The 72,089-nt window shown below is 34.2% G+C and overlaps 2 protein-coding genes, 2 long non-coding RNA genes and 2 pseudogenes across 4 annotated transcripts in view; 3 read left to right on the forward strand and 3 right to left on the reverse strand.

The window, feature by feature from the left end:
• Positions 1 to 20,511: 20,511 nt before the first annotated feature.
• On the forward strand, positions 20,512 to 21,476 carry LOC145617665 (NDR1/HIN1-like protein 3 pseudogene; annotated as a pseudogene).
• A 1,732-nt stretch (positions 21,477 to 23,208) lies between these two features.
• Positions 23,209 to 26,082, forward strand: LOC145617108 (putative FBD-associated F-box protein At3g50710). The gene is made up of 5 exons (XM_081671796.1): positions 23,209 to 23,240; positions 24,613 to 24,818; positions 24,908 to 25,401; positions 25,475 to 25,612; positions 25,804 to 26,082. The coding sequence occupies exons 1-5, from the start codon at positions 23,209 to 23,211 to the stop codon at positions 26,080 to 26,082; spliced, it is 1,149 nt and encodes a 382-aa protein (XP_081527922.1).
• An 884-nt stretch (positions 26,083 to 26,966) lies between these two features.
• LOC145617109 (NDR1/HIN1-like protein 3) lies at positions 26,967 to 27,524 on the forward strand. Its single transcript, XM_081671797.1, has one exon. It carries the CDS (start codon positions 26,967 to 26,969, stop codon positions 27,522 to 27,524), a length of 558 nt encoding a protein of 185 aa, XP_081527923.1.
• A 2,527-nt stretch (positions 27,525 to 30,051) lies between these two features.
• On the reverse strand, positions 30,052 to 31,046 carry LOC145617958 (NDR1/HIN1-like protein 1 pseudogene; annotated as a pseudogene).
• A 22,630-nt stretch (positions 31,047 to 53,676) lies between these two features.
• LOC145618652 (uncharacterized) lies at positions 53,677 to 56,414 on the reverse strand. The gene is made up of 3 exons (XR_014107960.1): positions 56,173 to 56,414; positions 55,819 to 55,915; positions 53,677 to 53,963 (listed from the first exon to the last, which is right to left on the reverse strand). It is a non-coding gene; the product is annotated as an uncharacterized LOC145618652 (long non-coding RNA).
• Positions 56,415 to 70,338: 13,924 nt separating this feature from the next.
• Positions 70,339 to 72,089, reverse strand: part of LOC145616597 (uncharacterized) — a 7,035-nt gene continuing 5,284 nt past the window's right edge. Inside the window, exon 7 of the long non-coding RNA XR_014107667.1 lies at positions 70,339 to 70,524. This is a non-coding gene — a long non-coding RNA (uncharacterized LOC145616597). The remainder of the gene's footprint in view (positions 70,525 to 72,089) is intronic.

Consider the following 72,089-nt stretch of genomic DNA (forward strand, 5'->3'; position numbering starts at 1 on the left):
CATGCAACTCTAGAGATGCATGCGACACAACCTTGTACACTTTAATTCGGAATTAAATCAGACGAAATGTAGTCTATCATAAACCACAACCTGGCTGCATGAATGTAGAAGTGCCAAAATCATCACCATGAAAATAGTATAAAGGCCATAGCATTATACATTATAAAAACCAATAAAAATTATAAAGTATGGTGTTGGAAATGCACAAAGTAAAGATTTAAGGTATGATCCATAACGTAAGCATTGTGCAAAGGCGAGGCAACTTTTTTGGACTAACTTTATTTTGGAAGGGAAAAGCAAAATCTTCCCTAAGAAAAATCAAAAAAGATAGAGCACTTCTTTTTATGGTTAATGTGGTTTTAGTGAGAAATAATTATTTGCTTAAGAAATACTTGGGTATAAAATAATTAAACAAAGAAAGAAAAGAAAGAATAACTTTTACTCACTTTGATTTTCGTAACCCCAGACATTCTCTCACCTTTGGAAAGCATGGAAAAAGTTATGGCATATATAAAAGGGAGTTTCAAGTTAAAATAATTGAAGGGGTAAAAGTTAGAACAAATTTGACAAAGACGCACATAATCAAGCATCTCCTTTTCTTTTCTAAATTAAAACTAAATAATAATTAAATAAATAAATAAACAAAGCTTTAAAGTGAGTCTGATTAGAATCGCAAAAAGATAATTATCTTCTCACCTTTTTAAAATAAAGAGAGGCAAAAAAAAATTAAAAACCTAACGCATAAGTAGAGAATTTGTCGCTATTTACATGGTGAAAAGATTAGGGAGGAGCTTAAAGATCAATACATTAAGTAGTATTATTATGTAATAATGTAGGCCCTATGAGCTGCAACATCTTTCAACCTTTTTTTCATGTGCTTAACGGAGTAGATAAGTAACTTTGTTTAAGACGCGTAAATAATGAGTATAGAGTTTTGCATGTGATACGGTGCACCTTTAACTTATAAGGGTCTTATATGTGAAGTAGCACACCTTTAACTTAAAAGAATAGACTAGTTCGTATAATTTTTAATATATTTTATTATTTTAATGCTTGGAAGTTGAAATATATATATACCATGTCATATACACTTGTAGATTATTCTTTGAGTATAACAAAAGATTAGTCTCATTTGTGAATTGTGATTGACAACCAGCATTAGAACAATGATAGATGGATCAAGCTTCAAAATCGTATGACTATACATTTAGTATTTAATTTATTTATTCTTATACATCTATCTTGATTCTTGAATGTGGTCTTTAATACCTGAACACGTGCAATACTAAAGCTTCAGCTTTTGCATGCACGTGCATATATATTTCTTAGTATTTAGGTTATAATTTATCTCGTGTACATGCTTTGAAATATTTCCATTCCATTGCTGCTAATTTAGTTGAAACACCTTTATTTAAATTATAACCTAAATACTAAAAAGATTAATTATTGAGAACATATTCAAATAACCCTGAAAACCTAAGCTGTTTACTTAGGGAAGATCATACTTTGAGATAAAAGGTCATATAATTAGGCAAACTCTATAATACAGTTTATAAAACAGTCTCATATGATGAAGTTAAGTATATTTAGTCACCATAATAACAAAATTGAAATATCACCAGTATTTTTCTAAAATAAGTCATCTTATTCGAGTTTACGAGTATTTAGGGGTAACCAACCAATCTATTGGTAAATACCGTAATTGATATAATTATTAATTAAGGTTATGCATGCACTTAGTTGGTTTGTATACCTATTTAATTTGATGTACTACACTCTAGCTTAGTAGAGATAAAATTAAATTTAATAATTAGCTAGTTATATCCTATGGAGAAAAATCCATTAGGAATATTATGGTCTGATGAAGTCTGTGGGTATGAGATTCTATCCTCCTCTTAAAAGCATGAAGCACAAAAAGTTTGCATTAACTTAGTATAACAGTATATGCTTAAATTATGCTTGTCACTAAGGGAAAATTTCATCTTATAATACACTAACACCACGTAATAATGTCACCCTTTCATACTTTTGTCTTAAAAATAAATTAAATTAATAAGCATACATTTTTTTTCCTTTAATTTCACGCGAACTAATAATTAGATCAATTGAAACATATATGCTATCATCTTTTGTAATATTAGGGTTAGTTGTTGAATAAACGGAAATTTAGTTAATTAACGTGTTGAATACTAATGTACAATGAATGAATGAATTATACCCTATGAGGAAACATGGGGAATATTATAATGAACTTTGAAATTATGGGAATCTAATTTTCTCTTAAAAGGAGGAACCAAGTTAAAGATATGCTTTTCATTTAAGAAATGTGAAATTATGGTATAAGGCAGAAAGTGGGGTGTCCCTTTTTATGAGAAAAAGCTCTTAACTTTCTCACACTTTTGTGGCTGGTGTTTACCACCTTTTCTTGCATATACATATAATGTAACATTATTATTGTTATTATTATTATTAAAATTATGGAGTATATAATATAATGTACAATTAATTAAATTTAAAAAGACTTAGGATATGGGCTTCTTTTTGCACCCTTTATATGGAATTGCCTTTTACTGATTCTTGGTTCAGGTAACAAAGCAATTGGAGAAAAAGCTTTCCATGCATTATTGAATCACACACTATACAATGAATATATTTTTGTGAATGATTCTTAATGTTAGACACATGGAGAGCAAAATTTTTGGGTTTTTTAGATCAAAAGTTGGTTACCTTTTGTAAATGAATTCCGCAGATAATGGCACTTCATGTGTTCTTCATTTGTATGGAGATCTATCAAATCTATCAATGACTACACATTACTTTCTATTCTTTTGATCAAACTTATGCAATTGAGTTAAGGAAATATATACATGATGCAAGTGACTTGATTTATAGGCTAGCTCATGAAAGGTTGTGAGCATGTAAGCAAACATCTAAATTCGAGTCAATCAATCAATATCAACTTGAAATAATAGAAGGCTATGAAAATTTATCATATTTTGCATGCTTAACTTATTTAAACCCTCCAAAAAAAAAAAAAAAAAAAAAAAAAAATAAAACAAAAAAAACTTGTTTAAACCCCACCTGTCTTGCTAAAAGTCTATAAAATACAGTATATTTTGATTAAGAGAGAATTTCCATTTTTCATAATTATATTGTTTTCGATAGTACAACGCATGTAATAAGGAGTCGTGAAGACTAAACAATATTATTGAGCCCACTTATATGTATATAAAACTATTTCAATTGAATTATTGATCATTAACTATGTAGAAATTTGAAACAAACTACAACATGAAAGTAGAAAGCCATAGTATGATGCAAACCCTAAAGATAATAAAACTATGACGTGAAATCTAAAATAATTTTCTATTAATACCTAGTTTGCACGTCTCTAGCTAGCAATGCAAAGATTGTATTATACTTTTCATGTCCTTTATTAATTTCACCATTTGTGTTAACAACAAATAAAAAAAATAGGGAGACCAAGTGAAAAGGTGAGTATATAAGGTTATTGGACAGATTGAGTTGTTTCTATTAATTGATTAAATATCATGTTCAAGTTTTTCCCCTAATAGGTCTAATTTATAGTAATATTTTATAATAGGAAATTTTTAATACCGTGATTTCTTATGACCCTCCGTACCTTGTATTTTCATTTGTTTTATAATTAAGGGCTTGTTCACATTTACTTAATTTCAGTTTAGTTCAGTTCCAATCAGTTCAGTTCAGTTCAGTTCAGCTCCAATCAGTTCAGTTCAGCTCAGCTCCAATCCTAATTTCCTTCTCTTATAAAATATTCATTTCAACTCAATTCAGTTCAGTTCAGCTCCAATCAGTTTAATTCAGCTCAATTCAATAAATATGAACAGGCCCTAATCATCATGTGTTTTTTATTCTTAAATTATTAACTTGTATCCCAATTTCAACATATTCAAACTCATCACCTTCTACTTTTACAAAAATTGATTTTACATTGATACTATTTACTTGTTTTCACTTAAATAACTAAATCTTATAAGAGCTTAATTTATAGTAATATTTTATTGTGCTTTAACCTTGAGCATCCCTTATAATTTTTTTTTGATGCAACATCCCTTATAATAACCCTTATTAAAAATTATTTTTCTAAATATATGCTATTTGAATTTTTTTTTTTATTTTTTTTCTGAAATAGGTGAAAATATCTATACTTATATACTAAAGTAATCCCCGTAGTTATCCCCTAAGTACACGTGTCATCACCATATAAAAAAATTTCCCGCCAAAATATTTTATTACCTTTTTTTATTTTTTATTCTTTATTGATATAAGTTTGTTATTATATCTAAAGGAGAATTTTTGCCTTATATTTAGGGAGTGATATCCAACAATAATAATTTAAATAAAATTAAAAATCATAGTGGTATTGCATGAAATGTTATAATACGAGTACTATTAGGATATCATCAAAAAAATTTATTTATTTATTTATTTATTTTGGTTATCAACCAGAATAACATGAATAGTTAGTACTTTTTTATTTATATATTTTTTATATTTCTAAAGATTCGTTTTGTACAGTTTCTAATTAACAAATAGTAAAATATTATTGTAAAACCGTGCATAGCACGGGTTTTGAACTAGTTATAAGCTAAACAAAATCTAACCTGTAAAATTCTAAAAATAAGTAAATAAAAAAAAAAAAAAAAAAAAAAAAAGTGTGCATTTGCAAGATTAAAAACTACAGTTTGGCAGATTGCTTTAAAAAAAAATGAAAAGAGTTATTTGAAAAGCTTTTAGTCCATGTATTATGATCTATGGCCCTTTTGTAAAAGGTTTGGGCTGGATCGTTAAAGGACTAAGGCTTGAAATATTATAATTACACATTTTATAAGAAATGCCCATCTTTAAAAATAATAAGAAAGGCCCAGTCCATTCTTCCATTCTACAGAAGCGTCTTTTTATACTTTGAACTTTATTGAACGTTAAAGCGATATGCATGGACACTTTTTATTTATTTATTATTTATTATTTTATTTTTTTTAAGGATAAGGACCCTGACTGTATATCAACTCTCACGGATTTTTTGATCTAGTTTATACGAGTCAAAAACATTGGAAGTGAGGGAGAAGAGTAAGAGATCCCCACCCTCAAAATGTCTCTAGTGGGGATTGAACCCTCAACCTCAAGTTTAGCTAGGTATGCCACTTCATTTGTCATATGGTAAATTTCATGTTTTTGGGTGACATGTATTGATGTACACTTCAATTTTTTTTAAAATTTTTTTCTTTTCCATTTTTTTGAGGGACTTGTACATTTAATTTGGTATCGGGTCAATAATTAAGGAACGGTAATTATTCATATTTCGATCATGTCAAATGTGGGTTAGCTCACTATTGAGTTTGCCAGGTCAACATTCAAGTTTATTCGACAATTTTCACATGTAAATAGAACTGTTGGTTCTATGTAATTTTATTTTATTATTGAATCACGAATAAAATCCACTTAAAAGCATCCTTCCAAAAACACAATTTTTTGTAAGCGGTCTGCTGTACCGTGTAGCAGGGATTATTTGAGTTTCTCGGTCAGGGTTTACTTGAGTTTCTCGGTCAGGGTTTACTCGAGTTGTCGGGGTTACTTGAGTTAACCCCTAACTGAGTAACCCTTCGAGTAATCCATGACCGAACCCCTCGAGTAACCACTCAGGTAACTCTTGACTGAACACTCAAGTAATCCATGACCAAGTAATCCCTGATCGAACTCCTTAAGCAACCCCCGACCGAACTCCTTAAATACCCCATGGTCGAGTAACCCCTGCACGAGTAACCCATAAACCGAGTAACTCGAGTGACCCTTCACCGAGTAACCCCTCGAGTAACCCTTAACCGACTGAACCCCTCAAGTAACCCCTGTTCGAACCCCTGAAGTAACCCCTGACCGAGTAACTCAAGTAACCCCTGATTGAACAACTCGGGTAACCCCTAATAAAATAACTCAATTAACCTCTGTCACACACGTGGTGTGGCCTGCTGCACCTAAAAGTTGATGTTCTAAAAACAAGTCCACTTAAAACATCAAAATTTTGCAGAATATGTAAGCGTTCATATGTGTGTAATCTATAGTCATTGATATTAATATTATTTAACTCAAGACAAACAAATGCTACCTAGTCATATGTCGACATATCACCATCTTTTCCTCTAAATTAACTTGGTCATAATAAGACCGACCTACAACATGTTATTTGCAAAACTAAAATAATTTATCAACTAAAACTGTATGTCATGAGTCATGACAATCAACTTTACCATGCATGTTACAAGGTTATACAAAGGCCTTGTTTGGCAATTGGCTGTTGGCTGTTGGCTGGTGGCTGTTTAACTTGGCTTGTTTGACTGGCTGTTAGTATTGGCTGTTTGTAGTGGCTGTTTGACTATTTATTGTATGTAAACATGTTTGGTAAAATCAGCTGTTAGATATTGGCTGTAACTATGCAAAACAACCTTAAAGGGCATTATTATGTATTCTTATACATTTATTATCAGTATTATTAATTATTAATTACTAATACAAAATATTAACTACTAATTTATAATTACTTATTATTAATTATAAACTACTAGTTATTAAGTACTAATTACTAATTATTAAGCACTTAATATTAATTACATATTACTAACAATTGTTAATTACTAGTTATTAATAATTAAGTACTAATAATTACTAATTACGGAGTACTAACTATTAATTTTTAAGTACTTATAACTACTAATTTACTAATTATTAAATAATAATTATTAATTATTAATTACTAATAATAGATTATTAATTACTAATTATAAATTATTAATTACTAATTTTTTATTACTAATTACTAATTATAAATTATTAATTAATAAGTATTGATTATGAATTACTAATTATAAATTATTAACTATTGATTATTGATTATTAATTACTATTTATAAATTATTAATTACTAATTATTAATTACTGATTACTTATTATTAATTACTAATTACTAATAATTATTAATAATTAATTATTAATTACTGATTATTAATTATTAATTATAGATTAATAATTATTAATTATTAATTACTGATTATTAATTATCAATTATCAATTACTAATTACAAATTAATAATTAATTATTAATTAATTACCAATTATTAATTACTAATTATTGGTTGATAATTATTAATTATTAATTATTAATTACTAATTATTGATTGATAATTATTAATTATTAATTATTAATTATTAATTACTAATTATTAATAATTAATAATTATTATTATTAATTAATTATTAATTATTAATTATTAATTATTAATTATTAATTATTAATTATTAGTTATTAATTATTAATTATTAATTATTAATTATTAATTATTAATTATTAATTATTAATTATTAATTATTAATTATTAATTATTAATTATTAATTATTAATTATTAATTATTAATTATTAATTATTAATTATTAATTATTAATTATTAATTATTAATTATTAATTATTAATTATTAATTATTAATTATTAATTATTAATTATTAATTATTAATTATTAATTATTAATTATTAATTATTAATAAAGGATAAAAAGTAATTTGTTTAATGAAAAGCCAAAAGCCAAAACCAAAAAGCTAGTAACACTAGCTTTTTGTTTTTGGCGGAAAAGCCGGCTTTTTCACCTAGCTGAAAAGCCATTTACCAAACAAGTATTTTGGCTGTTTGACCAAAAGAAAAAGCCAAAAGCCAAAAGCCAACCAAAAAGCCAACTAAAAGCCAATTACCAAACAAGGCCAAAATAATAATGAGATGAAAATAAAGCTATATGATCGAAACCGATCTAAAATAATGTATCTAATGATATACAAACCCTTTCTTGGGATTCACGGCAAGGACCAAAATTCTTCTACACTTTCGAGAATAACAAGACCAACATTCTCTACGTCCTTTTTTTTTCTTTTACTAGTGGAAATTGAGAGTTACATTTCGTAGCACAAAGAACCATGCATTTTTTTATTTCAAAACAGCATATTTGTAGACCAAGTTACAGAAACCTATAACACATGTAAATTAGTCCCAGAAAAAATAAAGAAACACTGTTTGAATAACTAAAGGAAGCAAAAAATAGTGTAATGAAGACAACATTTCCACATAGTAACCAACTTTAATTTGATCTTTTACAGACTTTAAGAAAAGAGGATGAACAGCTACCCAAAATGGATTGTGACTGGCCTCTTTTTTGGCATCAAAAATAAAGGAATCATGCTTCGAGAAAATTGAGATAAATGTAAAATTTGGGTGAAGATGATATAGCTAGCTAGATGACTCCTAAAACCAAGTGATATACAGGTTCTCCTTTTAGAATTAATAGATACACAGTGCTCAAATATCATCACATTTCACGTTGTTTAAGTTGAATTAGATTAGGATTCAATAAGTAGGGTGGCTTTGTCACAATTTATTTCGTCTTAGTCGCACCAAAAAAAAAAAAAAAGAGATTAGGATTCAATAAGGAGTTTAATACGTTGAAACCCCTTTGTTAACAACATCTTAGTTGTTTTATATTGAAAAATAGAGGAGAAAATAACTGATTTATAAGATTCATAAGTAATACGAAGTATATTCCTTCTAGTAGCGGTTGGTGTTGGAATGAAATCTTTTATTTAGGCTTGTAACCAAAGTAACTCTCATCTTATTCCTTGGATAGCCTAGGCCCAATTCACCTATATTGGAATTTGTATGGTTTGGAGCCTTAGCATGCATGGTAGTAAGTCTCTTCTAAAATGGCACTTTCATTATATTAACCAAATGGATAATGATTTACCTCAAACCAATAGGCTATCCCATCCATTAAGAGGATAGTTATTGATTACATTTCTAGCTAGATATGAATTCTAAGGACACATACATATAATAAAGTTGTGTAGGGCCTGTTCTGATTTACTGAACTGAACTGAACTGAAAATAAGCTGAAGAGAACAGGTCCGTATTGAAACCTTACTGTTATTAACAACTGTTTTATATTATAAGTTATAACATAGAATAGGAGGAATAAAAACCACTACTTTTGTTAAAATATATTGTGTGGTACATTTTTGTATGGTACTTTTTTTAATTAATGGATCGAGCTTACATTGATCTTATGAAAGGGTTTGATTGTAACATACCGAAGTACAATTTAATTTCCTATGCATGGCTTCAAAAGCTGGTCAAAAGAATAAAAAAGATAAAAGAGTGTAACATAGAAAGCGTAAAGAAGGAGGAATCTCTTGATCTAAAAACGGTGGATGGCGATTTCATGGTCGTTGTTCTAGACCAATTAATCGTGTTAGTGAAAGAGACTTGAATGTGTTTGATAAGGAAATTTGTCTCATGAATATGCATAACATATTACTGATATTAGAGGTATGCTAAAGCTTCAATCGTTTAATGTTTGCTAATTGGGGATTTGGGGCCTAAATCAGCCCAATATAGCGGTCCAAGTAGCATACACGTTTGGGTAGCTAATTCTTCAATTAGTATTACATGCACCATGGTGCACCTAGAATTAGGTACACCAGGCCCAATAGCCCAGCAAATCCATGTCCAATAGAAAGAAGCCTGCACCCAAAAGAAAGAAGCCCAACCATTTTTTTTTCACCATTGAATTTTGATATTCTTTTTTTTTTCTACCTCTAAATTCTTTAAAAATCTAAATTAAAACTTTTAACATCCATTTATTTATTTTTCTCTCTCCTCTTTTTTTTTATTTATTTATTTTTTTTTTTTTTTTTTTGCTTCCCTCATTGATAATATTGATTCTCCCTTTTTTACCTCTAAATTTAAAATTTTCAACAATGGGGGAAAACTCTACTTTCTCTATCCACTTTATTATAAAGTTTCTTCTATTTTATTTTAAAATAAATAAATAAATAAATGAATAAATTGGAGATTTGCTGGGTTTTTTTTTTTTTTTTTTTTTTTTTTTGGAGCTTTTTGACCAATTTTGGTGGGTTGATCAATAAAACTAGCAAATCTAATGTTAATCTTTCTATTTCCATTACATTCATATTTTGTTATTATATTTCTAGTTTGTTAATATACGTTGACTTTTATGTCCATATATATGTGTTATATAAAGTAATAATTTGTGTATAACTTTTATCAAATATTTTGGTGTGAAATAATAATTTATTTGGATGTTGTGTATTTCCTTCTTTTGTTGTTTAATACTTCGTATTTAATTATAGATCAACTATTGAACACCTTCAAGAAACTTCTGAATATCTACCAGAAACTTCTGATAAGACACCAGAAGCAACACAAAAGCCCCATAAACTTCTGATAAGCCCCTAGAATTTTGTGATAAGCCACCAAAAAACATAGAATCAATCTCAAAAACCTTAAAACCCCTAAAAAAAAAACTTCTGAACCACAATTACTAACCACTGAACACCCTTCAAAACATTTTAACCACCTTCAAAAACCTCTGAACCTCCTACAAAAACTTTTGAAACCCAACTACAAACCACTGAACACCCTTCAAAAACATTTTAACCACCTTCAAAAACCTCTGAACCCCAACCACAAACCACTGAACACCCTACCAAAACCCCTGAACCCTTACAAAAACTTTTGAATCCCAACCACAAAACACTAAATAAACACCCTAAAAATACTTTTGAACCCCAACCACGAACCACTGAACACCCTACAAAAACCTTTAAACCCCCTACAAAAACTTCTGAACCCCAACCACAAACCACTAAACACCCTACAAAAACTTCTGAACCCCAACCACGAACCACTGAACACCCTACAAAAACCTTTGAACCCCCTACAAAAACTTCTGAACCCCAACCACAAACCACTAAACACCCTACAAAAACCTCTGAACCCCCCTACAAAAACTTCTGAACCCCAACCACAAACTATTGAACACCTTACAAAAACCTGTGAGCCCCCTACAAAAACTTCTGAACCACAATCACAAACCACTAAACACCCTACAAAAATCTCTGAATCCTCTACAAAAAATTTTGAACCCCAACTACAAACTAGTAAACACCCTACAAAAACTTCTGAACCCCAACCACAAACCATTAAACACCCTACAAATACTTCTGAACCTCAATACAAACCACAAAACACCTTACAAAAAATTCTAAACCCCAAACACAAACCACTGAACAACCTACAAAAACCTCTGAACCCCCTACATAACTTCTGAACCCCAACCACAAACCACTGAACACCCTTTAAAAAATTTTAAACCCTTACAAAAACCTCTTAATCCAATCATAAACCATTGAACACCCTACAAACACCTTTGAGCCCCCTACAAAAACTTCTGAACACCAACTACAAACCACTGAACACCCTTGAAAAACCAGTGAATCCCCTACAAAAACTTCTGAACCTCAACCACAAACCATTGAACACCCTTCAAAAACTTTTGTACTTGAAGACACTGCTCAGAATGCTAAATCTTAAGATTAATAAATTATAAAGTAGAGAATGCCAATTTTTTTTAATAAAATTAAAAATACATAGATCTAAAATATAAATAAGTTCATAAGTAATGTATCACATGTTCAGAATTATAATAAAGATGTTCGTAATTCTAAAAATACATGTTATGTATTTACAGAAAACACAACATACGTTCATATTTTTAAATTAAAATGTTCAAAATACAAAAATATAATCAAATACAGATCTGTTCATAACAAAATACACAATTATCTCTAAAAAAATCAAAAGAATATGAAAGCTACATTTTCCGAAACTCAAACCTAGCCATGGTGATTTAGATAATGAAATTTCATCGGAAAATAATCACACCATCATCTTAACCACCTTCTTCTCGATGACGACGCCATGTTAACTTCATTGTAAAAACTCCATCAACAAAGCTTCAAATCGAAGGTTGAAAAAAACAAAATTTGAATTTAATCTATTGTAATGAAGGAATTCACTCAATGGTGATCAACAATATGAAGGAATTTAATTAAAATGATGATGAACAAATTCAAGAGAAAGAAAAATAAAATAGAGAGAAAAATAGAGGAGAGAGAAAATAGAGGAGAGAGAAAATAAAAGAGAGAAAAAAATCAGAAATTTAAAAAGTAGAGGAGGAAAGAGAAAAGAGGGTATATTTTAATTGGTGGTTTATATAGAAGTATATGCACCATGGTGCATCTTATAATTTGCCGCTAATTCTTCCTTAATGAGCCTAGTATAATATGTAAATATGTACTTCCACAATCCACACATCTTCCCTCATACTTCTTTGTTTTTTTTACTCCTAACAAATGTTTGTCAATTGCTATATACAGTACATAATATTTTGAAAATTATCCAAGTGAACCTAAGAAAATCTCACATAACTATATTCTTTTTATCAACTATGGGAGGAAGTTGTATTGTCGCGTAATGATCTTAGCCTTCTTTCGAGGTTAAAATTGAAAAAAATCAAAAGAGATTATTGTCTGAATGATCTTCAAGTCGGTTATCACCTATGTTCAGATATGCCTTGAATCGTCAAAGAGTTTATATATGCAAGGCAAAGCCAAAGCTCAACCGAGCATGCTTGATAATTCCTTCAAATCTAGAGAAGAAAGGAAGAAGAAAGTTTATCTCCTATACAAACACTCATATATAGTATGTGGGGCTTATCAGATTAGTCCCATGGATACTTTCATAAAATTAACTTTTCTTTAATTTCTACCACTTTTAAATTAAGATTAGACTCCAATTGTGCTTTAGGAAGTGCAATGGAGTAGAATGGAAGAAGTGCTATAGTGGTTGATTCAAGCTAAGGTTGGGATTAGGTGAATGGGTGTGTATGGACTATGGAGTGCGCAAGCGAGTATGAGGTGGGTCGCACGGCCAGATATGGAGCATGTTATGACTGAATGTATAAAAGATTAAAAAAATCAACAATAAACAAGAACACGAAGTTTATGTAGTTATTTAAAGTCGAGTTAGCTAAGTCCACATACATTATACACCACCAATTAATGATAAGAGCATGTGTTGGGGTAGGCATCCAAGTCCCATATGAAAGAATAAGCAAGTCCTTATAAGTAATAGTACACTCCACTAGTATGAGACTTTTTGAGAAAATGCCAACAAATCGGTATGGTTTAGCCCCATAGCAGACATCATCATACCAATGTGGAGTTACAGGATGCATACGGCCCAACAAGGTGGATGATTCGGGCCTAACAACATGGTCAAAAAGGTAGAATAAGAGAATTCCTTTAATGGAAATAAAGTCATCTATATCAAGAATAAGAAATGGTAGATGAGATCAGGTAATGGTGAATCGATAAGAAGCGAGAGATAAAGAAAGCCCTCAATTTGGGGAACATTTTACCTAAGAAATATGACGATGAACTATTATCCTCAGTTGAAGGGTGACAATAATTACCCCCGTGTGTCTCTAAACTCAATTATGCACCTTTCACACCCACACACCTTGCATCTCTCTTTTTGATCAATCTTTTATTACCTCTAAACCAATTGAAATTGCAAGATAATAGAGGGTTAAGTTGTCTATACAATTCTCACATCTTAATATTTTTTTTATTTATTTTACCTATCATGTACTAACATATTTGGATAAACAAAATGAATAACTAAATCAATACAGTACACACGACAGCTTTTAGTTTCTAATTTGATGAGTCTATGTCCTTCGAAGCTTCTACACTAATCTCACTTCGATTTTAACTTCCTCTGTTTCGAAAAATTACAATACTTTGATTGAAAATGTGAGAGATTTTTAGTTAAACTGTTGGAATTTTTATGAAACAGGAGAAATAAAATGTTTACAATGTTAATCATATTTCAACCTCAAAATACTCCTGAATAAAGACTAAGGGTCTGTTCTCATTGACTGAACTCAGCTGAACTGAACTGAACTGAACTCAGCTGAACTGAACTGAACTGAATTCAGCTGAAATGAATATTTTACAAGAGAAGGAAATTGGAAGCTGAACTGAACTGAACTAAAATGAATTTCAACGTAAGAGGACATGCACTAACGGTACATTATAGTCTAACACACTATCACTTCATAACGAATTATAAGATCAATTCGTGCAAAGAGTGGTAGACAAGTTAATTATCACATGCAATAATTACATACACTTGTCTTTTATTTATTAATTTTATTATATAAATTTAGATAAGTACATTAATCTTGATAATAAGTTAGGGTCTTATTAAGATAATGACAATGAAGTTACTTTTTTCCTTTTCTTTTTCTTTTTTCTTTTCTTTTCCAATAATGATGGTAATAATAATGATATCTCTACTCCAAAAGAGTGGAAAACCCACTTTACCGTTGCATACTCAATCAATTACCCCCTTTCACACTTCTAAAAAGAAACCTCCAAACCCCAAAACCCAAAAAAAACACACACACACAACCAACCAAACCAAAACAACCAAAACCATGAGTGGCTTTAGCAAGCTTGGCATCATACTCACTTCAGTCTTCTCCATCCTTTTTCTCATCCTCTTAGCCGAGCTCATCTACCTCATTTGGCGTCGCCGTCAACAAGCTCGTCGCAACACGAGCCGCATCGAGCCCGCTTGCGCACCCACATCAACGCCGTTACCAACCACCAACTCACACGCTGAACTCTTCAAATTTGACGGAATTTACGGCGCTCCTTCGAGGGTTCTCTTTACTATCAAGGAAGAAGAGCGTGAAGAAGTTGAAACTGAACTTGCTTCTGTTTTAGGAGATAATAATGGGAAATTTGGAGTCAGTTTGAGTCAACATTTTGGTAATTTTCAGCTTCCTATTAATGGTGATGCGCCGGAGGTAATTATTATGGTGGGTGATGATGTAGATTTCGATGTCGAACCGGATTTCTTGACTCCTTGTACTTCTCCGCCTTACTTTACTCCCTCCCCTTCTCCGACGAGGGAGGAGTCAGATAGGTGATCACTAATCTTTTCGAGGGATTTGAACATGTAATCTATTGTGCCTTAAATTAATTTTGTAGGGAAAATAGATTAATTATCTAGTTGGATAGTTGGAGATTATTGTATAGGAAAGTATTAGTTTCGTTGTACGAATTAGGTAAGCTTTAATTTTTCATAATTATTAAAAGAAAGTGTTGGAAAAACAAGAATTTTTATGCTTTCCTCGTTCATTTTTTCTATTGTTAATAGTGAACTAATTATTTTAATTTCTCAACCTTCAATTCAATCTATGAAATTGTTCATACACATCATAGATTCATAGTACGAGTAGTTCACTAGTTCAGTAGTACCTCAGAAAACTCAATTATTACTCAAAAATTGTCATATTTGATATTTGTCAACTTAGCAGTTAGTACTATACCTGCATATCCACCCATACGTGCCGTACGAGTCGAGACGTGTGTGATATGTGCGAGGCTTGTGAATTGTACCCCGAAGCCTGGATAAATTTTACTACTCCGTAGGTGTACATTTGCTTCAGGTGCCACAATGTAAACTCTAATTAAATAAGGTTCAATTGAAGAATTTTCTTATTTGATGGTTAATAGGAGGTTCACATTTACTGAACTGAACTGAAATGAATTGATTGGAGCTGAATTGAACCGAATAAAGCTAAAATGTACTTCCTCTGTTTTTTTTTACTTGATCTGTTTCTTTTATCATGCTTGTCAATGCAAAACTTTAACGATCAATAACTTCAATTCTCCATAATTAAAAATTATTAAAGTTATATATTATGATAGTACTTATTGAGACGAATCTAAAAAGATTCTACATGAATATATTTTTCCTTACATATTATTTACAAAAGACGGTCAAAGGAGGGGTGATGAATAGTGTAAAAGTCAAAGCGGGTCAAGTAATAAAGAACGGAAGAAGTATATTTTATGAGAAAAAAAAATTAGGAGCTGAAATGAACTAAACTGATTGGAGCTGAACTGAACTGATTAAAACTGAAGTGAACAGGCCTTAAATGGCCACATTTATTTTTAAATAGCATCAGTTTAATTTATTTTGCTTGCTAAGCCATTTTAACTATCAATATCTTTATTAGTCAACAAAGATATACATAATACATTGAAATTCCTAACAATTATTTACGTATATTGTTTATTTATTTATTTATATTACAGTGGTAACAAAACAAACCTTAGGAAACCTTCCTCACAAAAACTAAACAATTGTTTACATATATATCCACATTCTATTTTTTTTTTTTATATAGGAAATACTGTGTATAAATGTAAAATGTGGTCAAAGCTAAAACCGTGTCATTGATGTACTACTCCATACTATTTACAAGTCTAGTATTTGGGATGAATTGAATTTTATTTAAGAAATTACATAGTTCTAAGAAATAGAAATAACTCAAATAAGTATATGTGTAGCTAGTGGCTAGTGAATCTTTGACATAGAAAAGTAGTTGAAGATATATTAATTGACTCAAGTCTTCAATGTAGAAGGGGTTAGAAAAAAAATGTATGATTTGGATGTTATGTTGTTGGAAGCTAGCTATGTTTTTATGTGAGACATTGATGGTAAATGCGTCAATTTCTGGTACACCAACATTTAAGTTTAGGTTGTAAATAAGACAATGACATTTTTCATTTTTATTTTTTGTGATATGATAGACTGGTACTAGAAATAAAAAGATACTGACTACTGATTACAAAATGTGTTTTTTTCAATTGCCGTTGAAGTGGGTAAAGGGAGATTATTGTGTGAAAATTCTTATATGTAAGCCTACTAGGACCTAGGTGCATGTAACTCAGTAAATGTAACAATTAAAATTAACCACCAATGTAAGAGTGAATATTTATTAGTTCTTTCTGCTTATTGATACTTAATAAAAAATAAAAAAAAAAAAAAAAAAAAATAATAATAATAATAATAATAAATAAATAAAAATTAGATAAGGGGAAAAAAATTATACTCACTCATCACGAAATTTTCATTAGGTGCATTTAACCGACTAACTGTAGGTACACCGTGTATATTTAACTACAAGCATAATTTTGTATATTGTGCGACATAAATGTTCAGGGGCAGTGACAAAATAATACTTTAATGTACAATTTATAATGTTGGATTATGAAGGTTGCCTGAAAAGTAGACTAGGCGTGCTATGTTACACTCTCTGTTTTTGTTGCAAAATGCAAAGAATGGTTTTGGCTTAATTATGATCTGCACAAGCGTGCTAGTTTTTCTTTGTTTTTGTTCTATTGTTTTATTTTATACTATTACAAATAGTTGCAAGAATTGGGGATCAATTGATCAAATACGTGGGCCAGCCGTAACCAAAGAGCCCAATTATATAATTGTTTTTATTAATTAGTGGGCCAGCCATAACCAATGAGCCCAATATTATAAATCTTTATATCCAATTAGTGGGCCAGCCCATAGAATAAGAGCCCATTAGGCCTACAGACTATAACCATGCAGATTCAAGCAACACAGGAAGGTTTACAAGTTGGCAGCTATTAACCACTCTTGTAAGCTGTAAAATTCAACTTGTAGTTGTAGCCTTGTTGAAGCCTTGAAGGTGGTAAAAAAATGAAAATAATCGGAACAGCTTTACTTGTATATCTGAATTTGATGTTATAATTTGTGATTTTGTTATAAAAATAATAGTCATTTTATGCATGTGGTGTGTGCCTTCATTTCAAATATGATGTAAATTGACCTTAAAAAATCAATATTGGATGAGGTAAGCACAGACGGAGTATATAAATAGAGAATGTTCACAAATTGATGAATGAATTTGTATTGCCTATGTGGCTCATTACACCAATATCCTAAGGTTAGCATGCCAAAATTATTATGTAGTAGCTAGATGCAATAGTGTAACCTGGCCCAACTAACGGATACTCTAGTCCAACATGACCCGGACGTTGATCATCCATTGTTTAGACTTGAGATCAAATTTTATTAAGCAATACATCTATTAAACACTCCATATAAGGAAAACATAATCGATTTTTTCTTCTATCTAGAATTTCTTCTTTATTAAGGCTTATTATATCACGCCCTTGATAGAGGAATCCAATTCAAATTATTTAGTCAACTAATTAAGTATGAACTTTATACTTAAATAATGAACTTAAATTATATTGATTATTTGACTTAAAGCCAAGCCAATGTATTGAATTGAATGGCAGCCAAGGCTAAGTCTTGGTAGAATAGTAGAAGATACCTGGAAATATCATATCATATCAATATATCATATATAAATAGTAAATAAATAAGGAAATTTCAACATCACCAAGCATGATAAGCAACCGTGTGAATTTGTCTTGTAATTTCATGATTAGGTTGAGTAGTTCCATGTAAACTCGTTACATAAAAAGGAATAATGTCGAGAGGCAATCTACCAAATTACTCCACTTAACATCGTCTAGAAAGTATTCATGTACTCCGTAATAGAATACACGGCATACACCGTTTACTTAGTTAACAGATCAGATGATGATTATTAAGGAAAGTATGTATACAATGGAAAACAAATAAATCGCATTCATCACCTTTCTGACTAACTAGTCCTATTTGCTTGAGTCATCAACCATAATGAACAATTGATGATCATAGAAATTCAAATATGATCCAAACATAGAAAGGTACTATAGAAGTATAGATAATCAATTGTTTAGACTTGAGATCAAAATTTTACTATAACAAGGAAAATTTGGAAAATTTGACATTTACTATCAAGAATAAGCCTTGATTCACATTTGCTACCGTTTTAATTTTTTTTTTTTAAAAATTTTGCTATCACTTAAATCAAAGTTTGTTAGAAATTACTACCCATGTCTTACACCGTTAATAACAATTTTCGTCAAAGGGATCGAACCACGGTCTAGCCACCCCTTCCCCTCCCCCCTGCCGGCGGCCGGCGCCCAAAACTCCTGCCGGCGCCGACCACCCCACCCCCTCCCTTTCCCCCACCCACTTACCCCCTCCCCTTTCCCCCACCACGAAGCCAACCCCCACCTCCCTTTCCCCAACTCACCGAAGCCAAACCCCACCGAATTCAGCCCCCTTCCTCGTTCCCTCTACCGGAATCGACCCCCTCCCCTTCTCCTACCCTTTTCGGCCACCCCTAAACCCTAAACCACCATGAGCGAAAACCTAAAACCTGTTAATGGTGGTTTCGGGCTGGTGGTTTAGGGTTAGAGGTGTCGGTTTTTGGGTGGGGAAATGGGAGGGGGGTCGCTTCCGATGGGGGTAACGGGGAGGGGGGATGATTTCGGTGGGGGTTGGCTTCGTGGGTGGTGGGGGTTGGCTTCGTGGGTGGTGGGGGTTGGCTTCGTGGGTGGGGGAAAGGGAGGGGGTGAGGTTGCCGGCACCGGCCGAATCTTTTGGCGCCGGCAGGGGGAGGGCGAGGGGGTGGCAGTGGGGTGGTTGGGTTTCTTTTAATTTTTTTTTTTTTTAAAAAAATAAACTTAACGGAAATCCTAACAGATTCCGTTAAGTGGTAGTGATTTCTAACAAACTCTAATTTAGGTGGGAGCAAAGTAAAAAAAAAAAAAAATTTAAACTGTAGCAAATGTGAATCGAGGTGTTTTTGTCAAAATTTCCTTATTACAATTGTAGTTTATTAATCTCAGGGAATTAGCATTAGATAAGAGAATGTCATAAAATATTGTGAACGAGTGAGATATAAGTCAAGTGGTTAGAGTTTCTCTCGGTTGATCGAGATTATTTTTTTCCCTATTTCTTGTATCGAATTATATTCTCTCTATCTTTATTTATTTTTCATACATTAACATAAACTACAATGACCAATAAAGTGTTAACTTAGCCTACTTAGGGCCTGTTATGTTTAGCTTAACTTCAATTCAGTTCATTTCCAATCACTATTCATTTCAGCTATGTTTAGTTCACTTTAGCCCTAATTAGCTCAAACCAGTTGTTTTTAAATTGGAACATGCCCTTACTTGGTAAGGTTTTATCTCAAACCTTATAGATTTGGGGTGAAATCCCTTAGTATTGAGATCTAATCAAGATTCTTATTATTTGATAATAAAAAATAATTAATATAATCATATTTGGGGTTTTTGTCATTATCACAATGGATTTTAGATTTTTTTTTTTCCTTTTTTTTTCTTTGAAGGAATCACTATGGATCTTAGCTTTAGGTTTTTGTCAACATTTTACATCTCATTCTATAAATTTATCAAGCATAAAGGTGAATAGCTTTATGAGCCATACCTATCAAAATTAAGATTTTTTTTAAAAATTATTTTTACTCCAATAATAATTAAAAAAAAAAAAAAAAAAAAAAAAACTCAAAACTTTCCATGAAGTAAGTGGGCCGACCCATAACGGTCCTGCAAAACTAAAACGACAACAACGCGTAAAACCATTATAATCACGCCTCCGTTACTCGTATTTGATTACCGTGTAACCTAAACACTTCCAATTTTCCTCACTTTCCCTTTTTAATTTCAAACTATCCATTCTCTATTTGACGGCTCAACGTCCACCCATTCCACTCCCTCAAACTTCCCTATAAATACACACCCCCCTCTCTCATCACCACTCCAACCAATTCATTTTATTCTCATCAACACCACCATAAAAAAACACACACATAAATAGTTTCCGAACTAGAAATTACCCGTGCTAATAATCAATCAATGTCGTACCAAAAACAACCTGAACTAAACGGGGCATACTATGGCCCCTCAATCCCACCCCCGCCTCGCTCCTACAATCGACCAGGTAAGCGAGGCGGGCGAAGCTGCGGAGGCTGCTGCTGTCTCTTCGACTGCCTCTGCGGCTGCGTCATGAGTTGCATCTGGTCAATCCTCTGCACCATCCTCGTCGTCGTCGGAATCCTCATCCTCCTCTTCTGGCTCATTGTCCGCCCTCACGAAGTCAAATTCCACGCCTCCGACGCCAAACTAACCACCTTCAACTTCACCAACAACGACAACAATCTCAACTACAATCTCGCCGTCAATTTCAGTGTTCGAAACCCAAATCGTCGAATCGGCGTTTACTACGACACAATCGAAGCCAATGCTATTTACGCAGGACAAAGATTCAGCACTGTTAATGGTCCAGTTTTTTACCAAGGTCATAAGAATACCACTGATTTTGGACCCTTGAATTTTAAGGGGCAGCATATTGTTGTTCTTGGAAGTGGGGATAAATCTGATTATGATAAACAGAGTAATGAAGGGGTTTATGAAATTCAATTGAAGATGCATTTGAGGGTTAGATTTAAACTGGGTTTGTTTAAAACTGGTACTTGGAAGCCCAAGATTAAGTGTGATTTGAAGGTTCCTATTGAAGGTAAATCTGGGGAATTTGAGAGGACTAAATGCAGCTATGATCTTTGATTCTATTTTTAATTTTGTTGAGTTTGTGTTCTTAGATCTTGATTTTGGGATTATTTGATTTGTTTTAGGGATATTATGAATAAAAAAATATATAGCACTCCGTATATTTTATGGATATATAAACTTGATTTTCATGTATATAAAGTCATAATTTTACTGCTTTGATGATTAATTTTCTTGGGTGTTGAATATTTATTGCTTTAATTCATTGAAGTTTTTAATTATGTGTGTAACGGTCGGAATTTTTGTTCATAATTAATTAATTTTCATGGTTTCTGCTTTTTAGTGGGGCTAATTTGTCAGCTTTATCACGAAATTATGATTAGTGTTCAACAACCCGAGTAAATTTTTTTAAATAAAGAGGGAATTAGGGGAGTAATTTAATCAAATTAAATACTTTAAACAAAGAATTACGAGGAATAAACTATGTACTTTAATGGGTATCTTAATTATCAAGCGTAGGATATTGGTGATCTATATAGTTGACTTAATCAAAACGATGACTTAACCTTGAAAGAATGGATAGACTAGGAAGTTTCTTTTTGATTTTTATAATTGCTTAATTATCTTGTGTTTATGATATGTGACAAATATCTTTGAATTTTTTTCTTTTTGAAAAAATATCTTTGAATTATTCAATTTACTCAACCTTGGAGTAATCTTGTTTGGTTACGGAAACAGCGAGACAGTTTCTCACTTAATTGCTAATGTCCACTATATTATTGAGTCATTGGGTTAATGTTCAACCCCCCAAAACAAATAAATCTTCTAAAAGAGGGAGGAAATTGCGTTTCAGACTTGAGTGATTGTTTTCTTAAATAGATCGATTAATATGTTCACACACTTAAACAATAAAACGTGTGAGGGTTGTCTGATGGTGAGACACTAAATGTAGAGGTTCAACCGTTCAAGAGCTTTCAAGCTATTAGAATCATGTAGAGTACCAAGCGAGGCTTGACTTTCCAATTTTCTTGATCAAGTGATGGGGTTTAAGATACCCATTAAAAATTAAGATCTTGTTAGGATTAGTATTAGTAATGGAGTCATGGGGAGCTCTACAACTACAAACTACAAGTCTAACACTAATCTTGTTCTTGTGCATGTGCTTAAATTAGCTTATCTAAGTTGTGTGTATATAGACTGCTTCAGGCCCACAAGTCCACAACCCACAAGTGTATAATTATTAAACCTTGTACAAAATGTTCAAATGCATTAATAAGTGGGCAATATGCCAATATGTCATATACAAAGTGCAAATAATGTTCAGGCCCACAACTTTTTATAAAAGTAAGAAAAAATAAAGAATAAAAAAAATAATTAAATACTCCCTCCGGCCCTATTTAATACTTCCTCCGTTCTTTTTTACTTGGCCCGCTTTGACTTTTACATTGTTCATCACCCTTCTTTTGACCGTCTTTTGTGAATAATATGCAAGGAAAAACATATTCGTGTAAGATCTTTTTGAATTCGTCTCATTAAGTTCTATCATAATATGTAAATTTTACAACTATTACTTATGGAGAATTAAAGTTATTAATCATTAAAGTTTTGCATTGGCAAGCGTGATAAAAGAAACAGGTCAAGTAAAAAAACAGAGGAATTAGTCACTTTTGAGCAATTTTCACAGGAATTAATAAACATGAATAAAAAGTAGCGTAAATACATTTAAAAAAGTAAATTTACATTGGGTATGTAAAAAAGTAGATAGAGAAAGTAATTAAAGTATATGGAAAAGTTAAATTTGTATAAATATTTTTGCAAATTGGAGAGAATTTTGGTAAAAAATTAATATTAATGGTATTTGAAAAAAACAAATGTGACTAACATTTTGAGGCACCAAAAATAAAATAAGTGACTATCAAATAGGGACGGAGAGAGTACTACGTATATGAATGCTGATGCAGATGTTCATTTGGAAAAGTAAAAAAAACCCTTTATTTTAAGATAACTCTGGTACTCCATATAAGGAGTTTAAAGTATTTATATTAAGCTAAATTATACGAGTAATTCGTATATTCTTCAAAAAAAAAAAAAAAAAAAATTCCTTATATTTTATACTCCCTCAATCCCTAAAAGAACGACCCATTTGGCCAAAACTTTGTCCCAAAAAGAATGACCCATTTGAAATTAAAACACCCATCAATTTGCAACAATATTTGTGCAAAATTAGCTTTCCCATATAAAAATTTTATTTACCATGTTATTTTATTACTTTCTCTCTCTTTTTTTTTACAAACCCCATGTAAATTTATCTTTCCAATATACTTTTACTTCTTTTTACTTAACTTCCTTAATACCCGTGTAATCAATCCAAATGGGTCGTTCTTTTTGGGACGGAGGGAGTACGAGTACAACATATTAATAAAATTACTCCGTAAAATTTAAATAATGCATAATTTCAAAGTCAATGAAGATTTTGAATAATTCAATAAATGTTAGGAAGGCCAAAAGACAATTGTCCATCTACTCCGTATAGAGTAATAGAGGAAGAGAGCAAAACTTTCAAAAATAATCTCGGGACTTTGATACGGAGTAAATTTTTTCAACTCATAAGTATTGGAAACTGTTAAGAATTAGAGAATCACTTTAATCCTGCTAATGGCTTTTGAGTATCTACGCTTACTAGTACAAAGCGTTCACTTAAGCTTAAGTTTAGTTACATTTCACAATTGATATCATAAAAATTTGGAATATACATTCAAAAACTCTATTATAACTTTATAAGGTACACTCTCTTATCTTATTCTTCGTCGAATACTTGTTGTTTGATTTTGTTTATCTATAATCTGTATACCTTTCTTGTTATTCTCCCATACATATTTAACAAACAAGGAATTATTTGTGCTTTACGTAGTTGGAAATGAACTTAAGGACTATAGGATAAATTTTTAATGTTACTTGTTGATATATTATGAAAATTGGAGTGTTTGTTTGGTTGAACTACATCGATATACAATGCAAGTTGGATCCTCCGAGTATGAAATTCGATCGGATCTATCTGTTGCGGTTGTGTTCCTTAATGTTATACATTCTTTCCTCGATTATTCAAGTAATAATAAATAGTGGCGTCTAGTTTTGTAACAGGACAGTGGTAATTTTGCAAAATAATGTTACATAAATTTGTAAAAGCACTACAAAAAATTTCATTTTGTCTTTCCATGAATAGTAAACAACTCAAAAAAACTATTTCGAAAGTTTACATTTGATAGTAAATTCAAAATTATGCATTTATGCATGGTTCTTTAATTTTCATATTATGCTGTATTTTTCTTTCTTGTTGGCTTAATTACAGGATCAGGAAGAGCCAATTGATGATGAATCATCGAAGCACAGACTGTCGTAAACTTGTAGTTAAATCGTGTGATGAAGAAAAAACATTGGATAGAATTAGTGGCTTACCTGATGAAGTACTGGGTCACATCCTTTCATTTCTTCCTACAAAGTGTGCAGTTGGTACGAGCATATTATCAACTTTATTCGAAAAGAAAGCTTTAAGAAGTTTGTATACCTCGTCTTGGCATTGCACCAAAAATCACGTATAGAAAAATTCAGTTTAATATGTAATAAGAACACCTATGAAAGTTCAGACCTCGACGTATGGATCAGTGCTGCAATATTGAAGGAAGTTCAACATCTCTACCTTAGCCTTGGTCATGGATACTTTAAAAGACAGAGTTTACCTTATATCTTCTTCAATTCTAAAACATTGGTGGTATTGGAAATTAGTGGTAGTTTCGAACTTGAAGTTCCAAACTCAGTGTGGTTGCCCTGCCTTAAAGTTCTTCATCTCAATCATATTAGATTTCCTGATGGAGATACTGTTGAAAGGTTTTTCTCCGGTTGCTCATCGCTTAAAGTACTGACACTCAATGACTGTGGTTTTCAAGGAGGCAACGCTTGCATTTATTCTGCCACACTCGAAGATTTGACTGTAATGTATATGTATTCCGGTAAAAGAATCCTTATTGATGCTCCTAGTATGACGATAGTATCATTTTTTTACTTATTTTGGGATGAACCACCTCGTGTTTATGACACTTCTTCTGTTACATATTTGTCTTTGCTAGGAAACTCTTTAAAGGTATGCATATATGCTTCATAATTTTATTTTTTTTCTTCACTTTTCTCATAAATGGTTGTTTAATTTTTTCAAGCTTGTTGTTACTCATGAGATACCAGCATATCCAAACTTGGAATGGTTGGAGCTTGATTCTTGTTCTGTTTATACATGGAAATATATGATTAATCTCCTTGGGAGCTTGCCTAGACTCGAAACTGTCATATTTCGACAGGTATGCATATATAACAGCACAAGTACTTTCGTCATTTCATATTATCAAACTACTTAACTAATTATGAAGTATTATATGTATTATACATTTATACTAGTATGTATTACATGTCATTTCAGTACTTGTACAATTTTAAGTACAAGTATGATTTACGGAGCATTAACTTACCTTCTTTTTTTTTTTTACTTTAGGGCTTAATTGAGCATAATGATGAATCTGACGAGGAGTGGCTTCATAACAAAGGATTGCATGAGGCTTCGTTGTATGTCAAGGTTATTGAAGTACATTACTTTTCTGGCAACGAGAGAGAGTTCGTTTTACTGGAGTATCTACTTCGAAATGGCATAGAATTGAAGTCATTGGTCTTGTACAAAAGTTGCAACATGGAGATGGAAATGGAACTATGGATGGCCAAGAAATTGTTGAGGCTACCAAGGACTTCGGATCACTGTTGTGTTGAACTAGTTTAGAATCCCATCTTTCAATTTGTTACGTATGATTTTAACACATTATCAGACATTCCTATCCTTAGTCTTTAGAGAAGATGGGCCTAATTATAAATTTATAATCGTGTATCTTTCATTTCAAATGTCATGTGTCCTTAGGGCGGCATATTAAATGATTAAAAAGGAATAATCAAGAATTATTAAACAATATAAGACCAATAGATGTGTGATTTGGTCATAAATTCTCAAACTAGTACTATTTTAAGAACTATCGATATTTAGTAGTGATAATAACTTTGTATGCAGTAGTAAGGGTTGTCGTATACGAAGTATGTCATAATTGAAAAAAGAAAGTTAGAAAGATAATTCTTGGCAAATAGGGCCATTGATTATTGTGTACAGCATCAAAACTTCACTAGAAACTCACTACATTTATATGGGCGTTGCAGCCAAAAAGGGGATGCATCATATATTCATATCCAAAGAAGTAGCCCACTTGCTAATTAAGTTTACTAATGTAATATGCAATTAGAAATAATTAAGCAGGAAATGCACCCCATTATCTCGATCTAGTTGACACTCTCCTTCAAAATAATTCCCTAAACCAATATATAATTTCACTAATTCAATGAAATGCACACATGACTAACCTCTTAATTGCATCCCTTTTGTACCCTTCCCAATTTCCATACCCCTTCATAATTCTATTGTAACATCATTATTTCCAAAACCTCTAATTCTTCACTTAGTTAGACCCCGAAACGATCGAAGACATAATGCATCCCTTTAACCCCGCACATCCCCTAATTCCAATTCCAACCAGGAGGCAGTCGTGTTGTTGTGGTCTAGGGGCTTGTTGCTCATGTAATTGCCTTTGTCATTGCCAAGCCGGGTGCATTTGCAAGGTCATGCTCTTTCTCTCCTTCTCTGGCGGCTTATTCGCTATACTCACGTTAGTCTTCAGGCAGGTCTGGCTACCTCAAGCGGTTAAATTTGATGCAACTAATGCCTCCCTTACCGCCTTCAATCTCACCAACAATTACCGCGTGCTCAACTACAACCTTGCCGTGAACTTCACTGTTCGAAACCCTGCTAATAACATAGAGGTATACTACAATGCAATTGAAGGAAGTGCCTTTTATGAAGGCCAAAGGTTGAGTACTACAAAAGGCCCTACTTTTTACCAAGGGCATAAGAGTAGCAAAGATTATGGTCCTTTATTTTTTAAGGGGCAAAAAGTAATGGTACTTGGGAGTGAAGATAGGTCTAATTATGAAAAGCAAACTAAAATTGGGGCTTATGAGATTAAGGTTAAGTTGTACTTAAAGACCAAGTTTAAGTTATTTGGGTTTATAAAGACTTGGACTTGGAAGCCTAAAATTAATTGTGATTTGATGGTTCCTTTGGAAGGAACATCTTCTAAGAAATTTAAGAGGACCAAGTGTCGTGTTAATATGATTGGATAGCCGAGTTTTTGTGGTTTAGGCATTGCACCGTATGTTGATTTAACTATTTCCTTTTTCCGTAGTATAAAGGGTTTGAATTTTATGAAAACAGACCTAAAATTTTGTAATCCGCAAAGTGAATACTTTTGCTTGTTGTATTTGACAATTTTTTGTTATTTTAATATACTAGGGCAGCTAATGCTGTTATACCTAGAGGAATTTATTTTTTATTTTTTTGTTGATCCCATGAACAACCCACAAGTGAGCATTCTTCTTGTCCCCCACTAAACACTAAAGGGGGAGTGTAGTGGTTATGCAATCCCACATTGAAAGAATTCAAGAGTTACCACCACAATATAAGGCTAAGGGGCTACTCCCCTCTTTGCCATATGGTTTTGAGGTAGAACCTCCTTGGTCTTGTAAAGTGGTGGACTTACACTCTCCAGTGATGGGTGCGGCCCAGGCCTGTTTCTAACATTTTTATTTTTTTTCTATTCCACCCGGTTCACCCTTTGGCCTAATCTCGATTCAAAGCTCAATTCTAGATAATTAGGTTCAATTCTCATCCCAACTATTGATACGGAGGATTGGACATGCGATTCCTAACAAGTGTAACTCCAATCACCACTACACCAATAATAAAATTGATGGGAAACTGGGAATAGTATATTGTCCTTTGCCTTTGCAAGATTAGCGGATAAACTGATAGAGTCATATGGATATTCCGTAACAACATTAGCGGATTGAGTATGGATAGTTTTAATTCCCGGCCCAATGAGCTCAGGATCATCATATCACCAGCCCAGCTTCGAATATATTAAATCCCAACTACGACATTTAACTTGAATTGGAGAACAAAACATTCCAATAGAATTTTCCACTTAAGTTTCAAGTCTTTCAACCAAAAAAAAAATTCTTTACGAAGAAAAAGAAAAAAAAAAAAAAAAATTGAATTTTCCTTCAAAACAACAAAAAACTAAAAAAACTTTGACTTAGCACTATCATCTATAAAAAAGAACAAAAATAAGAAAAGAAAAACGTGGACTTGGACTTGAAACTTGGTATACTTCACAAAGTTGTAAGTTGCTAATTAGTAATTGCCAATTGTTAGATTATGGACCACCAAATTGGTGGGCAACTAACGAATAACTAGGCTTATTATAAGTGATTAATCCAACGCTTAATTTTGTTTGGACCTTTACATTATTCTCCTACTAACCTTATATTATAATGACATAATCAAATAAAAATCAAAGAACCTTCCAATAATTATATACAATCCTGCCAATTCTGAATTATAATAGGGATCATATAAATAATTTTGTTAATTAAATTAGTATACAAGTAAACGCATACCATATGAAAGCTATACTAAACCACATGGCTTCAATTGCGGGGTCCACCTTGAAATTTCATAGTGAGAAATTAGAATATTCACCCTTTCTTCTCCGTTACTCCCTCTTGTATACATGTGATTTATTTTATTTTTCAGAAATGTGAAAATATGAATGAAAAGTTGAAGTGCATATTCTTTGAATTCCATTGTTTACGGGTCACTTCATAATCATAAAGGTTAAATTACGTTTTGTGATCTACGTAAAGGTTAATTATATTACATAAAGTAAGGAGTTTTTAATGAAGTAATAATATGTTGCTTAACTTTCCAAAAAAGGAAAAAAAATAAAATTACATACACTATTGTATCTATTGAGTGATTTATTTTGATCAATTCATCATATAGCAAAACTTTTATTAGTTATTACTTGTGTCTTACAAAATTAGTCATAGTCGTGCATCAGAGCACTTAATTTAAATTATTTAATTGATTCACAAACTAATTAATAATGTGTACAAAAAAAAAAAACCAATTAAAATAAATGTATATAAAAGTTTAATTCAATTGATTTTGCTCCTTTTCCTCTACTTTTTTTTTTAGAAGAATTTATCAATATAACTAACAATAGATGAAATTAAACTATTGTACCTCAAAATAAATACACACCGACCTTTCTTTAATTCCATAACTCTTTATATCAATTACATTGTTACTAGCTACTCGATCAATATATCTATTCTACTTATACAAATAATCCCGTGCATTATAAGATCGAACTATTTTGAACAATACTCTTATTTTTAAGTACAACTGTCAAATACACAATCAATATACGTGGTTTACTAACATTACATGACACCCTACCTTTGCCATTAAAATGAACGTTTATTTCATCTCATTTTCTACTTTTGTCTTTAATTTCCCTACCATTTGTTTAGAGGTGGTGGATGGACGATAAGCCATTAGTTTCCTCTCGCTTTCATTATTCTTCTTTTTTCATTAATACAATTCAACATAACATTAGATGCTAGTGCAATAATTCAAAAAGGCCAACATTTATATTTGAAATTAATAATACAAAACGTAACCAATTTGACTACTTTTTAATTATATTGAAATAAATATTTCTTATTATCCCCCAAAAACAACCTAACACCTCCACTAAATTCCATGCACTACGTACTTTTTCTCTTATTCACTCTTAGCCCTTCAATAACAAATATTTATCCACTAATTATATATGAATAAGAAAAATAATACATTTTTTATAACTTCCATGATTCCCCATTTAATTGCAAATCAATCTAACTTTTTTTAACCTTATTCATGGTAAATAACAAAAATTTACAATTTTATGAGAGGAAATAAACAAAAAGAGAGAATATAATAAATTAATAACTAATAACAAGGAAAAATAATAATAATACTTCATGTGATGAATATAATTGTTCACACACTAACGCTACAACCTTGGATAAGCTGGTATTTGATGGCGTTACGCCCTACCATTATTCCGGTACCGGGGTTATTCATCGGAATAAACGCCGGGCAGTTGACGTGGATGCGGTATGAGCCACTAACGAAAGACCCAACTCTAAATCTCACCCGTCCATCCATTTTAATAATAAGGTGAACACTTCCCATTTGAAGCTCGTTATTAATTTGAGCACCTATATAAGGAGCAATTGGTACGGACTGACCTTGTAGAAAAGGTGACCATATATTCATCCCTCTTGTATCTTGATACGTAGACGGAATCGAAGTTGGTAGACTGATTTGTTGATCGTGATACGTGGCGTAGGAGATCAGCCTGTCGTAGTAGATTCCGATTTTGTCATTCGGGTTCTTGGATTGTACGGTCACCTGAAAGATGGATGTGAGTTGTGCCGGGCTTGTTAGGTTAAAGTTGTAAAGGGTGGCATCTTGGAGGATAAAACTTGGCTTAGAGGGCTTAAGGACGGCCCATATGATAAGGACTATAAGGAGGACTACAAAGACAAAGATTAAAACTCCAGCGAATATTCGCTTTAGGAGGATCTTCTTCTTGTCCTTGTGGTGGCCGCAGTCTTTGACTGACATCGCGGCGGCTTAGCTTGATTTTTAGTGTATCGAACGTTACGTTGTGGTGGACTAGTGGTGGTGGTAAGGGAGGAGAGTTTTTTCTAAGAAGCTAATTAAGCAAAGTGATGAAGACTATTTATTTTGTTAGGGAAAAAATAAAGTTAACATCAAAGCATAAATATAGATAGAGAGAGGTTTGGAGTTGATAATGAAGGCGAGTACGTACGTTGACGCATATAAATGCCGTGTAATGGCTGTTTTAATGACCCGAAGAAAACTTTATTTTACTATAACTAGTGTTAAATGGTGGACTTTCGTTTACTTCTTAATTTATGATAATAATGGTAGGTAGGAACATGGGTATTTTATTTCATGTCACGACCTTTAACATTTAGGATTGCTGTCATATTAGTAGGTTGCAACTATTGTACAATTATACTTGTACTATTTCTTAATCATCAATATATATAATTATATACTTATAAGATGCAATTGCATAAGATAAATCAATAATTTATTTAATCATCTTCAATTTTTGTTTTGATCTTTACATGAAAGTTTGAACACTTTAATTTGGTTCATCTTATTTTTGACGGATACAGTATGTTTATCAATTTACCCTCTTACGATACAATAATTACATGTTTCAAATACTTTCCTCTAATTTAATTTATCCACTTTTTTCTTACTCAACTCACATTTCCGTGCTATTTTTGGCAAATAAAGTTCATCCTTTTATCCTCTTACATTATAATAATTACGCATTAACATTTACTTTCTATTATTTTATCTACTTCTTTCATTCATACTTTGCCCTCTTTTACTTAACTTTCAATTTTTTTTTTCACCCTTAATAATCTCTAGTGTCTTCCATATACTAAATTTTGTCACAATAGTACTCTCTATTCCTTTTTGTTTTTCCTATTAGAAATCTTAACACTATTCGTCATGAGATGAAATAATATTCTAAATAAATTTCAATACATAAAACACAATATAATTATCTTGGGTCTTATTTGACTTATTACAATTCAATGAGTAATTTATCACTGTGTACTCCTCGACATTCAACACTTACACTTTTTTTCTTCTAATTATATACATGCAAATAAAAATAAATTATAGTCAAATTAATGCATTGAAAAATGTGTATCATCGAAATGGACGGGATGAACTTTAAGATTAAAGGGAGCAAGTGTTAAGATCGAATGAAGATGGATGTAATATATTTATTTAAGGAAAGAAGTGACAAAAGATATGGTGTCAAAAAGAACTTTCTTTGTCATGGGTTAGTAAAATAGTAGTATAGTTATTTGGATCTGAGGACTATAAAACAAAGAATGTTACGAAATCAAGGTATTGTATATGATTTGTATCGTCCATTTTAAATTTTTTTTTTTCAGTGATTGATGGTTAACAACCGGCTTATGATAAGCAATAATAGTAGGTACCATTGTACCAATTTGTCACGTTCCACATACATAGCTCATGCTTAGTAATTGTACATAAATTGATTATTAACTAAAGAAAATAAACGTTAAATAATTATACGGAGCAATTTTGAATCCAACGTCACTTTTTATACAAACTTACAAATACTTATACAAAAGTAACCGTAATAGTATTGATCAAATGAAGTTACACATTAACAATAAAATGAAATTACGCATTTATAAATATAAAAAATTTAAAATGTTGCGATTATTAAATAATGAATTCTCGAGAGGGGATTGGCTACGGAGCCCTGGTGAAAACAAAAATTACAAAAGTTTCCGTCGGCTGGATGAAGACGTTGACTCACAATCATATGAAAACAAATGTAGATAGCTAATAAACATCATATCCACCACAATATGCCAATATGGAACCAACTTTCATGACAAAGAAGTTTCCAACTTGAAAAGACCGACTTTTTGTTTGTCTATTGTCACCTTGGTTATAGTTTTTCTACTCTTAGAATATGCTCTATACCAACTCTACCCCACAATTAAACTACTACCACATTTTATAGAGCTAAATCAATACTAATTGCTAAATGATTGTTACACTGTAAAACAAGCTTTTTAAAATAAATACTACGTATAACGATTATATTAATTTCTAGATCATGATCGATCTTCAGATTCTTCACACACCTAAATGCAAAAATAATTTATCTCCCTTTTTGAATTTTGGGTTGTCTATTAGTCTGACTTCTTCTTGTTTGATGTGGTAATTGGTAAATATTGTTATCTTTTTAATTTTTTATACATTTTGTTAGCTTATTTTAAGTGAAAATTCTAGTCAATCAATCAATCAATCAATCAATCAAAGCCTTAATCCCAAAAGTGGGGTCGGCTAACATGAACCAAATTTGATTATTCCGTGTAGTCATCAACATAAATCTTTCTCCTCCATCCCTTACGATCCAAAACTTCATCCTCACGTAAATCCATGCACTTCATATCCTTCCTCACTCCTTCCAACCAAGTCATCTTTGGTCTCCCTCTTCCTCGTTTAATCCCTCCATGGTCCCACTCTTCCACTCTTCGCACCGGTGCACCCTCGGGTCTCCGTCTTACATGTCCAAACCAACGCAGACGATTTTCCCTTAATTTATCTACAATGCCCGCCACACCTACTTTCTTGCGAATAACCTCATTTCTGATTCTATCTCTTAAAGTGTTTCCACACATCCACCTTAACATGCGCATTTCCGTAACCTCCATCTTTTTAATATGCTCTTTCTTAGAAGCCCAACATTCTGTACCATAGAGCAACACTGGTCTTATGGCAGTCCTGTAGAATTTTCCCTTCAACTTTAAGGGAATGCTGCGGTCGCATAACACTCCCGTGGCCGCTCTCCATTTAAGCCACCCTGACTTAATCCTGTGGGTCACGTCTTGATCAATGTCACCATTCTTCTGGATGATCGACCCTAGGTACTTAAAACATTCACTCATGGTCAAATCCTTTCCATCCAAACTCACCACTTCATTGCTTGTCCCCCTCTGAGTGCCAAAACGACATACCAAATATTCAGTCTTACTCCGACTTAGCTTAAACCCTCTAGATTCCAACCTTTGCCTCCATTGCTCCAACTTGACATTAACCCCCTCCTTAGTCTCATCCACCAAAACGATATCATCTGCGAACAACATACACCATGGAACCTCATCTTGAATTGGTCTAGTTACTTCATCTAGAACCGTTGCAAAAAGAAAAGGGCTTAATGCAGACCCTTGATGCAATCCGATTGTAATAGGGAAATCTTTTGTCAACCCTCCGCATGTCCTCACATTTGTTGACACATCCCGATACATATCCTTAACTAGGTCTACATACCTTCGTGGGATACCTTTCTTCAACATTGCCCACCAAAGTATCTCTCTTGGCACCTTGTCATATGCCTTCTCTAAATCAATAAAGACCATATGAAGATCTTTCTTCTTTACCCTATAAAACTCCATCATTTGTCTTATCAAATGGATTGCCTCCATAGTAGATCTCCCAGGCATAAAACCAAATTGGTTATCTGAAATGCTTGTGCATGCCCTCAACCTTTGTTCAATCACCCTTTCCCACAACTTCATAGTATGGCTCATAAGCTTAATTCCTCGATAGTTAGAACAATCTTGAGCGTCTCCTTTGTTTTTATAAACCGGGACCAAGGTGCTCTTCCTCCAATCTTGTGGGATCCTTGTAGCCGTCCATATCTTGTTGAAAAGGTTTGTTAACCAATCAATACCAATCTTACCCAAACACCTCCACACCTCTATCGGTACCCCATCAGGGCCAACCGCCTTCTTAGGTTTCATCTTCCTCAGTGCAATCTCCACCTCTACTCTCCTAATCCTTCGCACATACTCCATGTTGATTTCTTCATCACTCATAGAGGTATCTCCTATCACAACTCCATTACTTCCATTAAATAATTCATCGAAGTACCCCTTCCACCTGTCCTTGATGCCCTCCTCTTGCACTAGGACCATTTGGTTCTTATCTTTGACACACTTCACCATGCCAATATCCTTCCTTGCCTCTTGTCTTCTCTTTGCCATCTTATAAATGATCCTTTCTCCCTCCTTGGAATCAAGCTTTTCATAAACCTCCTGATATGCCTTTTCTTTTGCTTGGCGAACAGCTGCCTTTGCCTTACTCTTAGCCTCCTTATACGCTGCAAAGGTTTCATCACTCCTACATTTTCCTAAGGCTTGATAGCATTCCCTTTTTTGCTTAATTACTGCTTTCACCTCTTCATTCCACCACGAAGTATCTCTCTGTACCGAAGTTCTTCCCCTTACTTCCCCTAAGACCTCTTTGGCCACTCTTAGGAAACAGTTCTTCATTCGTAACCAAGTCCTGTCCGGATCCACCTCTCCATCCCAATCCGCTTCTTCAATTACCTTTTCTGTAAAAACCTTAGCTTTTGCATCCCTTAGGGTCCACCATCTTATCCTTGGTTCTTCTTGTCTAACTTTTTTCTTCGCCTTCTCTTTCAGACGAATAGTCATTACCAATAGCCGGTGTTGGGTGACCACACTCTCCCCTGGGATAACCTTACAGTTTATGCAACTTTGTCTATCTATGCTCCTTGTGAGCAGGAAGTCTATTTGAGTTGCATTTGCTCCATTCCGAAAAGTTATCAAGTGTGAATCCCTCTTCTTAAACCAAGTATTAGCCAAAATTAAATCATATGATTGGGCAAAATCCATAATAGCTTCACCACCGGCGTCCCTCTGCCCATACCCAAAGCCTCCATGGACACTCTCATAGCCATCTCGGCTCGCCCCAACGTGCCCATTTAGATCCCCTCCAATATATAACTTCTCTGAGTGGTGGACACCCTGCACCACCTCGTCTAGGTCCTCCCAAAATTGTCGTTTCTCTTCTGCATCTAAACCCACTTGGGGAGCATAAGCACTGATAACATTCACAATCTCCTTGCCACATAGCAACTTCAGCCTTATCAACCTATCGTTCTTCCGATAGACCTCGATCACCTCTTTTGCCAACCTCTCATCGAGAACCACACCAACTCCGTTCCTAGCTCCACCATTCCTTGTTCTGTGGCTCGTTTCTTGCCCAACATACCATACCTTATACCCCAAAACCAAGCCTCGAGCTCCTTCTCCTGTCCATCTTGTCTCTTGGAGGCACATGATGTTCACGCGTCGTCTTTTCATTACTTCTACCAATTCTGCTGATTTTTCCCGTAAGAGACCCCACATTCCAAGAACCAATCCGCAAACTAAATTCTTTTCTCCCACGCTCCCTCCTGATCCCAACTCCAAGCCCTTGATTATTTGACACCACAATTGGGCAATATGGCGCGTCGCTTCTGGGCGACGACCTAGCAACCCTTACATACTTATCACTGCACCCGGGTCTGGGAAGTGCAGCGCGTCGCTCAGTAGGGAACGCCCCAATGGCACGCCCTTGCTCATTTGACACCACACTCGGGCAATGTGGCGCGTCGCTTCTGGGCGACGACCTAGCAACCCTTGCATACTTATCACTACACCCGGGTCTAGGAAGTGCAGCGCGTCGCTGAGTAGGGAACGCCACCACGAAAATATCTGTTTGGCTCATGTCATGGGATGTGACGAAGTTTTATACTGGCTGTCACTGGCCTACCGTAACCCTCCTCCTTTATCCAGGCTTGGGACTGGCAGCGGGAAACCCACTGGCGGAGTTTAAGTGAAAATATAAAAATTCAAACTTGCAATATACAAATAAATAGGCAATAGAATATACGGAATAATTTATTGACAATTTGTGGGTTATAACTAGACCTGGAAAACGGTTCGTTCGGGTCGGGTTCGGGTCGGGTTCGAGTCGGGTCAATTCGGGTCGCGTCACTTTCGTGTCAGCTAATATTCGGGTCGTGTCAATTCGGGTTAGCACTTCGGGTCATGTTTGGGTTAAGTCCATTCGGGTCGGGTCGATTCGGTTTGGTTAGTTCGGGTTAGGTCAATTTTTAGGACAAATTTTCGGGTCAATTTTGGGTCGGGTCATTTCGGGTTGGGTCAATTCGGGTCAGGTTAGTTTGGGTCAAGTCAAGTTTATGTTGAGTCACCAAAATAAATTCACTTTTAAAAAAAGTTGTAAAAATAAATTAAAATCGTTAAAAAAAAAGATCATGATGAGTACCTAACACTGAGGAACGAAAGAAAGAAGCCCTAAACTAAGTAATTCACCATTTCACCTTATTCACTGTAGGAATCAGGTCGGGTCACTTCGGGTCGATTTGGGTCAATCAATTTGGGTAAAAATTGGGTCGAGTCATTTTAGGTTTCGGGTCAGGTCATTCGGATCGGGTCAGCTCGAGTCATCAGGTCACGTTCGGGTCAGCTCCATTTTGGGTCGGGTTCGGGCGGGTTAGTTCGAGTTCGGGTCATTTTCGGGTCGATGATTTCGGGTCAACTTTCGGGTTGCGGGTCGGGTCAGGATTGCCATATTTAGTTATAACTTCATTGTTGGCTTATTCCACACGTATTAGGAGATGAGGTCTTTGAGACTTATTCCATCCAAGCCTGATTAAACACTTAAACGACCCAGTGTCGCGGAGTAGGAAACGAGATAGTTATAAATATTCTATGAGATTCTGAAGATAATATGTTTTTTTTTTTTTTTTTTTTTTTTTGATATTCCCTCCTTATTTATGTACATATATTTATCTCCAAAAAATTAACATAACTTTGTGACAACAACTCAACAAGACAACAAGTCATCTTATACTTAATTTTAATTGGCCGATTAATTATTTATTTTGTTGTTGGCAAAACTTATTAAAAATAAATTTTCCTTTCTAGAAATAAATTATTTTTTCGGAAATTGATTTTCTGAATTTTTGAAATCTTTTTTATTTTCATAATTAATTATTCTACTATGTGAATTAAGTGTTGCTATGTTGCAAAATTGTTTTTGTCTTCAAATTTGAGGCTGACCCTCCCATCTTTGATGGCTAACATTCCGAGTTTCTATAATTTTAGGTTCGTTATTTTATTGTATAACAACGATATTATTTTTGGTGTTTAGAGAGTGATAGGCCGTCGTCGAGCCTACCAAAGATAAAGTCCTATATATCTTGGTCTCGCTAGCTAATAGCAAGGGTAAGAAAGGGTCGAACCCAAGAGAGGCGTTAAATCAACCACTGAGGTACTACCGTTTAAATAAGCTAAATGAAGTCGAAATTGGTTTGGTTTTATGTAACATATCCTAGTTCAAATCAACTAATTAAGGCTAAAGGGAGATTGACAATATTTAGAGGATTCTCTGGCTCGGGTAACACCACTCAACTTCATCACAAATCACAATTAACATGCACAATTAAGGTAAAATAAGAGGATAAGATAGGGGAATTTATCTAAAGCACCCAACTACTCTCTCAAGCTAGAGGGATTATTTGAATAATGAATACAACCTACTCTCGTGGTTACAAAGCATAAAGCAAGTGTTAAAGCATAATCACGATGACATAAACATTCCCTTGACCGGAAATTCCTATTCTCATGGCATTTCAAGTCAATTAAGCATAGGAGATAACTCAAGTTCATCTCTCGATCCTTTGTTAAGAAAGGTTGGATAATAGTTCAAGCAATGGCACTACAAGAAAACACCTTAATTGCGACGGAAACATTTCGTCGTAAACTATGTAAATTCCGTCGTAAAGTAGGTTTACGACGGACTTCAGTCGTAAACGGTTGTCGGAAAACCCTTTGTAGGAAAATGGCCATTTTACGACGGAATTTCCGTCGTAAACCAACTTTACGACGGAATTAACGACGGAAGTTATATCGTCGGACTTGGAATTGGCCTTTGAAGAAGTTCCGTCGCAAATTTGCGATGGAGTAAGTTCCCTCGCAAATTATATTTTGCGACGGAATTTTACCTCGCAAAATATTACTTGCGACGGAATATTTCGTCGTAATTTATATATTTGCGACGGCGTTTTCCCTCGCAAAATATAATTTACGACGGACAATTCCGTCGCAATATGCATTTGTACGACGGAAAATTCCGTCGCAAATTATATTTTGCGAGGGAACTTTTTCCGTCGCAAAATATAATTTGCGACGAAATATTCCGTCGCAAATTGTATTTCCAGCCCAAAACAAATTTTTGTAATTTTCTGCATTTTCAAACCTGAATTTTTTTTTTGATAAATCGACAAAAAAAAAAAAAAAACTAAATATTGAGTCCTTAAATTGTTGTTTTAAAAAAATTAATTACCGACCTACGAAATTGGGGTTATGTACATATATATACAATAATTATGTCCTAGTACAAAAGATAGTCCACATTTTGGGATCTATACCAAACAAAAGCTAGGTTAGAGTGATTCTATGCTAGACTAAAGCTAAGCTACGCAATCGCCTAGAAACCCTGGCCTGCTCCACCACCACCTAGGTCGTCCCTAGGGTCTCGATGCTGAGGATGAATGGTGGAACATGAGTCGTTGTTGTTGAGACGACTCATCATCTCATCCATACTCTCCTTGTATCTCCTCTCCATTTCAGCCATTCGGGCTTCCATTTGAGTTTGGAGAGCTTGCACCCTGTGTTCCATCTGGTCTTGCATTTGAGAAATGACAGACGGCGTGTATTGCTGTGAAGAACGGGAACCTCGACCCATCTGTTTGCCATAGTAGAGCTCTGCACTTTGGCCAAGTCCCTTCACACGCCCCTTGATATTGCGCCCCCCCACCGACTCCCAATACAACTCATTGGGACTCTTCTGAATCCCCTGACTCCTTGTTTCTTCGAGCTTCTTCTGGTAGGTTTCCTACAAAATATTGAAGATAATAAAAAATATTGTTAAAAAAACAACCAACATCATAAGGTAAGGTTTCTTTCTTCTAACATTCCAATATCACATATTTTTAAGTTCCTAAGGATATAGAAATAAAGAGAAATAAGCACGTAAGTCACTTTTCGACCCTAACTCATCCAAAATCACCCAAATTTGGCCTATATGGCTAAAACCTTGCCTATTTTCTAAGTTTTCAAGCAAATGGACTCGTTCTTTCTTATAACATTCCAATATCACATACTTTTAAGTGCCTAAGGGTAGAAATTAAGAGAAATAAGCACATAAGTCACTTTTCGACCCTAACTCATCCAAAATCACCCAAATTTGGCCTATATGGCTAAAACCATGCCTATTTTCTAAGTTTTCAAGCAAATGGACTCGTTCTTTCTTATAACATTCCAATATCACATACTTTTAAGTGCCTAAGTGTGGAAATTAAGAGAAATAAGCACATAAGTCACTTTTCGACCCTAACTCATCCAAAATCACCTAAATTTGGCCTATATGGCTAAAACCTTGCCTATTTTCTAAGTTTTCAAGCAAATGGACTCGTTCTTTCTTATAACATTCCAATATCACATACTTTTAAGTGCCTAAGTGTGGAAATTAAGAGAAATAAGCACATAAGTCACTTTTCGACCCTAACTCATCCAAAATCACCCAAATTTGGCCTATATGGCTAAAACCATGCCTATTTTCTAAGTTTTCAAGCAAATGGACTCGTTCTTTCTTATAACATTCCAATATCACATACTTTTAAGTGCCTAAGTGTGGAAATTAAGAGAAATAATAAGCACATAAGTCACTTTTCGACCCTAACTCATCCAAAATCACCCAAATTTGGCCTATATGGCTAAAACCATGCCTATTTTCTAAGTTTTCAAGCAAATGGACTCGTTCTTTCTTATAACATTCCAATATCACATACTTTTAAGTGCCTAAGTGTGGAAATTAAGAGAAATAAGCACATAAGTCACTTTTTGACCCTAACTCATCCAAAATCACCCAAATTTGGCCTATATGGCTAAAACCTTGCCTATTTTCTAAGTTTTCAAGCAAATGGACTCGTTCTTTCTTATAACATTCCAATATCACATACTTTTAAGTGCCTAAGGGTAGAAATTAAGAGAAATAAGCACATAAGTCACTTTTCGACCCTAACTCATCCAAAATCACCCAAATTTGGCTTATATGGCTAAAACCTTGCCTATTTTCTAAGTTTTCAAGCAAATGGACTCGTTCTTTCTTATAAAATTCCAATATCACATACTTTTAAGTGCCTAAGGGTATAAATTAATAGAAATAAGCACATAAGTCACTTTTCGACCCTAACTCATCCAAAATCACCCAAATTTGGCCTATATGGCTAAAACCATGCCTATTTTCTAAGTTTTCAAGCAAATGGACTCGTTCTTTCTTATAACATTCCAATATCACATACTTTTAAGTGCCTAAGTGTGGAAATTAAGAGAAATAAGCACATAAGTCACTTTTCGACCCTAACTCATCCAAAATCACCCAAATTTGGCCTATATGGCTAAAACCATGCCTATTTTCTAAGTTTTCAAGCAAATGGACTCGTTCTTTCTTATAACATTCCAATATAACATACTTTTAAGTGCCTAAGTGTGGAAATTAAGAGAAATAATAAGCACATAAGTCACTTTTGGACCCTAACTCATCCAAAATCACCCAAATTTGGCCTATATGGCTAAAACCATGCCTATTTTCTAAGTTTTCAAGCAAATGGACTCGTTCTTTCTTATAACATTCCAATATCACATACTTTTAAGTTCCTAAGTGTTGAAATTAAGAGAAATAAGCACATAAGTCACTTTTCGGCCCTAACTCATCCAAAATCACCCAAATTTGGCCTATATGGCTAAAACCTTGCCTATTTTCTAAGTTTTCAAGCAAATGGACTCGTTCTTTCTTATAACATTCCAATATCACATACTTTTAAGTGACTAAGGGTAGAAATTAAGAGAAATAAGCACATAAGTCACTTTTCGACCCTAACTCATCCAAAATCACCCAAATTTGGCCTATATGGCTAAAACCATGCCTATTTTCTAAGTTTTCAAGCAAATGGACTCGTTCTTTCTTATAACATTCCAATATCACATACTTTTAAGTGCCTAAGTGTGGAAATTGAGAGAAATAAGCACATAAGTCACTTTTCGACCCTAACTCATCCAAAATCACCCAAATTTGGCCTATATGGCTAAAACCATGCCTATTTTCTAAGTTTTCAAGCAAATGGACTCGTTCTTTCTTATAACATTCCAATATCACATACTTTTAAGTGCCTAAGTGTGGAAATTAAGAGAAATAATAAGCACATAAGTCACTTTTCGACCCTAACTCATCCAAAATCACCCAAATTTGGCCTATATGGCTAAAACCATGCCTATTTTCTAAGTTTTCAAGCAAATGGACTCGTTCTTTCTTATAACATTCCAATATCACATACTTTTAAGTGCCTAAGTGTGGAAATTAAGAGAAATAAGCACATAAGTCACTTTTTGACCCTAACTCATCCAAAATCACCCAAATTTGGCCTATATGGCTAAAACCTTGCCTATTTTCTAAGTTTTCAAGCAAATGGACTTGTTCTTTCTTATAACATTCCAATATCACATAATTTTAAGTGCCTAAGGTTAGAAATTAAGAGATATAAGCACATAAGTCACTTTTCGACCCTAACTCATCCAAAATCACCATATAATGAGTTCTACTTTGCTAATTTGCCATATATCATCTCATCATATAATAAGTGTTTACCGCAATCCTTTTTGCTTTGTTGTTGGCAGCCACTTGGCCTTTTCCAGGCACTTCCTTGAAGTGTGTCGACAAGAAAAGATCATGGGGATTTGGTAATTGGCCTTGGTTTTTTGCAGCCTTTATATGTACATGCAGAAAATCATTGAAAACATGTTAGCCCACCAAAATTCATTAATAGACAAATGACTTAATTGTTACTGGACATATTGTAGGAACCTTACCATCCTTCTAGCATGTTGTACTGATGACATTGAACCTTGAAAGTGGGTCGGTTCAACGACATTTTCCATGGATCCGCCTCTTCGGTTCTTCTTGTTTTGTTCCGACCGCTTCTTATATTCTGGATCGGTGGCAACAATTCGCATCATGCCTTCATGGACATCCTTATTAAGCCATCTTGGTTTGCGACCATTCATCCTGTGTGTGATGTTGTAGAACGTGTCACGTAGGCGTTCTGCAAACTTTACGACGAAAGTGTCCTTCACTTGGTTGTTTAACTCAGGTGCCCACTTGAATTTTTTCTGCAAATCAAGAAAATATCTTTATTACAAAATTCAACTCTATCAATATAATTTATGAAACATGTATTATGTTAGGTTAAATTTATCATACGTTGAACAAGTTCCAAAAGTGCTCTCTCGAATCTTCATCAACCTCTCCATAATTCCTCCAAGGCTGAACATAGTAGCCGGTTAGCGAGTCGGAGACCGCATTCTTCACCGGGATATCACCAAACCTATAATAAAGGATAGACATTCATGAAAGTAGATAATCAACAAGAAGTGAACAAAACATGGTTAAAGAAATACAAATTCACTTTATCAAAGTAAATACGAATTTAAGGATATTTCAGTATACAAATACATACGCACCAAAGTGTGGAAGGGTCCAACTCTAGCAAGTCATTAGGATGCGGGTCCTGTAGCTCTTGCTCCTGTTGCTCCTGTTGCCCTTGTACATGCCTAGGAATCTGTCTCCGATTGACGATTTCTTGAGAGGCCCCCAAATCATGTGCCTCCTCTTCCTCCATTGACTCATCTTCGTCATCACGTGCAATCTGAGATTTCCCCTTAGTCTTTCTCCTATTGGACGTTTCTCCTTTATTTCCTCCTCCCATGATGACCACCTGAAAAAGTTGTTAGTACCATGATCACACATTGTAAATTCATAAATTAGAATAAAAAAGACATTAAAATAATAAAATGAGACCAAAAATGTAATGCAATATTAAAAGTCCGAGTAGTCATTAAAAACTAAACATTCGAAGACGATAGTTAAAGGAGTAACTACATATTATCCTCTTCATTACTCTTATCACTACTACCACTATCATTATCACTATCACTAGTGTCATCTAAAAATACATCGATGTCCTCTTCTTCGTCACTGTCACTGGAGCCAATGCTTTCTTCTTCTTCTTCATCGCTTGAGATAATAAAGCCATCGTCATCATCATCATCACTACCAAGTTCATAGTCTGGAATGTCATTTGGTGGACAAAGCGTTGCATGTACTTGTGGTGAAGGACTCTGCAAAAACTCTAAATCCACCGGAGCATCAATCACCGACCTTGCTTGAGTTCTAAAAACAGCCCACCATTGAACCCGATCACGTTTAAGGCTAGGGTAAGATGCATAATACACTTGAGACACTTGGTAAGATAAGACAAATGGATCATACTTGGGATACTTCTTAGTATGATTTACTTCGACAAGCTTGTATTGTTCATGAATGTTCATTCCTTTACCACAATCCATCCAACTACAACTAAACAAAATAGTCTTGTACTCTTTTTCGGGACCGGTGTAGACAAGTTCAATTATGTCGTTTAAAATGCCAAAGTACTCTCCACCGTCCTCACTTGAGACACACACCCCGTAATTCATCGTAGATAATTGTTTGCCATAGGACTGTGTGTGGAAATTAAATCCACCGACAAATATCTGGTTCCAAGTTCGAACACGCTTGAAAGGCCTCATAGACAATGCTCGCAATACATCGGAACTTGGTTTTGTTCTCTCACCTATAACCGTTACAAATACAAATGTCACACTAATTGAAAAGAAATATATTATATTATATTATGACAAATTAATCGATATACAATGTTCCAAAAGTATTATCACCTTGTGATGAAACCAATCAGGGAATTCACCTTCCCATTTCTCCATGACATCTTCTCGGCGCAAGTAAGTCCGAGTACTAAGAATGTAGTCCTCAAACTGCCTAATAGATTAATGACACATGGTTAATCTTTGCAGCAATTATATTAAATTTAAGGGATTTTCAAAAGTCTATCCTAAACATATATACCTTTCGTATTCACCAAGAATGCCGGTATTTCTTAAAACGAACAAATGAGCACGTTCGAGTTCCTTGTCATCTAAATACCGAGTTTTACCCTTATTTGACACACGACCCTTATCCACCCGAACAGCTCTGGGATTTCATCGTTGTCGGCTGGTGAATCCACATCAGCATTCACATTTCGACCTAGATCTCGTGTTTTTGTGTCAACTGAGGGCTGAAAATAATTGGAGCAGAAGTTTGATATCTCTTCAGTGAGATAAGCGTTGCATATGGAACCTTCAACACGAGCCTTATTACCAATTTTTCGTTTCAGGTGATTCAGGAACCTGTAATTATGTTTATGTAGCCGTAGAAGTATAAGTAATGAAAAGCAATGAAAGAGATGAAAGTAATAGTTAAGAAAGGACCTTTGATTTACCTTTCGAAAGGATACATCCACCGATATTGAACAGGTCCACATAACTTGCCCTCATATGGCAAATGAATTGGTAAATGCTCCATGGAGTTAAATAAAGATGGGGGGAAAACCTTCTCAAGCTTGCACAGGATCTCAGCTATGTTTTTTTCCAATCGCTCCATGTCGCTTACTGTAATTGTGTAGCAACATAAATCGCGAAAGAATTGGCTTATCTCTGTAATTGCATTCCATATATGGGTGGGGAGCAATTCTCTCAAAGCAGTGGGCAACAACCTCTCCATGAACACGTGACAATCATGACTTTTCATTCCATGTAACTTACCTGATTGCAAATCAACGCATCGGCTCAAATTGGAAGCGTAACCATCAGGAAACCGAAGCTGTTTGACCCACTCACACAAAACCTTTCTCTGAGCCTTGTCAAGAGCAAATGGAGCCTTTGGCATGAATTCTTTTCCTCTATCATCCTCTTGAAGATGTAGCTGGGGCCGTTTACAGTATTTAGCAATGTCATTCCGAGCTGATGGCGTGTCACAAGAAAGCTTTTTCACGTCCATTATAGTGTGAATCAACTGATCAAAAAAGTTTTTTTCAACGTGCATGACATCTAAGTTGTGACGAACAAGCAGATGTTTCCAATATGGAAGGTCCCATAGAGTGCTTTGCTTGAACCACCCTTTTTTTGCCTTCTTGAGACGTTTCAGTGCCTCGGGGCCATCTGTTGCTTTAGGGAGGTTTTTCACACATTCCCAAAGTTCCTCTCCTGACATGATGTGAGGTGGTGAACCTTTTTCGACTTTGTTTTTACAAAATGCAGTTTTACTATTTCGAAAAGGATGATTTGTCGGAAGGAATTGACGATGGCAATCAAACCAAGAAACCTTACCACCATTTTCGAGCCAAAATGCTTTGCTTTTTTCCATACAATATGGACAAGCCTTCTTACCGGCTGTGGTCCAACCAGATAACATACCATAAGCCGGGAAGTCACTAACGGTCCATAGGATGGCGGCTCGAAGATTGAAATTTTGTTTTCTCGAAATATCGTAAGTATTTGCCCCAGCTTCCCACAACTGTTTCAACTCGTGTATGAGCGGCTGCATGTAAACATCCAAGTTGCCCTTAGGGTTTTTAGGACCAGGAATAAGTAACGACAGAAACATGAACTGTCTTTTCATACACATTGACGGAGGCAAGTTATAAGGGGTCAAAATGACAGGCCAACATGAATACTGTCCCCCAAATTGACCATGTGGAGCAAATCCATCCGTACATAGGCCAAGTCGAACATTACAAGGTTCAGAGGCAAACTCAGGAAAGCAACTATCTAGGTGTTTCCACGCTTCACTATCGCTAGGGTGTGCCATTGTGCCTTGAACTCGAGGATTTTTAGCATGCCATGTCATTTCCTCAGAAATGTTTTTAGTTGCAAAAAGCCTTTGCAGCCTAGGTGTGATAGGGAAATAAAATAAAACATTCAAAGGCACTAAGCTACCTTTAGAAGTCTTCTTGTATCGGTCGCTGCCACACACCCTACATGTAGATAATTGAGCATCATCTTTCCAAAACAACATACATCCTTTCGGGCATGCATGAATCTTTTCATGGGGCAGCTCTAACCCCTTAACAATTTTCTTGACCTCGTAGAATGTCTCGGCCATGTGGTTGTTGTTAGGAATCGCTTCATTAACCAAAGAAGCAAATCCATCAACACATCTGTGTGGCAAATTATACTCACACTTTAGGCTAGTGATTCTAGAAGCCATCTCTAACACAGACAATGAACTCCCTTCGTATAACGGTTGCTCAGAAGCCCTTAACAAATCAAAAAATGGCTTGGCTTGTGCATTAGGCTCCTCCTCTAATGAAACTGGTGTCTCTTCGGAATGGCCTTGATCTTGAGACTGACCAAAGGCATCCAACACCATTTCACGATATTCATTTGACTGCCTTCTACGAGTTCCTGGAAACCCTTCCCCATGACACATCCACTCGTAGTAATTAGGTAAAAAAACCGCTACGATACAAATGAAGTTTGACCGTATCTGGATCCCAAAAACGTTTGTTTTTGCATTTAAAACATGGACACCTAACTTCATTCGGGTTGCTACTCTCGGGATGATCTTGCACATATTTAAGGAATTCATCTACCCCCTTCAAGAACTTAGGATTAATAGAATTCCCAACCTTCCTTTCGTACATCCAGCAACGTTCTGTTCGTTTCATGATTACAAGTTCTACACAACTAACACATATACCATTAATCGCATTAGTCATAAGCAAAATATATATTCATTATAGATCAAACTGTTATGGAAATGCAAATGAGAAGAGAAATGATTTCCAAGGGTCCTTATCACTCCAACCTAACCCATCCTTGTACGTTCAATCTCACTAGTGAATGTATGCCAGAATTTCAATTCTATGGAAAATCCGGCAGCATCTCCCTACAGTTCCCCAAGTACAAAATATAGGCGATTAGAAACACCTATATATGTACCTAGAGAACATTGTAGAGAAATGAAAAGCAAGGATCTTCCTTAGAATTAAAACAAAGGAATACATTCACCACCTAAGTGAAAATAAACGTACAAGGACAGTCCCAACTGGGGACTATTCAAGACATACTCCTAATGTGTATGCCTTGAACGGGTATCTAGGCATATGATTATGCAAATGATTTTTTTAAAAATATATATACTTAACTAACATACATAATATTAAACAAATATATCAAGATTAAACTAAACAAGAGAAACAAATCAAACCAAACCAAAGTAAACTAATATATCATATTAAACTAAACCAAACCAAACTACCGTTTTATATATTAAATTAAACTAACATATTTCTAAAAAAACTAAACTACAATAAGATACTTTATATTAAAATAAATTAAACTAAAACACATTATATTAACATAAACTTAACTAAACTACATTATGTTACACTAAACTAAACCAAACTTACATTATATTGTTTTTTTTAAAGAGAAGGGAGCAATTAATTACTTATAAGAGATGACCAATGTCACTTAATTAACCAAACTAAAAGTTATTGAATACATTCTAATTATAGTTCAACACACTATCTAACAACCAAAGTAAGATACACACATACATTATATTAGGGTTTGTAATGTAGCTAACCTTTAGATCTGCACTTCTTTTTAACAATTAAACCAACAAAATTGTACAAATCCTACAACAAAATTAAATAAAATACAAATAATTAAGGGTTTATAAGTAAACAAAATTAAATTGAAAAAAAAAGGGGAAAGCAAAGGCAACTTACTGTCAGGTGGTTCAGTCACGGCTAGGGGACGGAGGTGCGGCACATAGGCTGCATTGTGGTGGTTATATGTTAGCTGTTGGTGGTTTTTTTGCACAAAAAAAAAAAAAAAAAAAAAAAAAAAAAAAAAAAAAAAAAAATTAATTCACCAATTGCACACACTTACCTAGACGCGGCGGCTCGCCGGAAACCACCAGGGCTCGACAGCTCTCCCTTCCTCCCTATCTTTCTCTTTCCCGTTCTCTTTCTTCTCTCTCTTTCTTTCCCGTTCTTTTTCTCCTCTCTGTTTCCCGTTCTCTTTCTCGGCGGCTGATGTGCGTCGTCTGCAGGCGTCGCCGGCGTAAAGAAATCACCACCGCCGCCGCGACTTTCTCCTCTCTCCTTCTCTTTCTCTCTCTCCTCGCGCTGCTTCGCTTCTCTCTCTCTCTCTCTGATTTTCAATTATTTCCCCCTTTTTTTTTTAAGGTCGCAACTTTTAATTTTCAAAAAATGACAGTAATATTTACGACGGAATTAATTTCCGTCGTAATTTAAAACTTGCGACGGAATACTCCGTCGCAAAACACTTTACGACGGAATATTCCGTCGCAAGTTTTAAATTACGACGGAAATTAATTCCGTCGTAAATATTACGAGGGAAAATGCGTCGTAATAGAAATTTTCCGTCGCTAAATTGCGACGAAATATTTTCCGTCGAAAATATCCACCTTTACGACGGAAAATCATATCCGTCGTAAGCATTCCGTCGCAATTTAGCCTATTTCTAGTAGTGTGGCCATATACAAGAACTAAGCAATTAAACCACTTAAGCTCAACTAATTAACACCCAACAATTACCAAATTAACACATGCAACAAGTAATAGTTAGTGACTATATTGAGGGTTTTACCCAAACCCTAGAAAATTAGACTACTCACAATCCATGGAGATTAAAGCAATTAAGAATTTCAAGCAACTCATGAACAAGTTTTAAACTAAGAATTAAACCAATTAACAACTTAAGTATGCAAGAATTAAGAAGACAATAAGCAATTAAAGTAGAGAAAATAGAAGAGAAGAGTGAGAAATAAAAAAATTCTAGCGTAGTCGTCAACTACAGACGACTACAGACAACTACGGTCGACTACGATAAAATATTAAATCTAAACCGTTAATGTATTATTTATCTAATCCTAGTCGTCCAATTTGACACCTCAGAAAAATAGTCATCAAGTCTTGTTTGGATTATTTTTTTTGTTCAAGCGCTTTTTTTTTTTTCTTTTATAAAATTGAATTAAAATATCTTCCAAATAATAAATATTTCGTCATCAAACTATATCATAATCAACCTTAAATAACCTTTATATGGTTTTCAATATCATCTTCAACCTAGCTATGCCATCTAAAACATTCATGTTCAACCTACAATATTCATCCTTCAACTACAATTCATCCTTCATAAATTATAATCAATTCATTTATTTGTATTATCGTTTAAAAAATCACTTAATATTTGATCTTTGATTTTTTTTTTTTTTTGAATTGTCGTGTTAACATTGTATTGCTCATATGATTTCAAGATTAATATGCCATTATTGAATGTTAAGAATTAATTTTCTAATTTTATATTTATTTAATGATTTTGGGATTAAATTATGTATTTAGTCGTATTATTTTATGTTTAACTTTGATTAGTCGTATGAATTCATGAGCATTATCTGCCATTATTGAATGTTGAAGCTATATGGCATAATTTTAGGTTGAAGACAAATAAAAAAAAAATTGAAAGGGAAATAAAAAAGATATTTAACTAAAACTAAAAGAGGTGTTTCCGTGATTTTAGCTACTTTTTTATTATATATATATATACTGGTGTTATTTTTGGTACATATATTTTTGTATTTTTGAGGCATTTTATATATATATATATATATATATATATATATATATATATATATATATATATATATATATATATATATATATATATATATATATTTAATTTTATGATATTATACTCACACTCTTAATTTTTATTTTTTTTTTGAAACCAAACTCACACTCTTAATTGACAAGCGTATGATTCAGTTTTTTTTTTTTTTTTTTAAAATTTTTTTTTTCTGGTGGTTTTTTTTAAGCTACAGAGAAGGAGTGATTTGGGGAGGGAATATAATAATATATGATCTTTTCCTATATTTTTATTGTTTCAATTTTGTAAATAAATAAAAATAATCTTAATATGAGGAAGGAATTCTTTTCTACAGATAAAATATTATCCTACAAAGTATGTTAATTAAATTTAGTTTAATTTTTTTATCAACAAATTAATAGTTTTCATTAACAATACTTATAATTTGGTGAGGGCGTACCAGTACAAATATTTCTGTATTTACATACCTTTTTTTTCTCTGTATAATTTTTTTGAGGATTTTTTTTTTAATTTTTTATTATTCGAAATTTCTGTTTTTTGTAATGGACGATTGGACGGTCTATTAAGTATTGTCATACAAACTGAAACGTTGACGAGAAGTTTCACGGACTGACGAGTTGATTTTGTAGAGTATAATGAAAAGAGACCTCCTGCTTAAGCAATTGTTCTCTTTGTTTTTTTTTTTTTTACTTTACCAAATACATTAACACTAAGAACTTGTTTTGTTATACGGAGTACTTTACCAAATACCTACAAAGTCAAACAATTTACAAGAAATTGGTGGGGAGCCGAGATACAATTTGGGCCCCACCCCTCTAGCTATAGCAAACCCGATACTGCTGAAGATGTGATCAGCTGCACGAACATCAATATCCTGAGTTTTAGCGAACGCCTGAGTCTTAGTATTAGTATTATTATTATTATTATTATTATTATTATTATTATTATTATTATTATTATTATTATTATATCAAAAAACAAAACCTACAAAGTCAAACAATTTACAAGAAATTGGTGGGGAGCCAAGATACAATCTGGGCCCCCACCCCTCTAGCTATAGCGAACCCTATCCTGCTGAAGATGTGAGCAGCTGCACGAGCACCAATACTTATTATCATTATTATTTATTTATATATTTTTTTATTTTTTTTTAATGAAAAACTTTTTGTACCAACTATATATCATACCTAGTAGTTATTTTCATTATGTCTACTTCACTACTTATATGAGTAGTTTATACTACTATAACACTACTAGAGCTTAATATTTATGTTGTCAGTAATACACTAGTATGGGCTCCAATCTTTAGGCTTGCCCTTATATTACTATTAGGGCACCTATTTCTCATAAACAGGCCTAAATTCATGGTGAGTTGGTGACTTGCATTAAGTTTAGAGCTGTCAATTCTATCCCGACCCAAATTCAAGCCCGAAGTCATCAAGAGAGAATGAAACAAGTAAACAAGTTAGAGCTTATAAATAAGCATTAGAATGAAACTTAGAGAGCATTAATTGAAAAGTAAATACAGAATAACAACATGAAGTAACAAAGGGATAGCAGGATTGCTTTATTAATGCACTAGTTAAAAAGTAAGGAGTAATATAGAAGGTAAAAAAAAAAAACGTATTGCTAGAATAACACATCATAATAATAATAATAATAATAATAATAATAATAATAATAATAATAATAATAATAATAATAATAATAATAATAATAATAATAAAGTTATAAATAGGATTACTACGTCAACGAACTAGAACGGTAGTAGCAAAGAGGTGGTGCACTAATCAAAATCCCAGACGTGGGATTGTTATAAAATCCAATCGTGATGCCATCGCAATAGACGTTGATATTTTCTGTAACCTTATATTGATCCGAACTCCAATAAAGACCGCGGATCTTAACAATCAAATCCAAAGCTTGGTCCTTGTGAATGGAATCGAAAGGCACACCCGAAACATGTAGTTGTAAATCAATTGTCTTTTGGTTTTGGTTATTATGATCATCAGTTAGGGAAAAAGGTTCAAGCGTTGTCGAACCAAGAAAGTTTCCGTGATACTCAACCCACAATTGGAGAGAATTGAAAAACATAGGTTTGTTGTTTTGGTTCTTGAAGAATAGGGTCAAGTTCAAATCTGCCCCCGTGTTATTACGAGCCACCTCAACCTCAACTGAATTGATTTGAAACGTGAATTTGTCTGATCCAATACCAAGAAAAATAATCAAGCATATTGTCAAAACAGGCACGGTGAATACTGGACAAAGTAACGAACATAGAAATGTATACGCGTCGTCGCCGTGGTTCCTAATTTCTTCCGTCGTCGTATTGTTGATGTCGTCGTTAGAGTTGTTTCCTATCAAATTCTGAGTCAATGTTTCTCTATTACTATCATTATTTTTAGGGTTTTTGTATACCCAGTGCTGCCAATCAATTGGACAACAACTCACCATGGGATTCTCATCTTCATTATTACCATTTGACATGCCTACCATTGTCAATTCTGATGCTTTTACCACTTTTTATTCTGTGATATAATAATATAAGTTTTAAGGCTAGGTACGTATATATATACCAATTACCAAGTATATGATAAAAATATATGGAAAGATATTATGTGTGAGGATATACTTCGTCAATATTAAAAAAAAAAAAAATCTTTTGAGATCTTCTAACACGATTCAAACTCACCTTCTTAACCCTATACATACGCATATAAAATTGTACTTTTATGCATTAAGAGACCTAATAAGATTTTTTTTTTTTTTTTTTGTTTTTCTTTAGAATAAAAGACCTAACAAGATTAGGAAAGTATTATCCCTTTTAAAAAAAAAGTATTATTATAAACAAATACAGAGTATAATAATAGGCTAATTGTCTTAACGACAATAAGTACCATATACGAGATTTTTTTTTTTTTTTTTTTTAAAACCCCTTAATGGGTACCTTAAATTGATAGCTTATCTATCAAAACATACGGATCAGAGAGACCTCGCAAGGGTAAAGGTTCTCCCATATTTGTTCAAATCAAACTTTATCAATAAGAACGAAGTTAACTTATTAAACTTAGAAAACAATGGAGTTTTGGCCAAATGGGTCGTTCTTTTTGGGACGGAGATAGTAGTATGTTTGTATGTATCAAAACCAATGAAATTAAATAGTAATTATAGACGTAATCACGTAATGACATGTCTAAGACTCCTAGCTAAGTAGCTAATGGGACTAAAACAAGCCTCTAGAATTTAACTCCAAGGTTGTAGCGTTAGTGGGTGAACAATTACATTTATCATATATATGGAGTATCATTTCACCATACACAATCTCAAGAAGTAGAGTCGAATTAGATCTGTTATATGGAGTATTATTTCACCATATATGGAAAGATATATGTTTTTGGATCTCCTAGCACGATTAAATTCACCTTTTTAACTTTATACATATGCATATTAAATTTTTTGTATCAATTAAGAGACCTAACAAAATTAGACAAAGTTCTACTCTTTTTGCAGATTTTTGTTCACTAATCAAAACTTTGACATCCTCCAAGGCAGCATTCCCTGAAACAACACCACAGAAAACATAAGTCAGATCAGTACAAAGAGAACAGGAGTAAAATCCAAGCACAGCAATTTAACCCAAAAAATCCAAAAATGACAGTTAGAGTACATGTTACATCCTTCGTTCATTTTTTTTTTTTGAAACCAAGCAACATCCTTCGGTCATTTCATTACAAAAAAATCAACTAATTCAATTAAAACTCAATGTTTTTATTATTTATATACTAAAAATATCAATTTATTTATATATCAATCAAATTCCAATGTAGTACTCATATTGAGAACAGCCTTCAAAAGCATGACCAAATTCAGCATTTAAATTATAGCCTAAAAACTTCAAACAAGTATTAAACCAAACTATGAAAATCAAAACAAAACTACATAGACTAGCCACAGTTAGAAGAGTTTAGCAGTGAGTTGTTCAAGGGGTAGGAGATTATGCCACAGCCTGCCTACATTTGAATCGATCTCTAAACACCAAAAATCTGAGAAAGCAAATGCTAAAACTCCCACTGATATTAGCCTCAAGCAGACCCCTAGACACTATTGGAAGGCACCTACTATAGCTAGGTTGCTACAAGTCAGAGATTCTACAGCAAGCCTTGGAGTTGTTCGTGATTCTGTGGGGGACGTTGTGGTTGCAACCTGTTTTAAAATTAGTGGTTGTCTTGAGGTAGATGTCCTTGAGGCTTTGGCAGCTAGGCAATCTATCTCTATTGCGTTGGAGACGGGTTTTAACAAGCTTATACTAGAGTCTGACAGCCTTAAGTTGATAAATTACTTAAAGCACAGCAAGTTCGAACACACAAGCTTTGGCCTTATCGTGAAAGATATCCTCCACCTAGCTAATTTTTGTAGTTTGATTGAATACTCACATGTAGGCAGGCTGGGAAATGGAATGGCGCATAAATTAGCTAAGCTCAGTTGTAATTGTGAGGGGATATGGTTTGGTTGGAGGAGGTACCTGGAGCAGGGTGTAAATGGGTGATTGGTGGGAATGCAGCTGCTGTTGTGTTTGGAGAGGTGGCAATACATTCTTTTTTTTTTTTTTTTTGGTGAAGAAGAGAGACAAAGTCTCTAAGAAACAAAAAGAAACACAAACACACTAGGACAAAAACAGAACAAAAACGAAACAAAACAAACACACTAAATAGCAACAAGCAGCGATGTTGCTTTATTTAAACTAACACTAAAGCTAAGGCATAGCAGCAGGCACCATCCTCGGACGACGCATACCCCCCAAATCCTCCAATAAAATAGCACGAAGGTCCAACGGGACCGCCTCAAGAATCATCACTCCAATTGAAGTATTGAACCCTTCGATGCCCCGCATTCCAAGCTATAGCAAGCCCACGCATCACACCTAACAACTCAGCCTTTGTGCAGGAACAAACACCACAATTAGAGGCAAACATCTCGAACAATTCTCCTCTATGCCCCCGGATTAATCCACCTGCTCCTGCCTGCCCAGGATTCCCTTTCGAAGCCCCATCCGTGTTCAACTTAACCCAATCCTCCTTTGGGAAAGCCCACCCAACTAACCTCTCCACCCTAGCACTCCCCGCAGCTCTACCAATCCTACCAAAATCCCTCTCAAGAGCCTTATTAACCTCACCAACTCTAGCATAGATGAAGGCTATCTGCAATACATTCTTTTTAAGGCTACTTATAGAATGCACAGATGGGGAATACTGAAATCCAACTTCCAAAACATACTTGAAAATAAAGGCAATTGAGAATTGACATACAGTATAATAATCAAGTTCAAATCACTAACTGCACCTCAACCCAAATATCCTTTTGAACAACCCATTAATAACACAACCAATCAATAACACATAACTTAATTTCTTACCTCAGATCAGTCTCCTCTTCTTCAACCAACCAAATGCATAGCCAAACACGATACTCGCTACCACAAGCATAACCACTAACATCGCAATCGAGCCTCCCTGAAATTCATTTATGCCCGACAGAAGAAGATTTCAATATTCAATCTAAATTAGATAAGCTTTCACAAACACTAGATTGCTCACATAAATTCATTATGTACATAAGCTAGTTCGACAGAGGTCATAAAATTAATTTCTATACTAACAATCATCCATTCAATCTAAATTAGTAGATCCATTCAAGCTTATATAACAATTTTCCAATCAATCTAACTAATCTTACTAAAATAAATTTGTATTTTAACTAATCAACTCACCCAACCGATATTTTTTCCGCTTAACTTTAGAATACTTGCAATTCCACCGAAAAACGCCCCAACACCAAACACCAAGGAACAGAGCTGGAAATAAAGGGTGAATCGGTCTCTGTCACTGAGCGGCGGCGGCGGCGGCGGCGCCCGATCTTCACCGCCGTCATTGCCGATAAAAGGTTCAGTCGACATTAGAGAGGGATAATAATTTGATTGAATATACCTAATAGGCTAATACGGAGTACTACGTATTACTTTAGTTATTTTGGAGTTAAATTAACAATTAGGACTAAATTTTTTGACTTTTTACTCTTTGGGACCTCAACTTTTTTCTTTCCCCATTTGGACCTATGGTTAATTCTCAAACAATTTTACCCATCTTACTAACCAACCTAAGAATTAATTGGAGTAAAAAAAAAAAAAAAAAGGTTCAGTATGGTATTTCCAAAACAAATTAGATTGTTAATATCAACTTTAAAACTCTCTTTTTAAAAAACTAGAGTGTTCCCGTGCAAAATGCACGGGATATATAAGGAAAAATATAAGTCCCCTCTCTGTCTGTCTCTCCGAGTTTACCTCCGTTACTTTTTATTCGCAACTTTTACCATTTTTAGCCGTTACACATTACTTACAACATTTTTATTTCTTTCTTTTTATAGTAGGTTTTTAATGACAAAATTACCAATTTACCCTCATTTATTTTTTAAACCCTTTCTAATTTCCACTAACCTATTGTTATTTAACTCCTAATCTAATTCACTAACATTAATCTAATCTAACCATTCCCACCAAACCCCCCCCCCAAACTGATTTCATCGGAAATCATCCCCCCCCTAACATTAATCTAATCTAATTCACCTCGTTCATGGTGCCCATAACTCCTTCTTCAAATCTCCAGAAGAACCCTAGATCTACTCCTTTTCATCCTTTCTCTCTCATTTGCGACCTTTCTTCTCTCTTCCTCCTTCTCTATCAAACCCTACAAGCGCTCTCTTCCTCTGTCTACTCTCTTCCCCCTCTTGTAACCTAACAAAATGAGTTCCAAAAAACGCGAGTTGAAGTCCCTTGAACTCCCTGAGGAAGATTCCAACACTGTTACTCGGTATCGCCCTAAAAGGGGTACTGGAATCATGAAACAAGTACGCCGGTGTTCTTCTTCCTTTTCCCGGTACAAGAGGGGGAAGATCGGTGCTAAATTGGTGGAGTATATCTCCAGCGACGATGAGAAGGAGGAAGTGGTGGAAGATCCACCGGCGGTGGCTCTGGATCCGATGGTTGTGGTTGCTGAAGTCCCTGCTGCTAGTGGTGAAGTGGTTAATGCTGATGATGGGAAGCAGGAAAGCCCTAAAAAGGCTGATTCTGGGAAGAAGGACACCGCCGGTACTGCTTCCGGCAGTGGTGGGTCACCTCGTGGGCAAAAGAGGCGCAGATCTGTGTGGAAGGATGATTACAGTGACTGGGATCCCTGCTACATGGCATATTTGAGGGACAAGTACCCTCATGACTTCCCACCAGATCTTTGATCTTGCAGCGTAACTATTTCTAAACCCTAATTCCTTGATTTTGGTTTTAATTCTGAGTCCTTTTTGCTTACATATGCATCTGAGTCCCTTTTGATGTTGCTGGGTTTATTTGTTGGTTGTTGTTGCCCTGTTTGTTGGTTGTTTGAGGCTTTTCATGTTGTAGCTATTGTTTGATGGTTGTGGTAGCCAGATCTGCTCATGATTTCATTTGTTTGACAATTTATTTAAAATGTGAAAAGTTGATTTTGATATGTTGTACAGTAATTTAGACTTGAGCTGTAATGGTCGGTTTTGGACTGGTCGGTTCTGTTGAACCCTAATTAGCTTTGTTGTACTGAGTATTAATAATAATCGTATTAATAATGTGCTGAAACCTGATGTGCTATGCTGAAATATGATATTTTATGCTTTGCTTAGAAGCTCAAAAAGTAGGGTCTTACTCTTTTATGGTAGTGGCCACGCAATGCTATTATGGGGTTTACTTTTTCAAGTTAAGGTAACTTGTTCAGTGTTATAGGGATTACTTGTGTTACCAGTTAGTGTCATATGGGTTAGTATCTTGCTCTAGAAGTTACATACTTTGTTATGTTGCAAGTAGTTATTCGTTGAGGTTAGTTGCACAAAAACGTGTTGTACTTTTTTTTTTTTTTTTAATGATTAAAAATGTGGAAAATGTTTGGAGGGTAGTCCCTAAAATAATGCATATTGTTAAAGGGTTGAGGATTTAGAATACTATAGTGAAATGTTGATAAAGGAACTGTATACTTGTGCTAATGTGACATATATATTTTACTATATACCAAAAAAAAAAAAAAAAAAAATACTCGTAAAACAAAGTGAAATGTTAGTACGTAGTGTTTAAAAAAAAAGTGAAATGTTGGGGAGTTTGAGTGATATAGTGAATTGTTGATAAAGGAACTATATACTCGTGCTAATGCATGTCATATGTTATTCTACGTACCAAAAAACAAACACACACATAAAATGAAATGTTAGTAGTAGTCCCATAATAATAAAAAAAATATATAAATAAAAACAAAAAAGAAATAGTGAATGGGTAGTTATTGATTTTTTTTAAAAAAATGATAACTATAAATTTAAAAAAAAAAGAGTAGCGGAATTGGTAGTTATTTTTCAATAAAAAAAATAATAATAAAAAAAAAACCTCAAATGCATGAGAGTTGAGCATTGGTGATTTGGAGGGCTCTCGTCAAAACGACTCTACAATTATAATATAGATAGATAGCAAACAACAATACAGAAATCCAAAACAAAACAACAATAATCGTCATCCAAAAGGCAACAATATCCAACATCCAAAATTGTAGCAAGCCTTCTTCGATCATATAATGTCCATCCAAAAGTCCAATTTACTTTAAGTTTTTTTCTTGCTCTCCAACAATAAAGTTTTTTAGCCTACAATCATGAGTATGAATTGGTGAAATCGTAGATCTAGTTAAACAATTTCAAGTTGTTTTTTTTTTTTTCAAATATTTATTCCTAACGCATTAATTATTTGATGTTGATAATTGAACTAAAAAGATGGTTTTCTTTAGTAAAAAAAAAATGGCTTTCTTACCTTCTATTTTAAGAAATTAGAACAATGTCGTTGGTCCACTATACAATCGCATAAACACAATAATTCTAAATTGACCCCAAATTGAAGTTCAAAACTCTAAAACACAATAACCAACAAATAAATTCAACACCATAACAACACTAAGCAGTAGTTTCAACATCATAATTCTTGAATACCCATAAAATTTTACTATGTATTAAAAACAAGCCCTTAACCTAGCAATAAATTATGAGAAAAAACAAAAATTGAAGTAAACTAGTGTACAACATTCATAGAGAGCTTGGTTTTTTGTTTTTTTTTTTTTTTTTTTTTTTTTTTTTTTTTTTTTTTTATAAAAAAAAAGGTAATGCTATATATAAGCATTAAATACACTCTTGAAAATTGTATAAAGTTCGGAATTTTTGATAAAAACACGCGTACATCAGTGTAATTAGTGTTTATACTTTTATGATTTCTGAACTTTTTACGATTTTCATGTTTAAAGTTAATGATTATATGTATAGCATTTTCCATAATTAAATTAGAACCTAAAATAATTAATGGGCCCCACCACTTAACCATATTTAATTTTTTCAACTAAAATTCTTTCTTAGGTCCCAAAGGGTGAAAGAACAAAATTTAGATCCCAAAGGTGAAAAGTAAAAAACTTTAGTCCCTAAATATTACCTTAACTCAGTTATTTTGCCTAAGGTCCTGTTCTTTTGAGCTTCAGGGCAAAGCAAGGCAGAGTAGAGCCGAGCAGAGCAGAGCCGAGCTGAGCAGAGCAGAGCAGATTTCATTATTATTATTATTATTATTATTATTATTATTATTATTATTATTATTATTATTACTATTCCTATCATTATTACTATTATTAAATATTTATTATTATTATTTTATTACTATTACTATTATTATTATTATTATTATTATTAAATATTAATTATTATTATTGTTACTATTATTATTACTATTATTAAATATTAATTATTATTATTTTTATTATAATTATTATTATTTTTATTACTACTACTACTACTACTAGTACTATTACTATTATTAATATTATCGTAATATTATTATAATTATTAAATTTTATTATAAAATATTAATTATAATTATAATTATTAAATATTATTTAATTATTATTTTTATTATTATTATTAAAAATTAGTAATTATTATTTATATTATTATCATTAAAAATTTATAGTATTATTATCTTTAAATATTAATTTTTATTATAAAAAATCAATTATTATGGTTAATTCTATTTCTGTAGTGAGAGGAAATAGAATTAACCATAATGGGCTCCGAATTGTGTAGTGAGAGGAAATAGAAGACTGGAAATGTTGAGCCGACTTGTATCTGGAGTCCCAAAGTGGAGCAAAACTAAAGATATCCGCAAGGGACACACTCTGCTGACGGGATCTATAGTTATTGCTCGAAAGCCAAATTGCCCAAAGATAGTAAACAAGACCACCAAGTTATTCCAATCTTTAGAACAGTGATAAACCGAAAATCCGAAATTGTCTCCACTAACCATTGAAGAACAAAATCTAAGTTGCGTTTATAAAATTAGCAAAAGCAACAAAAGCCTCCAGAGCGTCGAATCTATTAACTTATACTAAAAGCGAATATCCAATGACACTTGTCATTACTTGGTAAAAAAATTTCCCGCCATTTTCCCTTTTTTTTTTTTTTTTTTTTTTTTGCGCAAAATCTTTAAGTAAACTAATTATACATTATAATATTTTCTTTCCACTTTAACAATCATATTCTATATATACATAAATGAAATATTTTTGCACATCTTTCATAACTTTATACGGAGTATTTTATACTACTATTGTCAAAAATATTTATTAACAACCGTGCATTGCACGGGATTTTAATCTAGTAAGCTAACTAAAGTACAAATATTAAATTAATATGAACATTAATTACACCGATCATACATTTGCAAATCAATATTTCTTTAGTAAATATTTTAAATGCTTATTTAATGCCCCAAGGCCCAAGGGTATTCGTTAGAAAGATCCTTGCAAATTTTATACTACATAATCAAGATTACGAAAAGTACTTAAATTTAGTATAGCCAGTGTCAATTTTTTAGCAGTTTGCAAATTTAAGAGTCGGGATTACAATGCAATAATGACATTTTTTAAAAAAAAAAATAAAAATAAAAAACCAAAGAGGACTTATATTGTAAGAGGATGAAAAATAGCATCCTTGAAACCCAGAATATTAGACCAAAAGTGGGTATCCCAGCCACAAGGATAAGATGGAGAAAACTATCCTCAGGTACCCAGCATCAACCTGAACTAGAAGAAAGTAGAAAGCTGAAAATAAACAAACATAAACTAAGTAAACTAAATAATCTTTAAAGATAAATGGTAGCCTAGCAGTGGCTTGAGAAGCAGAACTTCATAAATTTCAGTTTCCACCAGTCATGGCCAGAGGCCAGAGGGTCAATTCTTCAGTGTAGATCTGCGTCAAGGCGGGAGAAGAGGCGTAATGGTAATGTCAGCAAGACCATGGGCAATTTCGTTTTCTGCCTTTTAAACATGAAGCACATTAACACTCCAATCTCTACGAAGCAATAGAGCAAGATCATTCACCAGAACAGCAAGTTGGTGGTCTAAGTAGTCCTGCGGGTTTTCAATCATGTAGCGAATGGCTTCAGCATCTGTTTCGAGTTATAAGTACCTGATTTCTTTGTCCCATGCAGCATTAAGCCCTTCTCGGATAGCTATTACTTCAGTGGAGGCTGCCTCAAGAACAATGATCTTCATAGTGTAATTAAATTGCCATTTACCTTGATGGCATTGAATGATACCCCCCTACATCAGAATTTCCCATAGACACCCACGAACCGTCAGTGTTAAGTTTGAAGTAACCCTTTGAGGAGGAGACCAAACCCTTGACTTAGGGCCCTTGTTTGAATAGGGAGCATTGGATATAACCTGAGAAATTACATGTATTTCAAAGTACCAAAAAGACATAATTTGAGTAAATATATGATCATAACAATAAACACTACTCACAAGTCACAAGGCAAATTGCTTGAGCAACTGACTTCAATGATATTAGTTTAAAGTCTGTACACTGGAAATCATAGTTTTTTAACATGTAGATTCTAATGTGAATGAGATTATCATAATTCGAAATTGAAGATCTAATCAAAGCTATAACAGGATGCAAGGAATCCAAAATAAATAAGAGGACCTTTTGCACATACACAAGGACACATTCTCATCACAAAACTTGACATGTTGCCGAGATACACTCAATTTCTAGTGTCCACGTCAAATCTAACACGAGTCCAGTCACAGACCCTCTCCAAATGGCAATGACCCAACTCCTCTTCCTTTCGCTTGCAATAGGCTTTTCTTCTTTCCTCATCACCATAACGTTCAAAACTACTCCATTTACTTCTAGCGCCAAAGCAAGCAGGTGGCGGCGTGTTATCCTGAAAAACTCCATTATGACATCAAACAGAAACTCAGTCTTTTATCAATCATAAACTATTCATCAACACATGTAGAATATATATCTCGATTCCTCATCCAAACAGACACCAAGATTAGTTGTTTTTCAGGTAACTTATTGAGCTGTCTATTCTTGTTTCAATTTGTGCCTAATATTTTTGGGATTGTTATACACCTCTCTCCTTCGAGACCCTGATAAAACAAACTCTACATTAGTGGAGGCGAAGCACACTCTCCTTAGAGAACCCATACTTCAATTAATAGGTAAGTTAAAAACCCAGTAAGCAATTTGGTTGGAGGAAATTTTGCTCTAAACACTTGCACAGGTCAAGAACAGAACCTATATTTGCTAAGACCAAACTTATTCTTCTAACAGGTCAAGAACAGAACCTATATTTTCTAAGACCAAACTTATTCTTCTAAATAGAACATACAATTGCACAATTTAAGCTTTTCCAGAACGCATTGACAGTAATGATAATCCAGCAAAAGAAGAATATTGGTAATAGTCGACACACCCTCACTTGTTCCACATAAGGAACTGGAACTTTAAATTCGCCAACATTCATATCTCCAAGGGATTGAGATAGACAAAGGCCACCAGGCCAACACCTCAAAGGACCAATCTGTATCGGCATTGAACAACATGCTCCAATTAGTAACAAAATAGAAAGGAGAAAAAAAAAAAAGTGGAGCTGAAGGCAAAATAATTAAAAATTATGCATAATGCATAAGGTAAAATCTGTTGCACATTATGCTCCAGATTTTAGTACTTCATCCACTTCACTGGAATTTAGTCTAAAGAAGAGGCATCCAAATAGGGGCCAATAAGCCTTAGGCATACATTCAGCATATAACTACAAAGTCCAGCCAAAATGATAAAAACCAATGGGTTAGACCAAACAATTGAATGTGCATTTTTTAAGGTCAGTTATAAAAGGATGTCGCCCATCCATTTATTCATTTTGTCTTCCTTAGGAAGACAGGATTATGAGCAGATGATATCCAGCACTTGTATCCCTTTATTACTGCAGAGTTACATTTACTTTTTCATCCAATAAAATGTAGATAAAAATTTTACAGGTAAAAGAAAAAATTAAGTGGGTACCTAACTAAGCACATAGATTCACTAACTCAAGTTCAGAAGTATCCCTACACTTCATTTTTTTTTCCATAGAAACCTATTTTGGACAAAACCTAGACACTAACATCTTATATAATAAGAAATCCTGGACACTAACATCTTATATTATAAGATAGGAATATGTTTTCACCAAATCTCTCCAAAATTTTAATGGTATATATGTATCAATCTATCCAAAACTCTTCATATCATACTTTTCAAAATCTAAAATACCTATAGCAAATAAAAAATATAAAAAAATATATATATAAAAAAAAAGACAATGGCTCTGCCAAATTATTTTTTATGTTTATTTGGATTGTCAATATACCAACTACCAAGTGCATCAACACGAACATACCCAAACAAACAAATAAAAAACTATTAACCTCAAATACATATATCAGACATTTCAAATAAGTCTTGAGTTCTTGAAACATAAGGCTACAGGATGGATTACAGTGAATAAAGAATCATTTAAAAAACTATATCAATTCAAACAAGAAGATACAGTGAATGACCTGCAAAATCAAAAGAGAGAAGAATAGGTTTCCAGGAGAAAAATAAATAAATAAGAAAAAAAAAAAGCTTCCTCTGTTCCACCACCAGTATTAAGCCGGCCAACTTCACCTCCACAGGCTGTAACACGATCTCTCCTGATTAATAGTTAATTGAAATGTTAGCCTTAACAACAGTAGCACACAATTAAGGTGACTAATAGAACTATGTTGTGCCTGCAACTCACTCTTCCTCATTGCTCTCAAGCCAGTGATCAGCAGATAAACAAATTATATCACCCTCATCAGATTCAAGAATACAACGTAACAACAAACAGCTCCTGCTCCATCATATATTCAATTAACAAAGAGAATGCACCACTAAATTGGAAACTCTCTGTGCATCCGGCATGTAGGTAAACAACAGCCTCATAGAGGTGTTCTGAATCTTCTGATATGTTATATCTACATATATTTGAACAAAACTATCAGATAACTACTTAGCTAGCTAGCAATAGAAGGGAATAATAATTTATAATTAAATTAAAAAAGCACTGACACTCCATTTGTCCCTGAAAAAAGGCCATAATGGCCCTCAATCTGTTTGGATTGCGCCAAAAATAATTCATCTAATCTGTTCAAAATTTGAACATTCTTGTAGGACAAAACCCTAACAAATAATTTCAAGGAAGATTACCCAGTGGCATAGCAGAGAAAAAACAAAAGTTCTTACTGTGTTATAGTATTTTGTTTTTTAACAAAAATTTTAAGCAAAATTATGGTACTAATAATTTTAAGCAGTGTTAAGCCACATGATTGGAGGAAAAGCACGTTAAAACCAATATGTAAGAACAAAGGTTATGCTCAAGATGGCTCAAACTATCAAGGAATAAAGCTCATGAGTCACACCATGAAACTATGGGAGAGAGTGATAGACTTTAAATTGAGGACATGTATGAGGATCTCACATAACCAAAATGGGTTTATGACGGGGCGGTCTACCATGGAAGTAGTACATTTGATAAGGCAAATAATGAAGTATTATAGGGTGAGGGAAAAGGGTTCACATGCTTATCATTAACTTGGAGAAGGCTTATAACAAGGTGCCAAGAGAAGTGTTTGGGTGGCCTGGTGGGCAATGACTAAGAAGAGTATTCCTCGAATAAATTCTAGGTTCCAAATTAATATATTATGCAGCAGTAAGTAGTTGTCTAACGAGTATTAAACCCCAATGCACATAATCAACTTGCAAAGACACCAAACCTTGTGAAGAACCAACAATCAAACTACAATGTTAAACCCCAAAACCTCTGTAAACTGAATTTCCAAGCAACAACCTCAAATTATCATCAACACCCAAGAAGAGCATAACAAATAGAAAATAAACTGAAGGTCACAATGCACTAAACATTAAATAACTATGTAAACACATTATTGTACAATGTTAGAATTGCTGAGTTCTGATATACAAGAAGTTGAGATCTGGTAAATCAATTTGTACAGGGTATTAGCTTGTGAAACAAACCAAAAACAAAGATTTGATTAATCAAACAAGATATGGTAAACTAATTGCAAACCCCAGATGCTCAAATCCGTAAAATTCTGTTGTTAGTTATATAAATATAAAGCAAAATATTGGAGAAAAAAAGTTATAAAGTAAGAAAAATTGACACTAGAGTAAGAATAATAACAAAAATGAATGAAACCCAAAAATAACCAGAAAAAAGAAGAAGATGGATAAATAGAGCTTGGTTATACCTAATAATTCATGTTTTTGTTGTCCCTCATCACTCTCCCTACTCCCCTTACTATAAAGTTTTAGGAATTCTCTTGCAACTTTTATCCCAAATCCAGATTTTAAAAATTTCTTTTTTTCTTCAATTTGAGCCCCAATTTAAAGAAACCCACCTCAATTTTTCTTATACTCCACAAGAATGATGTACATGGAGATTAAATATTCACCCACCTCAAAATTTCTTATACTCCACAAGAATGATGTACAATTGTACATGGAGATTATATACTGAACAAGAGGATTGAAAACATGGGACTGTTGTTCTCTTGCATAACTTCCATTTCTGAATTATATATTTACAATTAAATAGATTAATTAACTATTAAACATCCTTCAATTTCACACTTTCAACAATTCAGATTGCGACACTGTTGTTCCCTTGCATGTGCCCCTCAAATTAATTTTCCCACCTCCCCTTTCAATCATTTTGGACACTTTTAACTATTCTGTAAAGTTTCCAGCGTTAATAATAACTGTAAAAGAAGCTGATTAAGTAATTGTACTATTCGAAGTCTAATAATGTCGTATAAACTAAAATTCGGTGCGGCAAACTTCTGGAAAATTTGTACAGAAATTACATAAAAATAAATAAATAAAATAAAAAATAAAATAAAATCATACCCACACGCTGACAACAGCCGCTCACCAGAGGCAGAGCAACCAAGCGAATTGCCCATCAACTCAACATCATACTCACATCATACTTTAATGTAGCTTCTGTACTTTCGATTGTGACTTTGTCATTGGTGGCATCATGATTTGGGAGACCAATCAAGCTTCAGAAAAGGATATATAAGCTGCACAACATCGAAAAAAATTGTAATTAAGCATCATAAAAAAAATTACTCCGTATATAAAGAAAGTGATGGAATTATTCAACGGAGTGAAATATTTTACTCATACTCTTCATTTCACCTTAAGTACCCATGTCAGACCCTTGACACTCGGACATGAGTAGGACACTTAGACACTTCATTTTAGTTCAAAATCATGGATATCAATCAATCAAAGCCTTAATCCCAAAAGTGGGGTCGGCTAACATGAACCAAATTTGATTATTCCGTGTAGTCATCAACATAAATCTTTCTCCTCCATCCCTTACGATCCAAAACTTCATCCTCACGTAAATCCATGCACTTCATATCCTTCCTCACTCCTTCCAACCAAGTCATCTTTGGTCTCCCTCTTCCTCGTTTAATCCCTCCATGGTCCCACTCTTCCACTCTTCGCACCGGTGCACCCTCGGGTCTCCGTCTTACATGTCCAAACCAACGCAGACGATTTTCCCTTAATTTATCTACAATGCCCGCCACACCTACTTTCTTGCGAATAACCTCATTTCTGATTCTATCTCTTAAAGTGTTTCCACACATCCACCTTAACATGCGCATTTCCGTAACCTCCATCTTTTTAATATGCTCTTTCTTAGAAGCCCAACATTCTGTACCATAGAGCAACACTGGTCTTATGGCAGTCCTGTAGAATTTTCCCTTCAACTTTAAGGGAATGCTGCGGTCGCATAGCACTCCCGTGGCCGCTCTCCATTTAAGCCACCCTGACTTAATCCTGTGGGTCACGTCTTGATCAATGTCACCATTCTTCTGGATGATCGACCCTAGGTACTTAAAACATTCACTCATGGTCAAATCCTTTCCATCCAAACTCACCACTTCATTGCTTGTCCCCCTCTGAGTGCCAAAACGACATACCAAATATTCAGTCTTACTCCGACTTAGCTTAAACCCTCTAGATTCCAACCTTTGCCTCCATTGCTCCAACTTGACATTAACCCCATCCTTAGTCTCATCCACCAAAACGATATCATCTGCGAACAGCATACACCATGGAACCTCATCTTGAATTGGTCTAGTTAATTCGTCTAGAACCGTTGCAAAAAGAAAAGGGCTTAATGCAGACCCTTGATGCAATCCGATTGTAATAGGGAAATCTTTTGTCAACCCTCCGCATGTCCTCACATTTGTTGACACATCCCGATACATATCCTTAACTAGGTCTACATACCTTCGTGGGATACCTTTCTTCAACATTGCCCACCAAAGTATCTCTCTTGGCACCTTGTCATATGCCTTCTCTAAATCAATAAAGACCATATGAAGATCTTTCTTCTTTACCCTATAAAACTCCATCATTTGTCTTATCAAATGGATTGCCTCCATAGTAGATCTCCCAGGCATAAAACCAAATTGGTTATCTGAAATGCTTGTGCATGCCCTCAACCTTTGTTCAATCACCCTTTCCCACAACTTCATAGTATGGCTCATAAGCTTAATTCCTCGATAGTTAGAACAATCTTGAGCGTCTCCTTTGTTTTTATAAACCGGGACCAAGGTGCTCTTCCTCCAATCTTGTGGGATCCTTGTAGCCGTCCATATCTTGTTGAAAAGGTTTGTTAACCAATCAATACCAATCTTACCCAAACACCTCCACACCTCTATCGGTACCCCATCAGGGCCAACCGCCTTCTTAGGTTTCATCTTCCTCAGTGCAATCTCCACCTCTACTCTCCTAATCCTTCGCACATACTCCATGTTGATTTCTTCATCACTCATAGAGGTATCTCCTATCACAACTCCATTACTTCCATTAAATAATTCATCGAAGTACCCCTTCCACCTGTCCTTGATGCCCTCCTCTTGCACTAGGACCATTTGGTTCTTATCTTTGACACACTTCACCATGCCAATATCCTTCCTTGCCTCTTGTCTTCTCTTTGCCATCTTATAAATGATCCTTTCTCCCTCCTTGGAATCAAGCTTTTCATAAACCTCCTGATATGCCTTTTCTTTTGCTTGGCGAACAGCTGCCTTTGCCTTACTCTTAGCCTCCTTATACGCTGCAAAGGTTTCATCACTCCTACATTTTCCTAAGGCTTGATAGCATTCCCTTTTTTGCTTAATTACTGCTTTCACCTCTTCATTCCACCACGAAGTATCTCTCTGTACCGAAGTTCTTCCCCTTACTTCCCCTAAGACCTCTTTGGCCACTCTTAGGAAACAGTTCTTCATTCGTAACCAGGTCATGTCCGGATCCACCTCTCCATCCCAATCCGCTTCTTCAATTACCTTTTCTGTAAAAACCTTAGCTTTTGCATCCCTTAGGGTCCACCATCTTATCCTTGGTTCTTCTTGTCTAACTTTTTTCTTCGCCTTCTCTTTCAGACGAATAGTCATTACCAATAGCCGGTGTTGGGTGACCACACTCTCCCCTGGGATAACCTTACAGTTTATGCAACTTTGTCTATCTATGCTCCTTGTGAGCAGGAAGTCTATTTGAGTTGCATTTGCTCCATTCCGAAAAGTTATCAAGTGTGAATCCCTCTTCTTAAACCAAGTATTAGCCAAAATTAAATCATATGATTGGGCAAAATCCATAATAGCTTCACCACCGGCGTCCCTCTGCCCATACCCAAAGCCTCCATGGACACTCTCATAGCCATCTCGGCTCGCCCCAACGTGCCCATTTAGATCCCCTCCAATATATAACTTCTCTGAGTGGTGGACACCCTGTACCACCTCGTCTAGGTCCTCCCAAAATTGTCGTTTCTCTTCTGCATCTAAACCCACTTGGGGAGCATAAGCACTGATAACATTCACAATCTCCTTGCCACATAGCAACTTCAGCCTTATCAACCTATCGTTCTTCCGATAGACCTCGATCACCTCTTTTGCCAACCTCTCATCGAGAACCACACCAACTCCGTTCCTGGCTCCACCATTCCTTGTTCTGTGGCTCGTTTCTTGCCCAACATACCATACCTTATACCCCAAAACCAAGCCTCGAGCTCCTTCTCCTGTCCATCTTGTCTCTTGGAGGCACATGATGTTCACGCGTCGTCTTTTCATTACTTCTACCAATTCTGCTGATTTTCCCGTAAGAGACCCCACATTCCAAGAACCAATCCGCAAACTAAATTCTTTTCTCCCACGCTCCCTCCTGATCCCAACTCCAAGTCCTTGATTATTTGACACCACAATTGGGCAATATGGCGCGTCGCTTCTGGGCGACGACCTAGCAACCCTTACATACTTATCACTGCACCCGGGTCTGGGAAGTGCAGCGCGTCGCTCAGTAGGGAACGCCCCAATGGCACGCCCTTGCTCATTTGACACCACACTCGGGCAATGTGGCGCGTCACTTCTGGGCGACGACCTAGCAACCCTTGCATACTTATCACTACACCCGGGTCTAGGAAGTGCAGCGCGTCGCTGAGTAGGGAACGCCCCCACGAAAATATTTGTTTGGCTCTTCCACAAAATAGCCAAGTTCGACACTTGGACACATTATCATAGCGAGCATATATATTCGCAAACTCTTTTGGATTTACATATGAACCTAGTCATTTCATCTCCTGCCATGCCAAAAAAGTAAAGATTAAGATCTATGGAGACAAATTCAAAAGGAACGAACATCTTGTAAGCAATTTAAGGCCACTTGACATTGTCCACATCAATTAAAGATCTAACTTGGTATGGCATACCAGTGATACCCACAGCATATTGGCATGTTATGGAATCCAAGATTATAAGTGAGAAACCCATGTGAAATTGACTAAGTGACTAACTACTAGCACATCATTCAGCTTCAAGAAAAGCAGTGTCTTTTAATGTCAGAAAATATCAAAAACATTCTGAACTTCATTCAGCAGTCCAAGTTGCTCGAATTACCCCTTTCTTACCCTCTAAAGTCTAAACAGCACGAATCTGACTGAAAACAGACACAAAAACAACCTTCATAAAGAAGTCCAAGTTGCTCAAAATATCAGGAAACGTGCAGAAAGAACAAAACACTTGAGGGGTCAAACTTATTAAAATCATGATTTTCTGTTTGGTATCACAGCCATTTTCTGTTTTTTGGTTTTTTCTTTTTCAAAATCACACTTTCTCCATTTCTTTATAGTTGCAACACTTCCCTAAAATGGAAATGTCACAATAGTTGCAACACACTATAATTGGAAAGTATTTTATGTCAAAAGTTGTACTATTATCCTTATTTTAATCTCATGGCCCACTAAATTATACTCTTTAACAATCTCTCTCCTCCATTTTAAGTGTTTTAAATTACATGAGACCTACTTTTCTTAAATACGGTGAAAAAGGGTGTGTTGCAAGTAATAAGAAACGGAGGAAGTATAATATATGTCATATAATGAATCAAAAATCGGTCAAACTTATTAATATCGTGATAATTTTGAAAACCAACAACAGACGAGTGGAAACACCTTTTACTTGTCCTGTTTTGGGTTTTTGTTTTCAAAAAATTAGAAAACTGAAAACACAAAACAATGCCAAACAAACAAGAATAGTCGATTTTGTTTTTTGACATCAAACTGAACTAAAACATATTTTGTACTACGTATATATTTAGAAAAGGATTTCTAGGGTTTGAAATGTAATTGAAATATAAAAAAGAACTTGATTTGAAGCAACTTGCATGATTTGCTAGGAAGATATAAGAAATTAACTTCAAAGTTGTGCGTTTTTCAATTGATTTTATCTTTCACTACCAGTTCCTCATATGCATAGACGGAGGGGTTGATACTTATAGTACAGAGATTCAATATCATACTTCTTGGTGTTGGGATAATGAAGAGTTTTAAAAATTATTTTTAAAAAAATTATAATGAATCAGGCTAACACACCACCTGTTCTTTACACTTGCAGCAGGAGGCAGAACAAAAGGGGTAGGCTAAAACACCACAACAAGGGGAAGCACAACCTTAAAGCTGCAGTAGCTGCTATTTTGGCTCATTAGCTGCCATATTCATATATATAGGAGGAGGGTATTAGAGAGAAAATCCATACAGAAATTTGTAATTGGGGAAACCTTAGAGAGTTATGGCCTAAAGCCATTGTTGGATGATTGAATCTTTCAACTTATATCAATCAAATTGTCTAACTTTATCCATTTCCTGCA

This window comes from Chenopodium album, chromosome 26, assembly GCF_948465745.1.
Source record: "Chenopodium album chromosome 26, dcCheAlbu1.1, whole genome shotgun sequence".
Lineage (NCBI taxonomy): Eukaryota > Viridiplantae > Streptophyta > Magnoliopsida > Caryophyllales > Amaranthaceae > Chenopodium > Chenopodium album.

Coding starts and splice junctions, on each gene's coding strand:
- LOC145617108 (XM_081671796.1), top strand. CDS start 23,209: ATGAATGCTGATGCAGATGTTCATTTGGAAAA. Junction 23,241..24,612: donor GCAGATGTTCATTTGGAAAA/GTAAAAAAAACC, acceptor GCTTAATTACAG/GATCAGGAAGAGCCAATTGA. Junction 25,402..25,474: donor TGCTAGGAAACTCTTTAAAG/GTATGCATATAT, acceptor AATTTTTTCAAG/CTTGTTGTTACTCATGAGAT.
- LOC145617109 (XM_081671797.1), top strand. CDS start 26,967: ATGCTCTTTCTCTCCTTCTCTGGCGGCTTATTCGCTATACTCACGTTA.